This window comes from Miniopterus natalensis, chromosome 19, assembly GCF_054644295.1.
Source record: "Miniopterus natalensis isolate mMinNat1 chromosome 19, mMinNat1.hap1, whole genome shotgun sequence".
NCBI lineage: Eukaryota > Metazoa > Chordata > Mammalia > Chiroptera > Miniopteridae > Miniopterus > Miniopterus natalensis.
Window position 1 is genome coordinate 46760 of NC_142099.1, and position 68600 is coordinate 115359.

Genomic DNA, 68600 nt, shown 5'->3' on the forward strand with positions numbered 1-68600 from the left:
CGGGTCTCAGAATCTCCACCCTCTGCTGCAGGGGAAGGAGATGGCAGGTCCTCAGGGGCACTGCAGTGGGGAGTGCAGGGCTGGCAGCGGCTTCCTTTCATTTTCTGCTCTTTCCTCACTGTCCCATTTTGTTTCATGTGCATATTTTATTTTGACAAATAAAAGACATGAGAACGATAACCTGGGCGGATTAAAGGTGAAGGAGGACTGAGTGGAAGCTACCCTGCCACTCTCCCGGGACCAAACTGGAATGACAACTAAACTACAGAAAAACCATCCTGAAAAACCAACTGCAACTGAAGACAAGCTGGACGGCACCCCCATAACCAAGGAAGAAAAGGGAAAATCGCAGAGACGTGTAGGAAGTGCGGAAGCACGAGAGGGCTGGCTGGGCTCCCACAGGCAGCAGCTGAAGGTCCAGAGGGAGATCTCAGCTGTGAGGGGTTCCCACTGAGGACTCTGGGGCCTCAACCCCTGGTGGGGCTCCCCAGCCCAGAGCACCAGACCTGAGACAGGTGCCCACATAACATCTGGCTGTGAAAAGCAGCCACATTTCTATCTGCCAGGGAGAGACGCCTGGAAATGCAGGCCCCCTTTCAAGAGCAAACACACAAAGTTTTGTGTGCAGCCACTCACCTTGGGCTCCAGCAGAAGGAGGGCAGAGTGGACCGCAGCTGCGTGGGAGGAATCTAGGCCGAAGGCACCCCTCTGGATTCCGGTGCAGAGCCATTCCCCCAGACTGCAGAGGCACACACTTACCTTCCAAGCAGCTTTTGCCTGAGGAGGAAGCAATTGCCTCACCCTGCAAGAAAACCTCTCTCCCTACCCATATGGAGTTTCTACAGCCTGAGGCTCATTAAGAGAATCAGGTTTATCAGCCTGCAGGCAGAGGCAGACCTCAGAGTGCTTTGAGTCTTTGCCTGATCGGCTTCTGGACCCAGGCCTAGCAAAAGCAGACTTAGGTGTGCATCTTGGTCCTGTCCAAACACACTCAGCCCCAACAGAGGGGACCTCCAGCTGTGGGTTATTGATACCTCCAAACAGGGTACTCAAGGCCACTCACAAACAGTGTCTGGCATTGGCCTGCACTACAGACCCTCCAAAAGGATAACTTGTCCTAGCAGGCCTACCTAATACATAAAAAACAAATCCAAATAGGCAGCTGTTACAGCAAGATTCAGCTGCTAACTGACCCCGCCACAGAACGCTAACACAAAACGTAGCACAAATTTTCACCCTAGCACTAACCCTAACCCTGGCCTAAACACTAGACCTAATCCTAACCTTACCCATAGCCCTAACCCTAGCCCTAAACTTAAGTGACAACCTAACCCGATCCCTAACCCTAACCCTAACCCAAACCTAAACCTAATGCTAGCCCTAACCCTAACCCTAGCACTAGCCCTAATCATAAACCTAATCATACCCCCCTAACCATAACACTAACCCTAAACATAACCCTAGACATAACATTAACCTCAACCGTAGCCCCATCCCTAACCCTAAACCTAGCCCTGACCCTAAACAAAACATAACCCTAGCCCTACACCTAATGCTACCCCTAACTCTAACCCTAGCCCTGACCCTACCCTAAATGTAACACTAGTCCTATCCCTAACACTAACCCTAGCCCTAGCCCTAGCCCTAACCCTAATCATAACACTATCCTTACCCCTACCTCTAACACTAGCCCTAACCCTAACCCTAACCCTAGCCCTAGCCCTAACCCTAAACAAAACCCTAACCCTGAACCTAGCCCTAAGCCTAAGCAAAACCCCTAACAATAGCCCCAACCCTATCCTAGCCATATCGCTAGCCCTGAGCTAAACCCTAACTCTAGCCCTAGCCTTAACCCTAACACTAGCCTTAGCCCTAACTCTAGTCATAACCTTAAAACTAATCCTAACCCTAACCCTACTCCTAACCCTAAGCGAAACTCTAACCCTAGCTCTAACCCTAACCCTAGTCCTAACCATAAGCGAGACCCTAGCCGTAGCCCTAACCCTAGCTATAGCCCTAACACTAAGCAAAACCCTAACCCTAGGACCCACCCTGACCCTGACCCTAACCCTAGCCCTATGCCAAACCTCTAACCCTAGCTCTAACCCTAAGCCTAACCCTAACCATAACCCTAACCATAACCCTAATCCTAACCCTAACCATAGCCCTAACCATAACCCTAACCATAACCCTAGCCCTAACTCTAACACTAACCCTACTCCAAAGCCCTAGCCTTAGCCCTACCCCTAACCCTAGCAGTAGAACTAACCCTAATCCTAGCCCTACACCAAATACCTAGACGTAGCCCTATTCCTACCTCTAAACCTAAACCTAGCAGTAGCCCTAACCCTAGCCCTAACTCTAACCATAAAACCCTAACCCCTAACCCCAACCCCAATCCCAACCCCTAACCTTATCCCTAACCCCTAGCCCTAACCCCAAACCTCTAACCCTAACCCCAACCCTAACCTCTAAGCCTATCTTCTAACCCCTAACCCCTAAACCCTCACCCTAACCCCTAACCCTGACCTTAGCCCCTAGCCCCTAGCCCTAACCCTACCCCTAACCCTGACCTTGACCCTGGCCCTAACCCTTAACCCTGATCCTTGCCTTAGCCCTAGCCTTAGCCCAAGATCTTTCCGGAGAGGTTGGCACTATTGCGAGAGGAAGCCAGTATGGGGAGAATCGGCCAGTACCGTTAGAGGCAGGGACTATCTTGAGCGGCGGCCAGTATCACGAGAGGCAGGAACTATTATCTTGAGTGGCAGGAACTACCGCGAGAGGCAGCCAGTACTGGGAGAAGCAGCCAGTACCGGGAGACGCAGGAACTATCACAAGAGGCAGGCACTATCAAGAGAGGTGGCCACTATCATGAGAGATAGCCAGTACCTCAAGACCCCTGAAAGATGGACACCGAGCCTGTATGGGAGCTGCTGCAGGAATGGGAGCCTACTAGCCACCTGGTGCCTCTCCTCATGGGCTCAGCACTCGTGGGTCTTGGGCAGGCAACTGGGGAACGGGGCAGGTGGGGAGGGAGGGGGTGCCCTGCCCTTCACAGGAGCACAACCAGGACCAGGTCCCTATAACAGCTACTTCTCCACTTCCACTCCCTGCCTGTTCCTCCGGTGTTTTAAATTCTGTTCTTTGGTCCAGAGCACAGGTGTGCTTTTGCCCATGATCCCTTCCTCTGAGATATCAACTGACAAGAGCTTCTTAGTGGCTCAGGATGAAGTCTAGGGTGACAGTTTCCTTACTAGGGAGTGACTAAGCCCCAGACAGGTGCAGAGCCTACTTATGGCCCCACCAACTACCTGCTGTGACTTCAGGCAAAAAATTGGACACTTAGTCTCCTCCTCTGTGAGATGGGGATAACCACTCCCTCTCAGATGGCTGTGAGGAGTCAGTGAGGTGGTGCATGCGGCTCCTGCCCAGCATGTGATTGGTACTCACTCTCCCTCCCTCTTCCCTTCTTTGTCCTTGCTTACCTTCTATGGGTCAATAAATCAAGATTTTAGAAAATAGTCTCTTTTTAGCAGAATGAGCTCTCCTATTGGTGTCCAAATAGCCAAAGTTCCCTAGGTACTAACTCTTGCACCTGTGCTGGCTTCATCCTCAGGACAGTATGAACCACAGCATCCTCTGCTCCTCTGCAAATTCATGGGCTCTGTAAGCTCAAGCCAGCACCACTTACCAGCGTTGTCACTGGTCTCTCTGCTTCCTGTCCCCCTCTCATCCAGTCCAACCTCCACACTGTGAGAGGCTTGATCTTTCTAAGTTAGGAATCTAATCCTGTCACTTCCCATGCATAAGAGGCTATTTCTGAGAAATCACTGAACTCGATCATAACTCAGTTGAGAGCATGATTTTTAAATGATTTTTCTCATCTCAGTGATGTAGAGAAAGTGGTCTGAGCCAAGAAAGCATATACTCTGATAGGAAACATGTAAAATTCATTGTAACTACAAAAGTGTTATTAAATCAACACGGGCATTTTAATATAAATTTCAATATGTAGTATTCTTTCCCCAGTCTTCCATAACAGAGTACCACAAACTGGGTGGTTTCAGACAACACAAATTGTTGGTTTTGCAGTTCTGGAGGCTAGAAGTCCAAAATGAAGGTGTTGGCAGGGCCTCTGACACCTGTGGGGGCTTCTAACTTCTGGTGGCAACTCCTTGGGCTGACCTGCAGCACATCAGTCTCTGCCTCGGTAGCCACACAGCACTGCCCTGCCTGTCTGTACCTTCTGTTTTTCTTCTGAGAACACCAGTTGCATTGGATTGGGGCAGGTCCTAAGTGAGTAGCACCTCATCTTAACTACATCTGCAAAGACTGGTTTCAAGTAAGGTCATGTTATAGTAACAGGGAGTCAAGATTTCAAGATATCTTTTATTTGGGGTGAGGGGACATAATCATGCCTGTCAAATTATGACAATTCTTTATTATAAATGTCTGCTGTGCAGTGGTAAGCCTACAATGCAGGTATTAGTTATATCTTGTTGCAAATCCATAAATGAGGTACACTGTGATCATAAATGCTAAGATTATTACCAATCACGTTTATACTTCTTTCCACTGGAGTGTGGATAACAGACGTCTACAGTAACAGGAAGAACAGACCTCCCTTACTTGGCATGAATATCCAGTGAAGGCTTTTCTCCTACTCACACCTTTGTTATACATTACAAACATAAACATAGATTGCATGATTATAAGACCTAGCACCTAGCACTTGGGAGACAAAATTCTTACACCCTTTTACTTCTCTAGTGAAGGGGTATTCAGGTAATCTAGAGTTCAGATTTCTCTTCCCAGTCTAGAATTTAATGTAAATAGCAATCTCACACATTCTGCAGGTAGCACCACCACCCTCTTAGTCTCAGGGATCAGGAGCAAAAGAAATGATGTCAGCTGGCCTTAGAAACATTTGAGTGTCTGGCTAAGAATATGGTATCTTCTTCCATAACAAAGATTACAGGTATCCAACCACCTTCTGGAAGAAGAAGATGGTCTTTGAAGGACCACTATAGAGAGTTCTGGTAAACTGAGACTGGCATATTGATGGGACAGTTAGTGTCTGCCAATGAAACCACCTGACTGCTGGTGTATTCAGAGGTTACCAAGGGTGTGTGGTCATGGAGCTGGAGAAAGGTGTTACGGAATGAAATGCATACAACTGAATCCATAAAATAAATACAGATCCATGTATTAAAATATGCTTTAAAATGTACCAATCTTGGACAGGAAAATCCTCGAAGATGGTTAAGCATGAAATGCAAGGAAAGTAAAAATTGCTACAGACTCAGGCTCTGTTAAAGTTAGTACCAATTCTTTATAAAATGTCAGAGAAACATTAACAAAAGAATGAAATTCTATGGTTGGCACATGTTCACAACTATTTAAAGGTAAATAAACAGTTTAAGGAATTCACACTAGAATTCCTAGTGTCGTTTTTAAAAAGTTTTGGGTTCTTTCGATCACAGTATACAGTCCTCACCTCCATTTTGCCAATCCTATGTGCTCAGCAAAAAATGGACTACAAAAAAAAAAAAAAAAAAAAGGACTACATTGACCTCCGAGTCTAGAACCTTAGAGAATTAGACAGAAATGCTGATGGCCTTAGTTAGAAATACCTCAGAATTCTAGACATCAGATCAGAGCCACCAACTCAGGAATGTCATAAAGTGGTGGCTCAGGGGGAGGAGCCAGTCTGGAAGCCCCTGAAGTCCAATAGGTCAGAAGAAACAGTATCAGGTCCTACCTCTTCCAGACAATAATTCAGAGCCTCTTTTCAAACAAGTGTTTTTCCAGTCACCTTCCAGAATGTGGCAGATCTCTGACACCACCTGATAACCTGTGGCAAATGAAGCCCCAGCCCAAACTCTCTGTGGTCAGCAAGGGCTCCAGGGTGGCTTCAGTTCAACGAGGAAGGAGCACCAACTTTGGCACCCAAGCCATGGGTCACCGGGACAGAATTTTCTTCACAACGTGGCTTCTCTGATGTTGAACAAGGTATGAAGTTCGGGTGAAGCCCTTTCCACATGCATCACACTCATAGGGTTTCTCACCCGTGTGGATTTTCTGGTGTTCAATAAGGCTTCTGTTCCTAGTGAAACTTCTCTCACACTCATTACATTTATAAGACACGGGAGCCTCAACATCCCCCTCCTGGCTCTCTCTCTTCCCGTGACTCTCCCAAGTCTCTCCATGCTCAGCATCCTGAACATTTCTATCTCTATGGACCCTCTGATGTCTCAGGAGATGTGAATTCCGCCTAAAGGCTTTGCCACACACGCTGCACCGGTACGGCTTCTCCCCAGTATGGATTCTGTGATGTTCAAGGAGGCTGCAGCTCTGGCTAAAGGTCTTCCCACAGTCATCACACTCATAGGGCTTCTCCCCAGTGTGTGTTCTGTGGTGCTTAGTAAGGTCTGAGCTGTGACTGAAGACCTTGCTACATTCTTCACAGGCGTAGGGCTTCTCCCCAGTGTGGACTCTCTCATGAATAACAAGGGCTGAGCTCGTGATGAAGGACTTGCCGCAGTCTTCACACTCATAGGGCTTCTCCCCAGTATGGATTCTCCTGTGCTTAGTCAGGCCTGAGCTCTGAGCAAAGCTCTTTCCACATTCATGGCAAATGTGCCGCCTCCTCCCAGCGGTGGTCTTCTGCTTTCTTTGTAATCTGCCCTCCAGTTCACTGGCCCCTGCACATGTAGCTATCTTGGCAATGGCTTCACCCAGGTGGCACGGTATCTGCCCAGGCTCCTGTTCCAGGTGCTCCTCAGCTAGAGGCAACTCTTGGATCTTGGTCTGTATTTCACCACCTGAAAGAACAAAGGGCCAACAACTGTCTGTTATACCCTGCGGCGTGGAGGAGAGCTCTGTTGAGTCCCAAGGAGGCAAGAATGACAGAGGTCTATCTACACCATGGATGGGGCTTAAGTACAAGAATGAGGGAGAACAGGCGTGCTGGGGAGTGAGGAGACTTGGGAAAGGAAACGGATGCATCAGAAGAAGGCGCCAGACTGTGAGCATGCAGGGAAGGGGCGAGGACTGCGCTGAGTCTACACGCAGAGAGATGTGCATTCTCTGCATGTGCTCGATCTCTCAAGTTCTAGAGATCGACAGGCAGGGCCTTGCCCCTAGAACTGTATAATAAAGGGCTGGGCAAATGGCAAGCGTAAGAAAGGCAGGTGAAAGGACTTCGGAGAGTTCTGTACAAATCAGAGAAAGGACCTCAGAAAAGCACAGTCACCTCCACTCTCATCCCAGGCAGAGGCAAGGTCCCCACACAGAACTGACTTCGGCACTGGGGGATCTGAGTCGGAGCCCCCACTGTGCCAACCATGAGCTATGTGAACTCAAACAAGCCAGGCCATCTGTGAGCCTCTGCACCCGCATCTCTGAGATCAGGCTCCATCGTCGGTCTCTAAGTGGCTCCCAGCTGTCACACACTGGTCCCATGGCCTGTTTCCTGAAGAGACCCCTCAGCTCTCCTACCATCTCAGGTCTAGCCACAAGAAGGGACTCAACACTGACTGATCATCTGCTCTGAGCCAGACCTGACCTGTCTGCTTCATCCCACTTAACCTAAGAGAACGCAAAGCCAGAAGGGTTAAGGAGCTGGTCAGTAACAGGATTTAGAAACAGTGATTCCGAATCCAAACACATGGCTCCAACAGCCTGGAGGTTCTAATACACAAAGGAAGCCAGGAAACCTTAGGAGAAATCGGTGCCCATCAGTCTTACCCAGGGAGGTCAGAGCGCCACCGTCGTCCTGCCTTTCATCTCCACACACCTTCACCTGAGGTGACTCCACCTCTGAACGTCCAGGGGACACAGGCAGAGCCACATCTTCCATTTTCAGCAACCCCTGAAACAACAGGTAACCCCACCTAGCTCCACTCCCCAAGATCAGTTTCAGGGGTGGGCACATGCAGAGAATGCACATCCCCCTAGAGGGGCCTGTGGAAAAAGGCAAGTGGGCACCCTTTTACCAGCCTAATCCTCACTCTCATCACATGGGTGTCAACAAAATAACCACTAAAGAAGGAAATATTACACACATTAGGAGAAGTCCTTTACTTAATCCTAAACAGTCCAGAAAGTGAAAAGTTTCGGGAAACAAGGGCAAATGCAGTGAAAGCAGTGAAACCCGATCCAGACCTTTCAAACGCTTTGGGGTGTGCTCCAGCAAAGGGGGGGTGGGGGCTCACTTATATCAATGCTTTTTAAATACAATGAAATCTAGGTCTGAGGTCAAATAGGTCAGGAAAGACTGGGTAAGAGATTAAAACCCAGTGCAAGTAAAGATTGTTCCAAGTCTACTATTAACCTTTCTACGTGAGGACACACCTTATCTGTGCCTTCAAGTTTAAGTTCCTAGAGAGCAGAGGCCATGACTTTATACTGCTCACTAACAGCACAATTTATGACACTTTAGAAGACAAAACTAAATCATCATGACAAGATCTTCAGTTTGCATTGGCTGAACTGCTCTCGTTGAACAAGAAAATCCCACTGAGGAAGCAGCTGACCAAACAGATGGGGTTAGGAAGATTGGGGTAGCACACACAGCCCCCCAAGCTAGGAGTAAACCAGGAAAATCCTCTTTTAAGTGGCACCAAAATAAAGGCAGACAACAGTAAGCAACCTTGGGATAGATGAGAAAACTCAAACCCCATATGGGCCTGGGCGGGGGGGTAGGACGTGTGAGGAGAAGGGATGTAACCAGGAGCCCCTCAGCAGGGCTGGGAGCTGGGCTGGGGCAGGAGCGGCTCCAGCTCACCTGGGATTCTGGGGTGTGCCTGGCAGCCACCACTGCGTCTTCTGTGAGGTCCCCTCCCAGGGCAAGCCCAGGAACCTGCAGAGCTGAGGAGAGCTCTGGATGAGATCTACCCTCACAGTCGGCCTCCCTACCTGTGGAGTCCAAGTTCAAACACTGGTTAGTACATTCCCGCCAAGGAGTTTATGCCGTGTGCTCCTTTCCAAAATCCTTGATCCCTCCCAGCTCCAGTCCTAGACCCACAGAGATCTGGTGTGTTCTGTAGATACAGAAAATTGATGGATGCTTGGTAGGAATGACATAATGAAAGCAGCATAGAAACAAAACAAAGCCTTCCATTGTAAGACCCTTTAGCTTGACTTTCTAAGAGAAGGGATAAGAGGATTTTTGTTACTGTTAACATCACTTTAGTAGCTCTTACAGTGCTTTCTGCTTATGTCTAAAAACCTAAGATGAGTCAGATATGGCTTCTCCCCAGAAAGGACAAAATGGGGTGTGCTTATCTACAACTTGCACAGATTTTAGAGAAGGGGAAAGTCAGGTTCACTTATAACGGGTGGGGCCTTGCCAAGGCAACCACAGGCGGGACTCCAAATTCAATAAATTTAGAAGCTTTTTTCATAGCAATTTTAAAGTTTCTAATTCTGTATGGCTTGCAAATGATGTCATAAATATCCAAATGGCCTTGGCAGAAAACAGGTTCTCCACCCTTGACCTATAAGAAATAAACTTAGCAAGGGGCAAAGAACAAGCTAGTTTAGGCTAGAACCTCTGCTGAGAAATAAAGACTGCATGTTGACTTGTCGTGTCCCAGTGTTGTGTGTCTTGGGAACCTGCCTCAGTGTTCCCAGCACATGGGGACCATACAATAGTTTCCTACTGAGTGATTTTCAATTTGTTCTGATTACAGACCAAGGGTTTGGAAGATGTATACTCTTCTTTTTGCAGCAGTCCTACAATCTCTGGGACATTCTGGCTGGCTTTATAGATCCTGCCTTCTTTTCTTCACAGCATTTACCAATATCTAAAACTGTATTATTCATTTATATGCTATCTTCCTTACTGGAATGTAAGCTCCATTGCAGTGAGAAATCTCTGTCTTACTGAGAACTCTGTCCCTGGTGTCTACTACACTGGCTACCACATAGGGGCCTCCATAAATGCATGCTAAGTGAATGGAGATCACTTTGTTGTTAAATCAATTCTTGCCCTGGTCCATGTGGCTCAGTTGGTTGGAACGTCACCCCATTGCACCAAAAGTTCACCAGTTCGATTCCTGGTCGGGGCACATGCCCAGGTTGGGGGTTTGGTGCCTGGTCAGGGTGCTTAGTGGGAGGCAACCAATGTTTCTTTCTCACATCAGTTTCTCTCTCTCTCCCTCTCCCTGAAATCAATTTTTTAAAAAACATATTTAAAAAAATCAATTCTTTCCAAACACAAATTTTAATAGTCTTATTTACTATGTCCAGATTTGGTTAGGAAAGCTTTCCACTATTGTTTGAAATTTCCCTTTTAGTCTCAGTCTCAAATTAAAGTAGATCTGTGATGGGCATATAAAAAACACAGTCAACAGATCTGTCTTTTAGCTGACCCTAAGTGAAACTGGATGAAGATGGCAGAATTCCTACTGCCCAAAAGATAATCCTCACCTCTGTCTGGTAAGGGCTGGGATCCCACAGATTCATGCTTGAGCAGAACTTTCATCCGCTGGAACTGGGTACTTCGTGACCTCTGAGCTGGTGTCAATACTGCTATCTTGCAACAGAGCATTTGCCCCTGGTCACCACTTGGGACCTAAAAGTCATTCATTTATCCATCAAACATTTCCATCATGCTCTCTGTGTGCTAGTACTTTCTCTTTTCCAGGCACTATTTCTATGAGCTTTACAAATATTAACTCAATACAGACAACAATTCTATGAGCTAGTACTATTATCATCTTTACATTTGTAATGGGGAAACTGAAGTACAGAGTTTATGTAACTTGGCCAAGGTCACTCAGCTAATCCATGTCAATGCAGGATGGGAGCTCAGGCAGAATGACACCAGAGCCCATGCTCTTGGCCAGTGCTCTGTGCTTCCTCATTACATACATTTGTGCGTTTATGAAAACTCTTTGGGAATCGGGGCTAAGTTCTCAGAGAATACTGATATCTTTTCTTCTATGAAAAATGAGGATAATTTCCAGTTTACAGGTTTTGGGGGAGCAGTAAATAAGCTTCCCCCCAAACATTTATACTTAAGTTAGTGGATACTAACTTACTTTCTCAGGAGCAGCTCAGAATTCCCCACATCCTCTATCAAGAATGAAGAGCCTGAAGATGAGACTTGAAATGATTTTTCACTGTTACAGCGCTAGGGGGCACTCCCTCCCAAATATTCCATGAGTACAAATAGGAAAAAAATATACTTTTATTTTTATTAGCCTCTAAAAGAGATTTAGCATTGGCTTCAAGCCAAGTGGAATAAGCACACCTGGGAACCTGTCTGCTATAGAAATTGCTCGTCTTCACATCATGTTACAACCAGGTAAACAGTGTCAAAGTAACTCATGCTTGTAACCCTTTGAAATGACCAGTTATTAGGCCTGTCCCTAGAAATTACTATTTAGCGCATTAATTTTTAAAAGCGCATCTATAACTTTGTCACAAATTTGTTTCATGCCCTGCTAACTATTTCAATCTAATTGAGCTCTTTTGTAATCCTTTATACTTTTATTTTAAGAATATTATTATGAGAAGGGGTCCAGGGACTTCACCTACTGCCAAGGAGGTTCCTGGTCCACAGAGAGACTGTGAACTCTGGGTCCTAAAGGAAATGCCCCACCTCGGCTCGTGAGGTTTCAGGAGGAAACAGGCCAGGCTCTGAGACACCGAACCTGCTCTCTACCTGCGGCGCGGGCTCCTCCAGCGGCCTCTGCAGATACTCCAACAGCACCACGGCCTCCTCCCCGCTCTGCGGGTGCAGCTCCCGCACCCGGGCCTGCAGCCCCGCGGGCAGGATGCTCAGGAACTGCTCCAGCACCAGCAGCTCCAGCATCTGCTCCTTGCTGTGCGTCTCGGGCCGCAGCCACAGCCGGCAGAGCTCATGGAGCTGGCTCAGCGCCTGGCGGGGCCCCCGGGCCTCAGGGTAGCGGAACCCGCGGAAGCGCTGGCGGGACTGTTCCAAACCGGGGGTACGGGTCCCCCTCCAGTTGGCCTCCGCAAAGGCAGAGGCCTCCTGGTCCTCCACCTTTATGACATGAAGCCCTATCCGGTCCTCGGCCGATGGGGTGTCCAGGGCCGCGCTCTCCCCGGACTCTCCCGCCATCCTGGGCCCTGGCAGCACTCGGGCCTCCCTGCAGCTGGAGCTGCTTCCTCAGCAGATTCCTGGAGGGGAAGGTCGCTATCAGCCAGTGGAACGGGCAGTGGCCCATTACGCATACTCAGGAGCCCGAGCGCATCGCCGGGAGCAGCTGCGAAGACTTCGGACCCAAGTTCAGGGGCCTCTGCTTCCAAGGATCTGCAGGGCAAACAGCACTTCAGCTCTGAGCCCAACTGACCGTCCCCTCCTCTGAACAGTCTTTTCACCTGCTTAGGCGGAATGAACTGTCTCCTCCCATGACACCTCCTATCTTCCTGGCAATAGAGTAAGACAGCTCATGGAAAGGGTGTGCTCAAGCGCTCAGTGAACTTCATACTAAAAAATGAAACAACAGCACCTGTGCACCCTCGTTCTCTACTTAAAACTCTGCCCTGCTGGGCTGAGCTTCTTCAAAACAGCTGTCTTTAGCTTACCCGAGAAGTCTTTTGTTCCCCAGGTCCTGACACACATAAAAACGCAGAATAAGTTTGTTGTTGTCTACATGAAAGGAAGAATGAATGTGGCAGCATCAGGTGAAGAGCCGTCTCTGTAAGGGCCTCGCATGAGTTAGTGGGTCCAGGAAATGGAGGAAGGGAGAGGGTAGTGGAGACCACGGTTCACAAGTCACAACTCCCTCTGTCATTAGCCATGACCAGAAGCCATGGGACCTGGGCCTGCCCTGGAATTTCAGGGACGGGGAGCACGGGGATTCCTCTGAACCAGATGGGGTTAGATTTTAAACCCTAAGTGACAAAATCTACTTGACTGGGGTCAAGTGTCAGTAAGCCCCTCTTCACGCTGTAAAACTACGAAATGTAAAGTTGGTAGAGGTTAGTAGGGTGAAAACAATCCCAAGACTATACCTTTCAGAGCTTTTGTTCTTATTCTAACCTTTTGCAGTTCTGAGGATGACAGTGTGGGCAGGATGGAATTTAGGAAACTGAGAGACCCTAGAAAATACTTCCTCCTAATGAGTTGCCACAACAGATCTGGGGCAATGCCACGTGAACGAATAGTGCAAAAATCAGTGTGTCAGTCTCTAGATCCAAGTACCAGCGAGCAAGTACTGACCTTGTTTCCAGGAGCAAAAACGCAACGGCTCCCATCGTCCACGCTTGTCTGTGGGTGTGACCCAAGAATCCCGTCTCCTAAGGCCATGAGGCAGCGACCCAGACGCGCAGGAATGGCCCTACACAAGGGGCACCTGTCCTGGGCCCCACGCTGGGACTCCTGACACCACTCCGAGGGCATCTGACGCCCTTCCAGCCCCTGGGCCTCGGCCAGGGGTCTTCCTCCTCGGAGACCCGGCAGGGCGGCTGAGGGAGGTGCCTCCACCCACCCGCACCCACCCGCACCCACCCGCACCCACCCGCACACCTCTACTGAGGACAGAACCCCCCCACCCCCACCCCCACCCCGGGACGAAACAGCGGCGGGACGGCGGGAGGACAGCCACGAAAGGACACTTTAGCCCGCACCCAGACCTCCCGCACTCACAACAGACTGACCAAGTGTCTGAAACTCCCGAACCGCCGCGGGGCGGGCTCAGCGGCCACTTCCGGCCTCTCTGGCCGCCGCCGCCAGACACTCTGTGGTTCACGAGCTCCCCGCCCCGCGTCCGTTACAGAGGCTTTAAAAAACGACTTTTCCAGCTGTAATCAATGGAGAAATGCCAGGTGTAGGTCTCCGCCTAGAGTTTGCCACATGTGCGAATAGAAGGTAGTGGAAATAATTTAAATTACATTTTCTAGTGTAGCCAGAAAGAAACCCTGGAAAAATACATAAGAAAATGAGTGAGTACCCATGAGGGGTGGATGTTAGAAACCGAGTAGAAAAGGCGGCCAAGGATGCGAGGAAGAGTGTACTTTTCACTGTTTTCATCATATTTTTTTAATTTAGAGCTGATCCTATTACCTAGTTAAAATATTATTTACACAGAAAATCCAAGATCATCTAACACTCAAATTACGGTGATCAATAAGAGAGGGTAGCAAAGTTGTACAATTTTTAAAATTTTATACTCACAAATATATTTCCCATTACAAGCACAAATGTGTTTATTTTTTTCACATGTCTTTGCTGATTTCAGAGAGGAAGGGGGAGGGGAGAGGGGAGAGGGGAGAGGAACATCAGTGACGAGAGTCACTGATCGGCTTCCTCCTGCCGCCCCCTCCTGGGGATGGAGCCCGCGCCCCGGGCAGGCGCCCTGCGGGAAATGGAACTGCTGTCTCTTAGAGCATAGCTCGATGCTTAACCGCTGAGCCACTCTGGCCCGGCTACAAGCACGGATTTAAAATTGTAATTTTTAAAAGACAACAATTACAGCGCCAAAGGAATATATAAGATACCCTAATGGAAACAGTATAAAAGTTAATTTATTAAGGATAGATCATAGAGACGTATACCATGTCTGTAAATAGAAGAACTCAATGTCATAAAGATGTCATTCCTTCCCAAATTAATATACAAATTCAATGAAAAGCCCATCTAAAGACAAGAATGTATTCTGTAGAACTTAACTAGCTGATTCTAAATTCATATGGAATAATGAAAGAGTGAAGATGACCCAAGGAATTTTTTGAGCAAATGGAGATGCAGAAACTTTCTCATCTTCTATATGGGTTTATTATAAATGTATAATACTTAAGACAGTGTTGTACTGGAGCAATTAGACACAAATAAACCAATAGAACAGAAGTGAGAACTGAGAAACAAATATGCACTTATGGGTATTTGACATGTGAGGAATGTGGCATTACAAATGAGTGAGGAAAGAAGGAGCTACTTAACAAGTAGTACTGTGGTATCTGAATACCAAAGTGGAAAAATTAAAAAATAATTGGATCCCTGCATAAAAATCAACTCCAGTAAGATTAGAGACAGTAAACCCTGGTTGGATAGCTCAGTTGGTTACAGCGTTATCCCAGTATGGCAAGGTTGGGGTTTGATCTCCCATCAGGGAACATACAGGAAGCAACCAAGGAATGCATAAATAAGTGGAACAACAAAATGATGCTTCTCTCTCCTCTCTCTCTCTCTCTCTGTCAAAAATCAATAAATTTTTAAAAATTAAAATTAAAAACAGTAAAAAAGCAAAACTTTAGGACTTTAAAAAGAAAATTTAGGTTAATTTCTTTATGACCTCATGTAACACAAGATTTGCTTTAAATGCACAAACATACAAACTGTAAAGAAAAAAATTAAATTAAATTTGACCGCATTCAAAATTAAAACTATATTAAAAAGACACCAGAAAGTAACTGTAAAAGACAAGCAAAACACTGGGAGAAGATATTTGCAGCATCTGTAATTAACAAAGAATCAATCAGTACACAGAATGTATAATGAACATGTTTTAAAAATTAAAAACAAAATCTAGCAACCAAACAGGGGAAAAAGTCCAAAAAAAGAAAAAAAAATGTCCAGGCAATCCATAAACATAAGCAAATATGCTGAATCATTAGTAATTAAGGAACTGCCAATTTTAAGCCATTTCATACCCACACTTGAGCAATAACATTTGTAAAAAAAAAAAAAATTGTAACTCTCATACAGTTTATGAGTATAAATTGGTACGTTCATCTTAACAAGCAATTTCAAAATATAAAGTTAAAAATTAGATACACATTGTCCCAGCAGCTTCCAAGTATTTATCCTGTAAGAGCTCTACTACATAAACGAGAATGTTCATTGAGTGACTACTCTAGGCCAGTTTTAGGTGCCCAGGATACAACAGTGGCAAGTAAAAGGGCAGATTCCTGACCCCAGAGAGCTAATATTCCAGTGGGGAGTGACAAAAATAATAAGCAGAATAAATACATAAGGTAGAATGGTAGTTGATGAACACTATGATTTTTTTAAAAAAATATAAGGTAAAATCGGGGTACAGAGATCAGAAGTCCTGACATGGAAGGGGCTAGCTGAAGTATCGAATAGGAAAGTTGGTGTCAGTCACATTAAGGAGGTGACATTTTAACTAAGACCTGAAAGAGATGAAGTTAGCCCTGTGCATATCTGAAGAACAGTGTTTCTGGTGGAGGAAACAACAAGGAAACCAGAATGCACAGTCCCGCCGGGTTAGCTTGTGTTTCCGAATGCGTTCGCCCTGGGATCCCAAAGGGTTTAAGCCACCGAGAAGCGACAGCCTCCGAGGCGCCTAGAGAGTACAGAGCCCTCCGAGCAGGGCCCCGACTGGCCTCCGCACGCAAATGTGCTTCCGGCCTTTGTGGCTCCTGGTGGTCAGGGTGCCGCCGCCCCGCCGCCGCGGCCCCGGAGCGCTGTGGGACCTGACGGGGAGTCTCGGGCCGCGCCACCGGCCGCACTGCGCTTGGGAAGGGAACGGGCGGGGCGGGGCCTCCTTGAGGGGCGGGGCCTCCTTGAGGGGCGGGGCCTCCTTGAGGGGCGGGGCCTCCTGGGCGGGCACTGCCCGCCCCCACCTTCCCGGCCGCGGGGGCGGCTCCCGACAGGCCCGGCACTTTGATTTAACTGTGCTCACGTTATGCAGTTTGTCACGTTTTTCTCCAAATACTTCAGAATAAATGACAAGCATCAGGACTTGTCACCTCTAGTTAGGAAAGTGCATCTGCAAAAATGAAGGACATTTCACGTAGGAAACACGTCCGCAGGGTCATCCCCACACCGACGACGCCTGGACGGTTCCCGGCCGCGGCCGGCGCGGTTCAGACCCAGCTCGCCCCCGACCGTCCTGTAGCTTTGTTGTGCAACTAGTTTGTACCAACTAGGATCCATTTAAGACCCTTCGTGGATGTGGTTAAGAAAAAGGCTCTTTTATGCTCTTTGTCAACGTAAGAAACATCCAAACCTTACTTTGACAGTTAGCATTGTGCTTCAGGTAGAAATGTGCAACGTCTCCGAAAATCCAAGAGGTCTACAAAGGCACCTGGGTTACCTGCTCTGTGTAGCTGCCAGGCACTGTTCGCGGGGGCACCAGTCACACAGCTCACCCAACAGCACAGTTTTTCTTACTCTCTCACCCCATGTTCAGGAATGACTGGATTCGCTTTCGCGACACCTCTCCTGCACGCATCATACAGTTTCCCTGTGGACTGCTGGCCCACCTGAGAGACCTCCTCGCCATCCGAGAAACAGCTTCTCTCACTGGCAGGCTCTATGCCAACAGCATTGGAGCACAGACTGATAGTGCCATTACCATGTCAATGACACAGAACTATCATGTTCTTCCACTTGGATATTTAAATATCCCTTCGTCTTTTTCATATGTTCTGTATTCATAAGGGGACATTTTTCAGTCCTGTTCTCATGGATTGCTCATTGCCCTCACACCTTTCTTCTTTAAGGCTGACACTAACTTTACACTTGTACAGAAACCATGGAAACACAGGTGATAAGGATGCTGACCTTGCTCTAAAATAACATCAGCAAAATTCATCACTAGATTTCCACCTACACCAAGATCAAGATCCTTACCTGCCACCACAGTGAATTCCTGATGGGGCTCAAACCAAGCCAGATAACCTTGTGTGGTTGTACCACACCAAATTTTATAGCCAACTAATAGGTTTCCCATTCAGGAATTGGTTATATACGTAAGTTCATCTGCACCCGAGGATATTTTTTCCATTGATTTTTTTTTAGAGACAGTGGAAGGGGGTGGAGAGAGAGAGAGAGAAACATCAAAGTGAGAGAGACACATCGATTGGTTGCCTCCTGCATGAACCCTGACTGGGGCTGGGGATCAAACCTGCAACCCAGGTACATGCCCTTGACCAGGAATTGAACCCAAGACCCTCTGGTGAGCAGGCCAATGCTTTAACCACTGAACCAGGCCACCCAAGGCAAGAATGTATTTATTTAATTCTTCATACTTGGAATCTTTTCATTGTCATTGTTTTTTTATTTTTATTTACTTACTTTAAAAAATACATTTTTATTGATTTCAGAAAGGAGGGAGAGAGAGAGAGAAAGAGAGAGAGAGAACCATCAATGATAAGAGAGTCCTCATTGATTGGCTGCCTCCTGCACGCCCCCAAATGGGGATCAAGCCCACTACCTGGGCATGTGCCCTGACCAGGAATTGAACCACAATCTCCTTGATTCTAGGTCAATGCTCAACTGCTGATGCTGAGCCACACCCGGCTGGCAGTCACTGTTTTTTAAAAAAAATAATATTTATTCATGTTCAAAGAGAGAGAGGAAGGGAGAGGGAGAGAGTAGAGACATCAATCCATTGGCTGCCTCCTGCACACTCACACTCGGGAGTCAAGCCCACAGCCTGGGCATGTGCCCTGACTGGGAATTGAACTAACAACCTTTTGGTGCACAGGACAACGCCCAACCAAATGAAGCACACTGGCAAGGGCCATTGCTCTTTAATGAAAAGAAAGATATTCTATGTTCTTTCCTTCTTAAACTAAACAGAAACATAGGTTTAAACTATGACATAGAGCTATATGTTTAGGTACTGACCTCAGCACAGTCCTCAAAACACGTAGGGGGAAATCCCTGATGTCAACTTAATTTCACTAATAAAAGAATAAAAGATACACAGCTTTGTGGCTACCTAAGCAGTGGGTATGACTGACTTCCTATGAAATTCTTATTTCTCAAAAACTTATAGGGGCTCCTACAGATTTGGCCCTCCTTCCACTGGCCAGCTCACATCAGTCAGCTCAGAGTGGGAAGGAACGGGAAGTGGATCAGACTGCTCAGTGCCTATCTGGCATTCATGCCCCCTTTGTTCTTAGTAACAGAAGCCTAACTTTCTGCTGGACACTGCAGCCAAGAATAAGACACTTTCCAACCTCCCCTCCCTAAGTTTTGGCCTATGACATAGTGCTGAAGTGACCTGATGGAAGGCTGCTCACAGGGAGCTGACTGAATTGGCAGGAGTTTCTTTTTGCCCTTCTGCCTTTTGTGCACATTTTGCATGTGATGGCTGGAGCTTGAGCAGACACTGAGGGTCATGTGATGATTGTAAGGACCATGGCATGCACCAGGATGGTGGTACTGAAAAGCAGAAGACAGGGTCCCCAGTGACGTCACTGAACCACCTTACCTGTCCTGGACTGCTCATCTACAGCCTCTCTTATTTAGGAGAAAAACAGACTTTTATTAAGTCACTCCTACTCTTTTTGTTTTTAAACCATCCGCAGCTGAACCAAATCCTTAACAATCCACAGTGCTTCACTAATCTTCCCATTCCCATGGCAGACTGTGAAGCCTTTTCCAGAGAGCAGAACCCCGAGCAGCTACTATCACTAAGCAAATGATGTTCACCACCCAGGTGATGGGTCTGGAAGTGGAGTCTCCTAAGCTTAATATTCTTCATCATGACGATGACATTTTTGTATTCACAATATAAAAATCATGATCTACAAGCTGACTTTATTATTTGACTTTCAAAGAATTCCAGAACAAGCAACATTTTTAAATTGCAGCATCAGTATTTAAAAAATATCCAACTTCTTCTTTCAGACATTTACTGAATCGTGTCTATGCGGCAGTCACTATACTGGCACTGGAGATATCAAGTAAGATAGCTGCTGCTTGAATTAATTCATCATGGTTCATTCAAATGACTAATGAATCTCTTCTCTAGTCTGAATAAAACCTTAATTTCTAACTTGAATCAATGAGGTACTGTGGTTGGGGTGGGAAATGGTAAAATTAGATGATCTTTGTTTTTCCAAAATGCCTCTGCTGGTTGGGGGTGGGAGGAGTGGAGATTAGTAAAGCCAGTGGGGGCAAACCGTCACCATTAGACTGCACTTTAAGACACCTTTCAGTGTGGTTTATTTCCAAACATCATTAGTTTATCTTATAGGAGTTCGTTGCTGTAGCATATGCAGAAATATCAACCTACTCTTGTTCTGCTTGAGCCTGTAAATCTGTGGATACTTAATTGGCTGCTGACTTCAAAGCCCTCACTCAGTCATGAGGCTCTTGACTACATGGAGATGCATCATCAAGACGTTACCATGTTAAAGCCTCTGAAAAGTCCTGTAGTCAAGAATGCTGTTCAACTCTGATCCCCCAGTACCATATAGGGCCAAGTTATCGTGGAACAAATTGACTTCATGGAAAACAAAGTAGAAAGAGTGGGGGCAGATAGTCTCCAAGTTGTCCCCACAAATTCTGATGCCAGAATTGGATAGAGCGACTCTTTCTAAAGTGCAGCTTGGTTTGCTTGTTAATGTACTGTCTCTGATGTTCCTTAGGGAGAGGACACCTCAGCAAGCCAGTTTGTCTTTGTGGTGATATCTCTGATGTTGAAAAAGACCTGACCTCTGCCTGAAGGCTTCTCCACATTCATTACACTCATAGGATTTTTCTTCATTGTGGATTCGCACATGCTGAGCAAGGTGTGAGTTTAGTCGGAAGGCTTTCTGGCATATATTACACTTGAAAGGTTTTTCTCCAGTGTGAATCCTGTGATGTCGAATAAGGTCTGAGGTTAAACGGAAGGCCTTCCCACACTCATGACACTGGTGGCTTCTGGAGTGGCTGTGGATCCTCTGGTGGTGGGTGAGGAGCAGGGCCTGACTGAAGGTTTTTCCACACTCCTTGCACTCACGGGGCTCCTCCTGACTGTGAATTCTCTGGTGTCGATTAAGGTGAGAGCTGCGCCGAAAGTTCTTTCCACAGAGGATACATAGAAAAGGTTTCTCTCCAGTATGGATTCTGAGATGTTCCAAAAGGCCTGTGTTCTGGCTAAACACTTTCCCACACTCCTTGCACTGATAAGGCTTCTCACCAAGATGGATTTTCTGATGTCTGACAAGGTGTGAACTTCTCTGAAAGGCTTTCCCACACTCGTGACACTGATGACCTTTCTCTCTAGAGTGGATTTTCTGATGTCCAGGAGGATGGAAACTTTGATGCCCCTCAGATTCACAGAGCTTCCCTGCAGTATGCATACCTTCATGTTTAACCAGGTCTGAGTGCTGGATAAAGCCCTCCCCACATTCTGAGCAGTTATAGTTGGTCCTCTCTTTGGGGTTGGCCTGCTGCCTTTCCAAACGAGAGCCCTCATAATGAGCATCTGCCAGCTCAGACACTTTCCCAGATGATTTCACTCCTCCACAAAGGTCTATCTCTACAACCGGCGTCCCATTCTCAATTATTGTCTCTTCACCTGAAACATTAAATATATGCCATCAACTACTTGGTTTTTGATTTTTGGTGAAAAAAATCTGCAATTAGGAGGAAAATTTTTAAATCAAGTCATATATGCAAGTGGAGATGTTATGGATGTTTGAGTGTGTGTAGAATACATATGGAATGATACAGAAGAAATTGTGAACGTGGCTGCCTTTGTGGAAGGAAGGGGGTTGTGGTAGAATGTGATTTATTCTCATGGTTTGAATTTTATCATATCACTCACACACACACACACACACACACGCACACACACACAAGCTAGCTACTGTCTTAAAGGGAATGGCTATATATTCTTGAAAACGGCTTGACACATGTAAAATTAAAAAGCTAGGTCAAGTGAAGATCCTGGGCCCAATAAGAAAGCGATGACATTGTAACTGAAAATGAAAAAATGTAGACATGGTGCCCATTTTATCACTGACCAGCTGTGTAACAGCAGAAATGTAAATTAAACCTCAAACCTCTAGAAAAAGCATCCAGAATTGAAAAAGTAGGTAGGTGGTAAAGGAAGGCTTTAGAATCAACACCAACCATTCAACAAATAGGCATTTAGTGAGGACCTACTTTAGGCCAAGGACTGTAACAGACTCAGGAAACAAAGCAAAGGCCCTGCCCTTTTGCCTGGCAAGATAAAAAGAGACATTAACCAGCAACTATAATACAATGTAATCACTTCTGTAATAGGAGAACACCTGGTGGGGAACCTGGACTCTGGGGACTCAGGGAAGGACAGGGAAAGTGCTGTCTAAGGTCCTGATGGAAAAGTGGGAATTACTCAGTGAGAGTGAGGAAGACAGAAGAGGCTCAGAGAGCTACGGGCGGGACAGAGGGTGACACACTGTCCCACTCTGCCTGGGGACAGGTTTTTTCCCCAGGACATGGAACTGTCAGTGTTAAAGCCCAAGCAAAGCGAAACAAGTTGGTTATGGTAGTGGACATGAGGCTGCGAGGTCAGCAGATTCCAGAATATGACATGTGAGGCCTTTGTTAATGGCTATTAGAAGACACTGAAAGTAGTGGTTTTTCTATTTTTTACTCTATTATAAAATTTTTCAAACATCGCAGAAAAGGTTGAAAGAATAACATTACTCAGCTAACTGAATGGTTTTCTTCTTTTTTTCTTTTAATCCTCACCTGAGGATATTTTTTCCATTGCTTTTCAGAGAGAGTGAAAGGGAAGGAGAGGTAAAGGGGGAGAGAGAGAGAGGGAGAAACACAGATGTGAGAGAGACACATCAATCAATTGCCTCCAGCATGCACCCAGACCAGGGCCACTCAGTCCGCGGCCCGATGCTCTAACCACTGTGCAAAACGGGCCAGGGTAAATCTTCTGTATCCTGATTGTGGTGGTGATTAGATGACTGTAATTACTTCATGTTTGTGAAACTCAATGAACTGAACGCTTACAAAGAGTGGATTTACAGTATATAAACTATACCTCAATAAACCTGACCAACAAAAACAAAAAACAAAATGCCAACGCGGCTGAGCACGCCTCTTACACGCAAGCAGACACAGTCTGTTTCTTACCCTGTTCTGTTTCAGGCTTCGGAACTGCACTCTCAGGTGGGACCTGCAGGGTCTGCACTGCATTCAGAGCCACTGTCTCTTCCACATGCATGCTCCGTTTCTTTGCCTGTTCTAGGTCCTAGGAACAATTGGGTATAAGTGGGTATAGGAGAAAACTGCCATTCAGAAAAAAACGCTCCAATATTAGGAAAGAGAGCAAAGAAAAACCCCAGAGGGGCAAATAAAAGCATTTAGTTTCCTCCCAGCAGAGAAAAGGTAAAACCTATAGCAATGAACATCCAAATCAAAAAGAAACTGAAACAGAACGCAGCAATTCTCATCCCACTGCTCAGCTCACGTCTGCCTCTCTGGCTGAGGCCATCTCAGTCACATCTTACCTTTTCTAACTGTCGTCCTGTTTCTTGGAGCTCCAGCTGCAAATCCTCCACTACAACCACGGCCTCCTCCCCACTCTTCGGGTGCTGCTCGCGCACCTGGGCCTGTAGCTCCTCGGGCAGGATGCTCAGGAACTGTTCAAGGACCAGCAGCTCCAGCATCTGCTCCTTGCTATGCATCTCAGGCCGCAGCCACAGCCGGCAGAGCTCACGGAGCCGGTTCAGTGCCTCTCGAGGTCCTGTGGTCTCTTCATACCGCAACTGCCTGAACTGCCTGCACAGAGGCTCCTGTCCAAGGCCTGTGCCATTTCCTGGCCACTTGAATCCCTGTTCCCAAGCAGGGTGGTCATCCTTCTTCACAGCCAGAAGCCTCTCCTTCTTCAAATTCAGAGGAGGCCAGGCAGGAGCGCTCACCAATGCTGTTGCCATCCCCAGCTGCAAACTGCTCTCTCTGTTTTGGAGAACCTTCTTTTGACTATCTCCTCAGGGACACCCCTGGAAATGTAATAACCAGAGTCACAGACACAGTACGAGCAGTAGCAACAATGACAAAAGCAATAGCACTACTCCTTTGTTAGGTGTGTACACTTCTAATAATTACTATCCATTCTGTTCTCTCTGAAAAAACAACACATTCCTAGAAAAGGAACACATACAAAATGAGAAACCTCTGTTTAACGGACTGCCAGCTAATGTAGCAGGAATAACACATTTGAAAAATTTCCATGTGGTAGCTCTAAATGAAATAACCGGTTCAATCAAGAACCACAAATAGGCAGTACCACTGGGTGAAAGGAGTCAGGATGGCATTCTCGGTCTTACCACTTATTAATTCATTAAAAAGGGAAAAATGGCGATATCACAACCTTAATTCAGTGATAAAATCTAGCAAAACCAACAGTAAGACAACTGACCTTGTGCTTTTCCACCTGTATAGCATTTTTATTAAAAATGATTTAACGTGGATCTAATAATGAGGAAACTTTCAGATAAATCCAGCACTCCGCCATCTACAACAGCCATGGACCCTTCAAAACAATCAATTCCACAAAAATAACAAGGTGTGGGGAAGGTATTATTCTAGATTAGAACAACACAGCAAAAAGCAATGTGTGAAACTGGCTCAAGTTAAAAAAGATATAAATATTATGTTTTGAACAATTCAGAAATCTAAATATGATGTATAGACAAACTACAGGCCAGCACACCAAAGGAGACCAAAGTCTGGTTTTGTGCAAAAGGCTTTTCTGGAATTTAGCTACACCCAGCTGTTCAGGTTCTGTTACAAATGCACCTGCACAACACTGGCAGGACCGAGTGGCTTCCACAGAGATCACCTCACCTGCAAAGCTGAAAACATTTACTACCTGGCCATTTACAGAAAAAGTTTATAGATCCCAAAAGAGAATTTTCTCAGGTGGGATAAATGCACTGTGGCCACGAGAATATTCTTATTCTCAGGAGATGGCACTGAAACTTACTGTCAAGTGTTTCAGGAGGAGAGTGTGCACTGTGGGGAGAGAGCACGCAGCAACCAGGAATACGGAGACAGACACAGCTCCTGGCCTCTAGAGCTTGCTGCTGCTTAAGAGGTCTCAGTGAGTGAGCAGTCGCAGTGCAGTTCCTTCAGTGCCACGGTGAAGGGATGCACAGGGTGTTGGCAGGACACAGTGGTGAGGCACTATTCCCAGTTGTGGGTGAGGAAAGGCTTCCTGGAGGCAAGTTCTTCTGGGTCTTCAAAGACAAATAAAAGTAAAGCTGACAAGAAAAGAAAGAGGCTTTTTCAGACAGAGCAAAGGCTGAGCATAGAGCTGTTGGGGAAAGCCTGGTAAATTCAGGGTAATGAAGAAGTCAGTTGTAGCTGGAACCCTGGTAAACTCTTAGCACATGGAAGAGAGATGAGAAGGAACAGCTGGAGAGGCTGAGAAGAACAAAGACAAGAGCACCCAGAAGGCCAAGGAGACTATTTCTGTGAATGATCCAATCCAGCCCTGTCACGTGCAAGCAGTGTGACTTGGGACAAGTTACTTATCCTCTTGGAGACTTAAGTTTACTCATTTGTAAGATGAAGATAATACCTAGTTCACAGAGGTGTTTTGAGGTAAATGAGACAATAATTGTAAAGAATACAAATTCATTGATTTATAATTGGAATTATAAAATGGCAGTGCTGGAGGGAAGGGCAGGAAGAGATTAACCAAAGAACTTATATGGTTATATGCATAACCCATAGACACAGACAACAATGTGGTGGAGGCCTGGGCGGGGGGGAGGCGGGGAGAGTGTGGGGGGGGCAATGGGGAGAAAAATGGGGACATCTGTAATACTATGAACAATAAAGATAAATAAAAATAAAACGCAGTGCTCAAGAGTGTGAAATGCTATAGGAAGGTGCACTAATTGAATATCTGACATATGCACTTAAAAAAAACACAGAGGTCACTGACTTCTGCGAAGGCAATGTAGGTAGGTTAGAGTCAACAGTCAGCCAGCCTGCCAAGGGAAAATGAGAACATGAAAAGAATGAGCAAAAATCACTTTTTCAAAAAATAAGACATTGAATGGAAGGAGAAAAATAGGGGAGAAGCTAGGAAGCAGTAATGTAGAGGACAGGTATGTCTGTAACTTAATTACTAACTTGATCCAATGATTTCCTTGTTGTCCGGCCCAGATATCTCAAGAGAGCCACACCTGTACCTTCTTCTGGCCATCTGGTACCTGGATGCCTTACAGAAGCCTCTCAAACTCACATGTCACCATCATCCTCTGTTGGTATGTGGGGACTTAGCATTCTTGATTTTGAGTTCTCTTGAGTGACTCAGAAGAGCAATGGAGTAGCATGTGCTGACAGCTGATACTTGCCTTTGAATCAATATGCGTGGGCAGGGTTTGCGGCTCACTCAATTAGTGGCTGTGCCTGGCTAAGCTCCAAACACAGCTTCATGTTATATATTTCCTGATGTATACATAGGAACACTCCCAGCTGGTGTATACTTTTCTTTGTCAAAAATGGACTTAAAATTTAAAAAGCCAAATCCTGCCCGGCTGGGCGTGGCTCAGCGGTTGAGCATCAACCTAGGATCCAGGAGATCAGGGTTCAATTCCCAGTCAGGGCACATGCTCGGGTTGCGGGCTAAGCAGCCGATCAGTGACTCTCTCATCGTTGATGTTTCTCTCTCTCTCTTTACCCCTCCTTGCCTCTCTCTGAAATCAATTAAGATATGTTTAAAATAAATAAGTAAATAAAAATAAAAAGCCAAATCCTACTCTTAATGGAAGTGAAAAAGTCCAAGAAAGTGATGAATGATTGTTGTCTAGAAATAAAGGTATTGCAATGGTTAATTTTATCTAACAATTTGACTGGACCATGGGGTGCCCAAATATTTGGTCAAACATTACTATGGGTGTTTCTGAATGAGATTAATATTTAAACCCATAGACTAACTGAGGCAGACTGCCCTCCATAACATGGGTGACCTTCATCCGATCAAGTGAAGGTCTGAATGACACAAAAAGGCTGACTCTCCTCCATACAGAAGAGAATTCCTCCCACCTAACAGGCTTCAAACTGGAAAATCAGCTTTCTTCCTGCATTTTGACTTGACTAGAAACACTGGCTCTTCCTGGGTCTTGAACCTGCTGGCCTTCCGACTGTAACTACACCGTTGAATCTCCTGGTTCTCAGGCCAGGAACTAAATCATTGGCTCTCCTTGAATCTCCAGCTTGCCAACTCACTCTGCTAATCTTGGGACTTGCCAGCCTCCATAACTGCGTGAGCCAATTCCTTTAAATCTTCATCTATGTGTATCTATATGTCACTTATTGGTTCTGTTTCTCTGGAGAACCTTGAGTAAAAAAGATATTTAGTGTGGAATATTGAATTAGTGGTGGCTCATTTCTATGATGTGATTACATCTATCAAACCCAATACATAATAAGTATTTCTTAAAACTGTCCCTTCCAGCCTCCTTTCACATCTCATGTATCAGGTCAATCAAGCTCTGTTGAGTCCACCTAACTCTCTCTCAGACCATCCCCTTCTCTCCGTCCTCTCTGCCACCATCTTCTCCTACCCAGGCTACTGCAACTGGTTGTCTGACTTGCCACGCTAGCTTCTCACTGCAGTCAGTGACCTTTCTAAAGAGGAAATCTGGTTATGTCTTTGATGTGCATATTGCATTTAATGGCTCATCATTATGTTCTGGATCAAGTTCAAAACATCCAACAATAGGATTTAAAATTTTCTTATGATCTAATGAACTTTCAAACTTGCAATACTCTTTCCTGCTCCTGGGTCCTTCCACATCTCACTCCTCTGCCTGGAACATCTTCAGCCTTCCAATTTTCTTCTCATTAATGCCCCTTCACTTTTCATGTCTCAGCATAATAAAACAATAAGCCTGCACAACTGTTCTCTGTGCTTTACATGCAGTAATGAAACCCTATAAAGAAGATACTATTAAAGAGTAAGGGAACTGAGACATAGAGAGTTAAATAACATATTCAAGGTCCCAAAGCTGAACCTCAGATCTTTCCATCAACATCTCTTGTAGCCACAGGCCAAAAACCTGTTACTCTCACAACCCACATCTGATCCAACAGCAAACCCTTTTGGCTCTACCTTCAAAGTGGATCATTAATCTGGCCACTACTAATCACTTCTACAATACTAGTCCAGGATATCCTTATCTCCTACCTGAATTACTTGCCATAGTCTCCTAACTTTTCAGTTCCCCTGATTCCATTCTTGTCCCTCTACAGGCTATTCTCATCATAAGTTCCCAGCTATAGATGCTTTAAAATATAAGTCAGATGTTTTTCCTCTGCTCAAAATATTCCAAAAACTTTTCCCACCAAGAAACGCCCAAATTCCTTACACAACACAATGCCTCCCCGCACTCCCAATCTATCGTCCTCTACAAACCTCACCCTGTTCACTCTGGTCTCCCTGCTCCTCCTCGAATGTGTCAACCAAGATCCCGCTTCAGAGCCTCTGCACTGGCTAATCCCTCTGCCTAGAAAGCTTGTGATCCCCAAAAGCGACGCAGATCTTCTCAGCTACTTCAGGTTTCCGCTCAATTGCCTTCTAAGGCTTACCTTAACACCTGCGAACTCGCGCTCCCTGCATGGAAGGCTGCAGCCGACGCCGGCGTCCGGGGAACGACGTCCACAGCTCCGCCGCCTGCAGGCCCAGGACGCCGTCGGCGCTCTCCCTCCGTCGCGAAGGCTTCTCAGCGCCCGCAGGGACCGAGCCGCTCTCCCGCCGGGGCCAGCCCAGCGCGCCCAGGACCCGCCCGCGGCACCGAGCGCTCGCCACGACCGTCTGCGCCCCGCGGGCGTCGGCGCCCGCCCAGCGCGCGCTGGTCTCTGCTCTAATGCCGCTCTAGGAACGCGGAGGACCGCAGCTCGATGGTGTCCTGCGTCCGCCAGGGGCTCTGGGGCTAGCTCCTCGGACGCACTTGTTGACGCGACCTTAGGTGTTTTTTCACTTTTAAGCAGAATTTTATTTCATTCATATAAAATCAAGCCAACTCAGTTTACTGTTATCACAAACAGCTGGCATTTCCACTTTGCTCACTCACATTATTAAAACACAGGCACATGGTTTACCATTTCTCCCCAATTTAAATAAAAGCCATCAAACCCAGTGGTAAAATTAAGTGTCAAAGTATTTTGGAGATTGAATTGTTCTAACTCTTTTTATTAACTCTCTTGAAACAAAGTGATCTTCAAATTCTAATTTTCAAATCTCTCTTAAGGCAGATTTACTGGCCAGTTTCCTAATAGCAACATTAAACAGCAAGTTAAGCATAATGACAGCACGAAATAGTCATGAGAACATTGCTGTAGGGATTACACTTATAATTTGTTGTATTGTGTGTATTCTGTCTTTTTGAAAAAGAAACTCATCAATCTTACCTTGGCTTACTTAGAAGCCGTAGTTTCTTAGCTGCATCTTTTTCCCAAGTGAGGACAAATATATTTAATTGTATGGCTAGCGTTAGGGAATCTTTTTAGGCTGTAAAGGGCAATATGATCAAGTGTTTTCCCAGAAAAAGCAATTCAAAACTCAAATAAAAGGGGGGGGGGGATATCTGCATGGTATGTAATAAAGGGATAACATTTATTATTGGCAAGTTATTAGGACCAGTAAGAAAAGATCAGCAACCAAGTAGGAAAATGGGCAAGGGTTATAATGTGGGTAGTACCCATATACATGAAAAAGAATTACAAAAGACATATATCTGTAGGAAAAGATGCTCACGTTTACTCTTAAAGAAACAAAAACAAAAATGAAATGCCATTTTCACCTATCAGATTGGCAAATATCAAAAGGTTTAGAACTGCATTATTGGTAAGTGTGTAAACTGGTGGGTCTTATTTGGAAGGCAATGTTGCAGTATCTATTACAATTTAAAAGCACACAGCTGAAATGTGATGGTCTTAGCCTTTCCTGACCACCCTATCAAAAAATGTCCCCTATTACTGTCTCTAGCCTCCTACTTTCTTCATAGAATAATACAATTTATACTTATTCATCTGTTAACTTTTAAAAGTCTGTGTCCCCTAGTAAATATAAAATTCTATAATGGCAGGAATCAAGCCTCAGATGTCCCTTGGTTTATCCCCAATACCTACCATAGTTCCTAAACACATAGAAAATATCTAATAAATATCTTCCTTTTAATCCAATAATTGCACTTCTATGTGGCCATTCTTAGATACCCAAAGGATTCTTTTTGACCCAATACTTATATTTCTAGATGAATATACTACAGATAATACACTTACAACACAAAGATTTCCCTATACTAGTATGTAATCATATAATATTGAAAACATCCAATAAAATATGGTCCTTCTATACAATAGAATACTATAAAGTCATTACAAAGAACGAGGTACATTTATATACGTTAATACCAAACATCCCCAACATGCATTGTTGAGTGAAAAAAGCGAGGTGTAGATCCATGTGTATAGTGTGGTATGGTTTGTTTCTAACAGTGGAAATATACATATGTAACAAGGTGTCTTTCACAGTGTTCCCCAACCATCTTTGGGGAAAATCTGAAGCTAGTGTGGTCCAGTGCCAATTAAGTCACACTCTGGGATAAAGGTGCCCTTCCACATAGCTCTTCCTTGTCCGATTCTAGAACAACACCCCTTCACCTTCAGCTCTATGGGGCTTACCAGGGTCTTGAGCCTCACAAAGTTGGTTATCCAAACAAAAGCTCAGGGGTCAGGTAAATGTCACTGGATGACAACAATGACCTTATCATAGACTGTAAGTGAAGCTCATTTTAAAGTCTTCTCCAGCACTGGTGCTAGCAAGCCTCCCAAAGCTGTCTTATCCATGCCGTTTTTCCTTTTCATCTGGGCTCCTTTTAATGAGCTCTACCAACTGCCTCCTCCTTTACACCTTCTCTTTTCTTTCTCTTCCTAGTCTAGGTGGCACCTAATCTACTCTTTGGAAGACTGAAGCACTCTGGACCTTCATCTTTTCTCTTTCATATCTACTTTTATGGATAAAGCCTATGCCCCCTTCAATCATGTATCTGGCTTCTAAAAGTCGAAGTCAACCTTTTCTTCAAGAAAATTTTAGCATTCAGCACAGGTACTCTGTTTTTAAAAAAATCACTCAAAACTGTAGTGGGCATTTCTTGGTTGCCAATCCCCCATTTCTAGTATTACCCTGATTTTTATTCAGGTATCTGTTTGTTCCCCATGTAGCCCATAAGCTGACCAACCCTACAGCTCCAAGAGTAGGCCATTCTATTTCCCTGGCAGCAATGTCTTTTTATGATGGGCATGTGACCTAATCTAATTGGGCTGAATCTCAGGGTCGTTTGCAATGCAACACAAAAATGTTCTTTCTCTCTTTAGAGGTGGACCAGGAAATATATAACCTAACTCAGGGCTCTGGCAGACCTTATTTGAGAGAAACCAACCTGAAAAGGAAAATGACCCATAAAGAATAAAGAAGCCAAAGTCCTATTAAAGCCATGCAGGAAACACATCCTCCTGCTGCACATCTATTATATGAGTGAGTACATCTATTTTTTTAAAACTCAGTCTGTTAAATGCAATCAGGCTGCAACAATATGCTTACATGTACAAAGAACTCATGGACAGATATAGAGAACACAAAGAGGTTTCTTTGGGGAGAAGGATCAGGAACTTGATTCACATTTTACTGACTCTCCTGTAGTGTTTGAATATATATGTATATATTTTTAATCCTCACCCAAGGATATATTTTCCATTGCTTTTCAGAGTGGAAGGGAGAAAGGTCGGTATGAGAGACACACATTGGTTGCGTCGGGCACGCACCCCAAACTGGGGCTGGGAATCTAGCCTGCAACCAGAGTACGTGCCCTTGGCTGAAATTGAACCCAGGATACTTCAGTCCGTGGGCCACTCTAGCCACAGAGCCAAACCAGCTAGGGTGTGTTTGAATATTTTAAAAGCTATGTGCATGTATTACTTTTTAAGTTAAAAATAAAAAGAAATTGCTAAAGAGATCTCAAAAAACAGCTTTTTCTTGAAGGACTTACTAACATAGTAGGTACAGTAGCACTGTAAAGCCTTTTAATACTATTTGGTCATGTAAAATTGTTACTCAAAGTCCTGTAGAACAAATGTCCCTATTTGTCATCTTTCCCTTTTGTCTTTCTGTACACCATCTCTCGGAAACTGGCCAGAATGTTATTCTCTCTCTTCCGTCTCTCTTCTTGGTTAAAGGAGGCAAGGGCTCTTTTCTCATCCGCACTATAGATCTGGTTCTCTTTACGCAGTCGTACAGCCTCCATTCTGCGATGCCTGCTACCACTCATAACATAACCCGAGCATTCAAATGAAGCAATCTCTTCACTTGTCAGCCCAATTTCACCTCTTCGTGGGATACGCTTCCCAGCTTTTACATACTCAGCCATAGCTGCACCTTCACCTGGGAGCAGAGCATGGCCATAGTTCAAAGGTTTCTCATCTTGAGAGGTGAGTATTACAGGTGCTTCTGGACCTATGAGATCCATGGTATCTGCAATCTTTGAGTGCTCAATGCAGGTATCTTCTGGCAACGCTCCTCCTGAACCCTTATAGCTGGAGTCAGCAGGCTCTTTTTTAATCTTCTTTTTTTTGTTTTTCTCCCCTCTGTGTTTCTTTTTCTTCTTTCTGTTCTTGGCTTTTTTGGCTCTCTTTTCCCCATCATCAGAACTAGAATTCGTGTCAGAGTCTGAATCACTGTCACTACCATCATCATACTTCCTATGTTTTCTTTTGGACTTTTTCTTTCTTTTTTTTTTGCTTTTTGAACGACTGATCTTCTTTCCCCCTTTTTCTTCGGAGCTGGAATCTGAACTGCTGGTGCGCTGAGTTTTTACCTCTTCGTTTTCAAAAGGGGTGTGTTCATCAGAATCCGGCTCAGGGTACTTTGGAGACAGCCCCCACACCTCGGGGGCTCCCAACTCCCCGATCCTCTCCCTCTCCTTCAGCCTCCTCTGCCGACAGCTCTCCTCCTTCCCCACCGCGTCGTCGTCGGCCCACCGCCGGTCGCCGGTGTACTGGTGGTGATGGCGGTGCCCGCCGCGGGAGGTGGGAGAGGACAAGCCGTCGCGGAGCCCGGGGGGCGGCTCTCGAGACCCGGAGCCGCTGCGGCGGGAAGGAGCGCCGGCCGACCACCCCCACGGAGGCTTGAGGCCCTCGCGGCCGCGAGAGCGGGAACGGCTGCTCCTCGATGAGCTGCGTCGCCGTCTCCGGGAGCCCGGAGTGTCCTCGGAGGAGCGGGACCTGGACACCGGCGCCATGGGCCGCGCTGCGCCCTCAGAGGAGACCTACGGGTCAACGCCCCACCGTCACCACCCGGAACATGGCGGCCGACTCCCGCTCGCGCAGGCGCGCCAGCCCCAGTCCCGCGCGGCTTCCGCTTCCGGCTAGTTGCTGGGCGAAGCCCCGACCGGCGCGGGGGCTGCGAAGCCCAGGGTCGAGGCAGTTGGAGGTTTTTGTCCCGAGCGCGTAAAGGGCACGGCCACGCCTGTGCTTGGGGCTTACATTCCCCAGCCGGGGCCCGTGGGAACATGAAACGAGGACTTTGCACCGCGGAATCCCGCTGCTGTCCCAACACCCCCTCTCCTGTATTTGCCTTTTCCCTCTCGAGAGCCTGCCCTTCGCTCCTCCCACTCTCACTTCCGTCCGCCGCGTCCTACCCCTTCCCCAGGGTCCCTACCTCCCAGCTCCTCTTCTTTGTCCCAGAGAGGGGCGCCTGTCCGCCATCTTCATGGCGGAAGATACGTTTATTAAAGATGCCCAACCCCAATAGCTCCTACCGAAAGCAAGAACCAGAACTTCTTTTGGAATTAAAGTTTGAGCTCAGCCTCTTTGCCAAGTGCGGGCCAGGGTCATGATTTCTGTTCTTCAATTCACAGTCTTTTCTACCCAGAAACAAGGAAGCATCCAACTCAGTCTTGTGGATGTCTCCCTATGTAGTTACTTTTTTCAGAAACATTGTGGTTTTAGAACCACTTTCCCCACACACTTTGTTCACTCTGAACTGACAAACGTTTCATACAAGATCACTTCCCCCGGCCTTAAAATGCACACAGCGATTACCGTCCTCTTGCTTCTCGTTAGTTAACTTTATCTGCTGGGTTAGTTGACAGAAAGGGAAAGTGATGGAAAAACTAAGTCAGAAGCTAGGGATGTTTTTTTTTTCCACTTAAAACTTTATCAAACTTGCATTCCATGGGGTGGAAAGGGGACTTACTGATATCTCAGTCCAGCAAAATAACTGCAGCCACTTCTGGCTTAAAATCTAGTGCCATCAGGCGCAAAGGGCTCTCAGGACTTCCTTCCGTTTGGGGCTGGCCTCGCTTACAGCCCGGCGCCGCTCCAGGCACTTGACGCAGAAGCGGCTCACCTACTGCCCCGCGGTGTTGCTCAGAGGGTGGAGCGTCCGCGGCGCACTGAAGGGTCGCAGGTTCAATTCCCTGTTAAGGGCACTTACCTGGGGTAGATCCCAACCAGGACAACCAACCAGGCACCTCGATGTCTCTTTCCCCCTCCCTCCCTTCCACTTTCTCTAAAAATGAATGGAAAAATATCTTTGAGTAAGGATTAACAAAACAAAAACTCACCTAATGCTCACGTCTTTATATACTATTACAACTCCCATTTATTATAGATTAAGAACGTCAGGCAGAAAGAGGTTAAGTACTTTACCAAGGTCACCCAGCCAGAACGCGTTAAAACCAGGTGACGCGGCTGGAGAGCCTGCGGGTCTAGGCTCAGGGCTAGACTGGGCGAGGTCCGGGGAAGGCCGGACCGCAAGGGGCGGCCCTGGGAGCCAGGGGCAGGGCGTTCCCGGCGGAGGCCTGTAAGTCGGCTGCCTGCGAGGAGCCCTGGAAAGTGGCTGGGGGGGGGGGGGGGGGCGGGCTACGGTTACTTCTGCGGGACAAATCTCAGCGGCTTTGCCCCTACAGTGCTTTACGGCGGAGTGAAGGTGAGGGCTGGAGTCGGGGGAGTGCTTTCTTTCAAGCAGTTTGGCCTTGAAGGGAGGAAAGAGAAAGGCAGCCGGGAAGGACGAGGGGCGGCCGCTACTCTCGGCGATGTTGGGCAGGGAGAGGCCGGCGCCCCGCGCGGAGCTCCGAGGGCTCCGAGGGCTCCGAGGGCTCCGAGGGCTCCGAGGGCTCCGAGGGCTCCGAGGGCGCGGCCTCTGTGGGCGACGCTGCCACCCCTCAGTCTAGCCGGCCTCGGGCCTGCGGACCCCGCGCGGCCCTGACAGCGTTTCTCAGGGTGCAGAGCCGCCGCTCCTTCCCCCGCCTGCCGCCTCCCCGGGGTGGAGGTCGGGACCCGGTAGCTAAGGGGTTAATTCGGGAAAAGCCACCGAGAGGCGCTTCCTAGAGAGCCAGGGGAGGCGAGTCCCGCTTAGGCTGCGCGGCCTCGGGATTCGCTTGGGGCGCCCAGGGCGAGGCCGCGAGGCGCGGCTGCCCCGAGAAGCCTGTGCACCTGCGCCCAGGGGTGTCCTTGCTGCTGGACTGGCTGACGCGACCTCCCCTCCAGGAATCTTCTGCGGAAACAGCTCCAGCTGCAGGGAGGCCCGAGTGCGGCCCGGGTCCAGGATGGCGGGAGAGTCCGGGGAGAGCGCGGCCCTGGACGCCCCGTCCGCCGAGGACCGGGCTGGGATCTTGGCGGTGAAGGTGGAGGACGACGAGGCCCCGGGGCCGGAGCGCTCCCGCCAGCGCTTCCGCGGGTTCCGCTACCCCGAGGCCCGGGGGCCCCGCCGGGCGCTGAGCCGGCTCCGCGAGCTCTGCCGGCTGTGGCTGCGGCCCGAGACGCACAGCAAGGAGCAGATGCTGGAGCTGCTGGTGCTGGAGCAGTTCCTGAGCATCCTGCCCGCGGGGCTGCAGGCCCGGGTGCGGGAGCTGCACCCGCAGAGCGGGGAGGAGGCCGTGGTGCTGTTGGAGTATCTGCAGAGGCCGCTGGAGGAGCCCGCGCCGCAGGTAGAGAGCAGGTTCGGTGTCTCAGAGCCTGGCCTGTTTCCTCCTGAAACCTCACGAGCCGAGGTGGGGCATTTCCTTTAGGACCCAGAGTTCACAGTCTCTCTGTGGACCAGGAACCTCCTTGGCAGTAGGTGAAGTCCCTGGACCCCTTCTCATAATAATATTCTTAAAATAAAAGTATAAAGGATTACAAAAAAGCTCGATTATATTGAAATACAGTTAGCAGGGCATGAAACAAATTTGTGACAAAGTTATAGATGCGCTTTTAAAAATTAATGCGCTAAATAATAACTGGTCATTTCAAAGGGTTACAAGCATGAGTTACTTTGACACTGTTTACCTGGTTGTAACATGATGTGAAGACGAGCAATTTCTATAGCAGACAGGTTCCCAGGTGTGCTTATTCCACTTGGCTTGAAGCCAATGCTAAATCTCTTTTAGAGACTAATAAAAATAAAAGTATATTTTTTTCCTATTTGTACTCATGGAATATTTGGGAGGGAGTGCCCCCTAGCGCTGTAACAGTGAAAAATCATTTCAAGTCACTCATCTTCAGGCTCTACATTCTTTTTTTAAAAAATGTCTTTATTGATTTCAGAGAGAGGAAGGAAGAGGGGGAGAGAGAGAAACATAATGAGAGAGAATCTTTGATGGGCTGCCTCCTGCATGCCCCCTACTGGGGATGGAGCCAGCAACCCAGGCATGTGCCCTGACTGGGAATCAAACCGAGATCTCCTGGATCCTAGGTAGATGCTCAACTGCTGAGCCACACCGGCCAGGCAGGCTCTTGATTCTTGACAGAGGATGTGGGGAATTCTGAGCTGCACCTGAGAAAGTAACTTGGAAACTAACAACTATAAATGTCTGGAGGGAAGCCTGCATTCCCCGGGGACACACCATGTGCAGGGGCCTGTGTAAGGTGATTTCACGTACTGTGACCTTATTTACTGCTCCCCGACACCCTGTAAGCTGGAAATTAATACCCTCATTTTTCCGAGAAGAAAAGATATCAGTATTCTCTGTGAACTTAGCCCCAATTCCCAAAGAGTGTTAAAGGAGTTAATATTCTTAACGCTCTTGGAAACGTCAGATGCATAGAAAGTGCTATAGAAGTGTTTGATGAATAAGTGAAAATAAATGATAAATTCTAGGTTCCAGGTGGTGACCAGAGCATGGCAGTGTTGACACCATCCCACAGGTCACATAGTCACCAATTCCAGCCGATGAAGACTCTGCTCAAGCATGAACCCATGGGATCCCAGGCCTTACCAGACAGAGGTGAGGACTGTCTTATGTAGTAGGCAGTGTTGCTAGTACTGGGGGTAGAGCCATCACTGAGGTAGAGTCCGTACTGCAAGGGAGCTTACATTCTAGTGGTGAAGATAGCAAGAAAACACATTAATAACACAATTTCAGAAAATGAACAGAACCTGTAAAGGCAGTTAGAATATCCCATAGACTATAGGGTTGTTGCAAATCAAAGAATATAAATTTTCTAAAACCAATGTCTGTTATTAAAGTAGCATGACACTCACTCCATAGGACATGGCTGTGTGTTCTGAGGTGTTTCTCATGTGCCCTGGTCATGTGTTTCAGTTTCCAAGACACAGCCCTGGGACATGGCACCCCACACACAGTCATCATTTCTTAACAGAGGTTCTAGTGCAAACCAACTGCCTTGTGCCCTTTTAAAGTATGCCTCCTACAGGAAAACCTGCCTTCTTTTCACTTTTCTCTCTCTTGAATCAGCAAGTTCTCTACAACCAGATGTTTACTTCTGCCTTTCTGGGACCAGCCTGTCTTGCTCTTCATAGTTTTTCAAAACCAAGCAGAAAGCCCCAAAAGAGCTACTAAAAACATAACTAAAGTCTCATTTTTCTCCCCTTCCCTAGCAAAGTTCAGAGGATCTGCAGATGAAAAACTTTTCATTATTTTGCTTTCATTGTCATTCCTACCAAGCATCCATCAATTTTCTGTATCTACAGAACACACCAGATCTCTGTGGGTCTAGGACTGGAGCTGGGAGGGATCAAGGATTTTGGAAAGGAGCACACGGCATAAACTCCTTGGCGGGAATGTACTAACCAGTGTTTGAACTTGGACTCCACAGGTAGGGAGGCCGACTGTGAGGGTAGATCTCATCCAGAGCTCTCCTCAGCTCTGCAGGTTCCTGGGCTTGCCCTGGGAGGGGACCTCACAGAAGACGCAGTGGTGGCTGCCAGGCACACCCCAGAATCCCAGGTGAGCTGGAGCCGCTCCTGCCCCAGCCCAGCTCCCAGCCCTGCTGAGGGGCTCCTGGTTACATCCCTTCTCCTCACACGTCCTACCCCCCCGCCCAGGCCCATATGGGGTTTGAGTTTTCTCATCTATCCCAAGGTTGCTTACTGTTGTCTGCCTTTATTTTGGTGCCACTTAAAAGAGGATTTTCCTGGTTTACTCCTAGCTTGGGGGGCTGTGTGTGCTACCCCAATCTTCCTAACCCCATCTGTTTGGTCAGCTGCTTCCTCAGTGGGATTTTCTTGTTCAACGAGAGCAGTTCAGCCAATGCAAACTGAAGATCTTGTCATGATGATTTAGTTTTGTCTTCTAAAGTGTCATAAATTGTGCTGTTAGTGAGCAGTATAAAGTCATGGCCTCTGCTCTCTAGGAACTTAAACTTGAAGGCACAGATAAGGTGTGTCCTCACGTAGAAAGGTTAATAGTAGACTTGGAACAATCTTTACTTGCACTGGGTTTTAATCTCTTACCCAGTCTTTCCTGACCTATTTGACCTCAGACCTAGATTTCATTGTATTTAAAAAGCATTGATATAAGTGAGCCCCCACCCCCCCTTTGCTGGAGCACACCCCAAAGCGTTTGAAAGGTCTGGATCGGGTTTCACTGCTTTCACTGCATTTGCCCTTGTTTCCCGAAACTTTTCACTTTCTGGACTGTTTAGGATTAAGTAAAGGACTTCTCCTAATGTGTGTAATATTTCCTTCTTTAGTGGTTATTTTGTTGACACCCATGTGATGAGAGTGAGGATTAGGCTGGTAAAAGGGTGCCCACTTGCCTTTTTCCACAGGCCCCTCTAGGGGGATGTGCATTCTCTGCATGTGCCCACCCCTGAAACTGATCTTGGGGAGTGGAGCTAGGTGGGGTTACCTGTTGTTTCAGGGGTTGCTGAAAATGGAAGATGTGGCTCTGCCTGTGTCCCCTGGACGTTCAGAGGTGGAGTCACCTCAGGTGAAGGTGTGTGGAGATGAAAGGCAGGACGACGGTGGCGCTCTGACCTCCCTGGGTAAGACTGATGGGCACCGATTTCTCCTAAGGTTTCCTGGCTTCCTTTTGTGCATTAGAACCTCCAGGCTGTTGGAGCCATGTGTTTGGATTCGGAATCACTGTTTCTAAATCCTGTTACTGACCAGCTCCTTAACCCTTCTGGCTTTGCGTTCTCTTAGGTTAAGTGGGATGAAGCAGACAGGTCAGGTCTGGCTCAGAGCAGATGATCAGTCAGTGTTGAGTCCCTTCTTGTGGCTAGACCTGAGATGGTAGGAGAGCTGAGGGGTCTCTTCAGGAAACAGGCCATGGGACCAGTGTGTGACAGCTGGGAGCCACTTAGAGACCGACGATGGAGCCTGATCTCAGAGATGCGGGTGCAGAGGCTCACAGATGGCCTGGCTTGTCCGAGTTCACATAGCTCATGGTTGGCACAGTGGGGGCTCCGACTCAGATCCCCCAGTGCCGAAGTCAGTTCTGTGTGGGGACCTTGCCTCTGCCTGGGATGAGAGTGGAGGTGACTGTGCTTTTCTGAGGTCCTTTCTCTGATTTGTATGGAACGCTCCGAAGTCCTTTCACCTGCCTTTCTTACGCTTGCCATCTGCCCAGCCCTTTATTATACAGTTCTAGGGGCAAGGCCCTGCCTGTCGATCTCTAGAACTCGGAGCCTCTGCGTGTAGACTCAGCGCAGTCCTCGCCCCTTCCCTGCATGCTCACAGTCTGGCCCCTTCTTCTGATGCATCCATTTCCTTTCCCAAGTCTCCTCACTCCCCAGCACGCCTGTTCTCCCTCATTCTTATACTTAAGCCCCATCCATGGTGTAGATAGACCTCTGTCATTCTTGCCTCCTTGGGACTCAACAGAGCTCTCCTCCACGCCGCAGGGTGTAACAGACAGTTGTTGGCCCTTTGTTCTTTCAGGTGGTGAAATACAGACCAAGATCCAAGAGTTGCCTCTAGCTGAGGAGCACCTGGAACAGGAGCCTGGGCAGATACCGTGCCACCTGGGTGAAGCCATTGCCAAGATAGCTACATGTGCAGGGGCCAGTGAACTGGAGGGCAGATTACAAAGAAAGCAGAAGACCACCGCTGGGAGGAGGCGGCACATTTGCCATGAATGTGGAAAGAGCTTTGCTCAGAGCTCAGGCCTGACTAAGCACAGGAGAATCCATACTGGGGAGAAGCCCTATGAGTGTGAAGACTGCGGCAAGTCCTTCATCGGGAGTTCGGCCCTTGTTATTCACGAGAGAGTCCACACTGGGGAGAAGCCCTATGCCTGTGAAGAATGTAGCAAGGTCTTCAGTCACAGCTCAAACCTTATCAAACACCAGAGAACACACACTGGGGAGAGGCCCTATGAGTGTGATGACTGTGGGAAGACCTTTAGCCAGAGCTGCAGCCTCCTTGAACATCACAGAATCCACACTGGGGAGAAGCCGTACCGGTGCAGCGTGTGTGGCAAAGCCTTTAGGCGGAATTCACATCTCCTGAGACATCAGAGGGTCCATAGAGATAGAAGTGTTCAGGATGCTGAGCATGGAGAGACTTGGGAGAGTCACGGGAAGAGAGAGAGCCAGGAGGGGGATGTTGAGGCTCCCGTGTCTTATAAATGTAATGAGTGTGAGAGAAGTTTCACTAGGAACAGAAGCCTTATTGAACACCAGAAAATCCACACGGGTGAGAAACCCTATGAGTGTGATGCATGTGGAAAGGGCTTCACCCGAACTTCATACCTTGTTCAACATCAGAGAAGCCACGTTGTGAAGAAAATTCTGTCCCGGTGACCCATGGCTTAGGTGCCAAAGTTGGTGCTCCTTCCTCGTTGAATTGAAGCCACCCTGGAGCCCTTGCTGACCACAGAGATTATGGGCTGGGGCTTCATTTGCCACAGGTTATCAGGTGGTGTCAGAGATCTGCCACACTCTAGAAGATGACTGGAAAAACACTTGTTTGAAAAGAGGCTCTGGATTGTTGTCTGGAAGAGGTAGGACCTGAGACGGTTTCTTCCGACCTGTTGAACTTCAGGGGCTTCCAGACTGGCTCCTCCCCCTGAGCCACCACTTTATGACATTCCTGGGTCTGTGGCTCTAATTGAGGGCTGCTGCTCTAGTCATTCGGCCCATATTTAATCCTTCACCAGTGGGTTGGATCACTGACGTGCCCCCACGGTGCTTTGTTAGCACATAGGTGCTACGTGTGAAATGACTTTGTCTGAAACTCTGGAGTTTCTAACTAAGGCCATCAGTGTTTGTGTCTGATTCTCTGATGTTCTAGACTCAGAGGTTGATGTAGTGTATCTGTTGCCAAATACATAGGCTTGTCAGAGTTGGGGCGGAGCTTTCATTAAAAATGCCTTAAACAGCTCTGACTGGTTTGGCTCAGTGGTTAGAATGTAGGCCTGAGGACTGAAGGGTCCTGGATTTAATTCTAGTGAAAGGCATATATCTCAGTTGCAGGCTCAGTCCCTGGCCTTGGCGGGGTGCATGCAGAAGGCAACGAATTGATGTGGTGTCTCTCACATCAATGTTTTTCTCTTTCTCCCTTACACTCTCTGAAAAGCAATGGAAAAAATATCCACAGGTGAGGGGGAAAAAAAAAAGAATGCCTTAAACAATGTCATTAAGACATTGAGACTGCTCCATCCATACAGCTCCATTCTTTAGTCAGTGTCAATTACATTAGTTCACCTTAATTTTAACAGTTAGGGGGAAACTGTTCACATTCAGGTAAATATGAATTTATCAAGTCAGATCAAAATGACTATGAATCTGACAAAATGTCTATGATGCTCAATAACTTCTTCTCAGCTTTTACTTATCTTGGGCATAACCAAGTGTCAAGACACCATCTGCATCCCTCCCAATTTAGAGCCTACGGTGCACCAAGGCATATGTCAGCTGAGTTTAATCTTCCTCCAGGTCAGAGGAGTCACACCAAATATTTATAACCAGTATCATTCCTGTTTTCAAAACTGCCCATGGTTGGGGATGAGATGATGGGGACAGAGGCAGCCAATGAGGACAGACCTGAGTGTGGGCAGGAGAGACACACACAGAGAACCCTGTCTGACCAGAGTGATCCCACCGTGTCCAGTGTCAACATGTGAAGTCAAGACTATGCTGTGAGTTATCCATAGTAAAAATTTTGTGATATCTTGTTTTCACCCAAATCACCTTCTGTGAGTTCTTCCTCAGTGCCTGAGTGCATATCACCTGGTTCCAGCTGCACCAGGCTGTGCCAAGAATGGATTCAGTTTCGGACGAAACCCTGACCATGTTCTGTTCACTTACCGTCCTGGATTTCTGCTCTGAAGGAGCACAGGTTAACTAGAGACTCTCTAAACCACAGGGCTCTCCCTCTACCAGTCCTACAGCCTGTGCCCTCAGTGTCCCCACTGCAGTCCAACACAAACCTTTAGCTCTCACAACCCTATAGACTTTCTTCACTTAATCATTTCTAGCCTTTTAAAATTTCCTTTTAAATTAACCTTATTTTTGTTACCTCCACAAATTAGTTATTTCCTTTTCTCTTTTCTGTTTTTCCTAAATATTTGCTAATGGCCTTGATCTTAAACACTGTTCATTTTTCTTTGGTGTTTGTTTCTTGTATCATGTGAAGAGATATATGTGAAAGCCTTTTATAAACCAGAAAGGATTATACATGTATAACTTATTGAGATTAACAAAGGACCACTGTGTCTCCTTTTACTCTTTCAGCTCCTTCCAAGCACAAAACACTTCTCTGTAGAGAAGGGGAAAATCGTAGAACAATACTTTTGAGTACAGCTTTCCTGACAATGAAGGGATAAACTGTGCGCATATACACGCACACTTGAGCTCAGGCGTTCAGTTCAATCAAGTTGCTAAGACGTGCATGTAAGTGAGCAGTGCCTGGATATCTTGAGTGGTAAACAAGGCTATGAAGTTAAGAGGAGGGAAAGGTAACTTCCAGCTGAGCTGTTGTTATTCCGTGGACGGGTGACATGTTAGTAGAAAAGACTAAAGGAGTTTCTCAAATTTAGTAAATAAGACAGGTTTGAGAGGTAGGTATATTGTAGAACCCTTCAGTGCCAGAGCAAGGACTTTAAATTTTATTCAGTAAGCACCCTGGCATTTTCTGCTAAGAATAGTCAGCATTGTGTGATTTCAGAAAAATGTATTAATTTGCTGCTAGTCTTTTAGATGTGCCACTTGTGTGTAAAACAAAGGTGTGTTTATTTTTATTTTACTTTGTTAATCCTCACCTGAGGATATTTTTTTTCCATTGACTATGGGAGGGTGGGGGAGACAGACACACATCGATTGGCTGCCTTCTGCAGGTACCCTGACAGGGGCCAGAGATTGAACCTGCACCCAGATATGTGCCCTTGACTGGGAATCAAACCGGACACCCTTCAGTGCTCAGGCTGACACTCTAAATACTGAGCCACACCTGCTAGGGCAGGTGTGTTAATTAATAAGTGAGTTATAAAATGTGTTTAATTCTAGCCTATTTAAAAGGACAGCAAAAAAAATATTTTCAGATGAGATTAGACCCAGTAAAACAAGCTGCTTAGTTGAGATATAAGCAGTCACTTTTCATGCTTTCGAAAACTGTTTCTAGGAACTTAAGTGAAAAAAATAGCAGGAGTGACAACTTAGCTCACAGGGTTGTGAGGATCTGCTTATACAAATAAGAGCTGTGTAAATAACCTGAAAATGTTGATACTGGTAGAGGAATGGATATTACTTTATTAGCCAAAAACTCTATATATTAGAGTGACAATTGTTTAATAATAATAAAGACTACCTTTAAAGTGTCCTGTGTCTGACAATGTTGATCTTATCTTGTAATGATACCTCAAATCATGTGTTGTTCTGTCTCAATTATTCATGAGAACTTTATCCACTAAGTAAACTCAATTTACCTACTTGTTTCTAAACACCCTTTTTTGTCTTGTTTTTACTCATAATAGTCAAACTATCTGAAGAATTCAACTGAGGAAACTTTTCAGTCCACTTTGTAAATGCAGAACCTATTTCATACATTTCAAATGGAGTTGCTACTACAGAAATGTTGCTAGATGACTACTTTCCTGGGAACTTTTGTTGACACTGTACTCACATTTCTCCCTTTGTTTCTGGTCTTAGCAATTCCTCTGTATGGATGTCAATGTAAGACCTTGGGATGTGAACATAGCAACAATTCCTGGTTTCCTTTCTAATGGCTGAACCCTATGACATATTCCTGCCTGTTCTGTGTTTTGTTTATTAGGAAGTGGCTGTCATCTGAAATCCTCTGCACACTTTTCCAAATCTTTGCTTTTATTCCAATTTCTAAAATATACCAAGATTTTCAAAGGTCTAGAAAAAAAGAAATCGGAAAAATCCTAATGTAGTGCACTTACTTGTTTAAAAGTAACAAACCATGTGGTTACTCCTTTTGTGAATCAATTCTTAAACAGTAGCATATAGCATTATTTCCAACCTATCAGAAAAGAACTATAGTTTCAGGTATTAAAGCATTAAAACTTTAACCATTTTCTCCCCTTACATAGCTAATGTTTTCTAATTGCAAGGCTAGTATTTTTCTATATACTTTATATCTAGAACAGGGTTTCTCAACAGGATAATTTTTTTTCTTGTGTCCTGTGCACATAAGATGTTTAGCAGCATCTCTAGCCTCTACCCACTAGATACCAGCCACATCCCAGCCATCCACCACCACCACCTCCAGACAATGCCAAATTTCTCCAGCTGAGAACCACTCTGAACTGACACAGTTCTCAAGCATTTCTGCAACACAGTAATATTTGGTGTTTCCTATTTTCTTTCTTAACAAATTAAGTCTGGCCAAACAAATGGGGAGTTCATACTTCAACTTTTCACACATGCCCTCCGAAAATGGGAATTGAGTTTTTGGCCTTAGTCTTAGGTATAGGTAGTTACTGATGGACTATGGAAATAGGTCTGTGCACAAAGTAGTAAGAAGAGACATATATCCTTATAAACAGCGTAAAAATTTCTGTAGGTAACACCATAAATAACCCACACAATAATTTGACAAACATTTATTAAACGCCTACTGTGCGCTCAGCATTGTACTAGGCACTAGGGGTGCAGAGATACAAATGTAACATTATTATTCCTGCCCTCGAGCTTACAACTTAATTTTGGAAATAAATACAAATGTGAAACTACAATATAGAGTGCTAGAAAATAATTACAAAGCTAAATATTAGTAAGTGCATGGATCACAGTACAACTCAAAGGATGAGTGCTGAGGCAGCACAGAATAAGGGCGGTCTCAGTGTGGGTGAAGTCAGTCAGGGAGGTCTCACTCAGAAGGTATAAAGGAAACCAAACTTTGAAGGGAGTGATGAACATGAGCTGGGGCCAAAGAGCAACCTAAGGGAAAGGAACAGCATGAGAAAGGCACGGCGGCAAGGTGAAGGGCCTGTAAGACAACAGTGAAGGCCACATGAATGTGACCGTGACGCAGGTGGACCCCCTGGAGAGTAAGCGTGGAGGACTGGTAATGGAGAACTTGGGACATCACTGCTCCAACAGAAATTATGTGCTGGGTGTTCTCAAGTGAAAATGGATGCCTACAAGACGGGGCTCTTGGAGAGATTAAAGATGGCAGCGAACTCAGTGGAAGCTACACTGCGGCTCTCCTGGGACCAAACTGGAATGACAACTAAACTATAGAAAAGTCTTCCTGAATCACCAACCGCACCTGAAGACGAGCTGACAGCACCCTCATGACCAGGGAGGAAAAGGGGAGACCACATAGAGATGGATAGGAAGGGCGGAGGCACGAGAAGGCTGCCTGGGCTCCCACAGGCAGCAGCTGAAGGTCCAGAGGGAGATCTCAGCTGTGGGGGGTTCCCACTGAGGACTCTGGGGCCTCAACCCCAGGCTGGGCTCCCCAGCCCAGAGCACCAGACCTGAGACAGGTGCCCACATAACATCTGGCTGTGAAAAGCAGCCGGGTTTCTATCTGCCAGGGAGAGACGCCTGGAAATGCAGGCCCCCTCTTCAAGAGCCAACGCACAAAGTTTTGTATGCAGCCACTCACCTTGGGCTCCAGCAGAGGGAGGGCAGAGTGGACTGGAGCTGTGTGAGGAGAATCTAGGCAGAGGGCACCCCTCTGGATTCCTGTGCAGAGCCATTCCCCCAGACTGCAGAGGCAGACATTTGCCTTCCCAGCAGCTTTTGCCTGAGGGGGAAGCAACTGCCCTACCCTCCTGGAAAACCTCTCCCAGAGGAGTTTCTACAGCCTGAGGCTCATTAAGAGACTAATAATAACCAGCTACCCCTCCCCGTGGAGTTTCTACAGCCTGAGGCTCTTTAAGAGAATCAGATTAATCAGCAAGAAGGCAGAGGCAGACCTCAGAGTGCTTTGTGTCTTTGCCTGATTTACTTCTGGACCCGGGGCCTTGCAAAAGCAGACTTTGGTGTGCATCTTGGTCCTGTCCAAACTCACCCAGCCCCAAAAGAGGGTACTTCAAGCTGTGGGTTGTTGATAGCTCCAAACAGGGTACTCAAGACCACTCACAAACAGCATCTGACACTGGCCTGCACCAGAGACCTTCCAAAAACACAGAGTGCTAGCAGGTCTACCTAATACAGAGAAACAAATCCCAATAGGAGCCAAAATGGGGAGACAAAAAAAACAAGCCCCAAATGAAAGAACAAGAGAATTCTCCAGTAAAAGAGTTAAATGAAAGGGAGATAAGCAACCTATCAGTTATAGAGTTCAGAATACTGATAAGGATGTTCAACAGCATGAAAAAAGATATGGAAACTATGAAGGAAATTAAGAATGACATAGTAGAAGAATACATTGGAAGGAGTAAACACCAGTTTAGAGGAAGCTGAGGATCGGATCAGTGAATTAAAAGACAGGGTAGAAAATTCACTCAATCAGAGAACCAAAAACAAAAAACAATTAAAAAACAGGAGGAGAGTCTAAGGGAGCTGTGGGACAACATGAAATGTAACAATATTCATATTAAAAGAGTGCCAGAGGAGGTCGAAAGTAATTAGAGAACCTATTTGAAGAAATAATGGCAGAAAACTTCCCTAATCTGGTCAAGGAAAAAGTCACACAAGTTTAGGAGGCACAGACAGTCCCAAGCAAGAAGAATCCAAAAAGGCCCACTCCCAGACACATCATAATTAAAATGCCAAAAATTCAAGACAAAGAGAAGATCTTAAAGGCAACAAGACAAAAGCAATCTATTACCTACAAAGGAGCTCCCAAAAGCCTGTCAGCTGATTTCTCATCAGGACCTCTACAGGCCAGAAGGGAATGATATGAACTATTCAAGGTAATGCAAAACAAGGATCTGAAACCAAGACTACTCTATCCAGCAAGGCTATCATTCAAAATAGATGGTGAAATAAAGAGCTTTCCAGACAAAAAAAAAGGCTAAAGGAGTTTATCACCACCAAACTGGCACTGCAGGAAATGTTAAAGGGACTGCTGGAATAAGAAGAAATAGAGAGAAACATAGGCATAAAGAATTGAAATGGCAATACAAAAGGACCTATCAATAATAACCTTAAGGACTTCAAGGGAGAAACCAACAGCAATATAGTCATAGTCAGGGACTTAACACCCCACTGACTTCACTGGATAGATCTTCCAGACAAAAAGTCAACACAGAAACAGTGACTAAATGGCACACTAGATCGGATGGATTTAACTGATATTTACTGAACATTTCACCCCAAAGCTGCAGAATATACATTCCTCTCAAGTGCACATGGGTCATGCTCAAAGATAGAACACATGTTAGGACACAAAACAAGTCTCTACAAGTTCAAGAAGAGTGAAACTATATCAAGCATCTTAGATCACAATGGCATGAAATTAGAAATCAACTACAGGTCCGGCCGGCAGTGGCTCAGCAGTTGGGCATTGACCTAGGATCCAGGCGATCGGGGTTTGATTCCCAGTCAGGGCACATGCCTGGTTGGGGCTTGATCAATGACTCTCTCATTATTGATGTTTCTGTCTCTCTCTCTCCCTCTCCTTTCCTCTCTCTGAAATCAATAAAGATATTAAAAAAAAAGAAAAAAGAAATCAACTACAGTAAAAACCACTCAAAACATTCAAACACATGGAGGCTAAATAGCATATCATTAAACAATGAATGGGTAACCAATAAGATCAAGAAATAAATACAAAACTTCCTGGAAACAAATGAAAATGAACACACAACAACCCAAAATCTATGGGACACAGCAAAAGCAGCCCTAAGAGAGAAGTTCATAGCACTACACGCCTACCTCAAAAAACAAGACACATTTTTAGTAAACTATCTAACCCTACAACTTAAAGAATTGGAAAGCTCCCTTGTGAAGCTGTCCGGACCAGAGCTTTTGTTTGCTGGGAGTTTTTTTATTTCTGCTTCTATTTCATCGGTTGTTATTGGCCTATTCAGGTTTTCTGATTCTTCCTGATTCAGTTTTACATGATCTCACTCATATGTGGAATCTAAAAAACAAAATAGACTGAGGAAAAAAAATAGATCCAGAGACCCAGAGGCATGGAGCAGACTGAGGAATCTCAGTGGGAAGGCGGGGGTGGGAGAGTGGGTGGGAGAGATTAATCAAAGAACTTATATGCATATATGCATAACCCATGGACACAGACGACAGTGTGGTAAAGGCTGCGAGGGGGGCCCGATGCGGGGTTGGAGGGGATCAATGGGAAAAAAAGGGGGGATATCTGTAATACTTTCAACAATAAAGGTAAATTAAAATAAAATAAAAAGGTGGGGATCTTGAAGAGCAAGGACACTGGAAGGAAAGAATTACAATAAACTGGGCCCCAGGTAATACGGATCTGAATAGAGTGCTACAAGAAATGGCAGAAATGTAAACATCCAACCTTAAGGAGAAAACTAAGAATTGGAACAATTTAGCAAGATTTTGGACATGCAGAGTGGAGACCAGAAAAAGACAACTCCAAGATTGAGATAAGAAACATAAAGGGTAGTGAGTCGTTCAGGGTAAAGAAATTAAGCAATGATGCCTATTTAAAAGGAAAATGGTGTTTGGGGGACAAGAGTGATGAGTTGTTTTCAAATACCAAGACGTAGGGAGATGGTGTGAAATATTAAGTTACTGACAATCAAAATGAACAAACAAGAGTGAGGAGAGAAAAACTAGTGACTATGCTCAGTGGAGAGGAGAAAAAAGACTAATAAAAAACCAGAAATTGGAGAAAGGACCAAAAAGGTTTCCACAAGCCAAAGAAGAACATCCCTGAGACACAGGGTAAATTCAACCGTATGAAATAACAGATCAAGGATAAGAGCTAAGAAAAGGCGTGACATTTATCCACTGGAGATTCTGGGGACACTCCGTGGAGTGCTGAGTACAAGGCCAGCTGAGGAGCTTTAAGAACAGGTGATTCTGTCTGGCCTGTTGCATATTTCTACCTTCTCTGGGGCAGGTGAGGGGAATGTATTTGAGTCTGTAAGTTATTGCTTCATCCTCCCAGTTACTCTTTCAACATTTTTACTTACACATTCTAGTTTTCTAGTACAAAGCATCAAGACTATCAACATTTAAAGATGATGCAATTATAAAGCAAAATGGCATTTTCAACCAGTCTCCCAGGAATTGTAACAGATTTGCCCTATTCTGCACATTTCTGTCCCCAGTACCTCCTGTACAAGGGAGATATGGTTCCTGATCGGCTGGCCAGGTTTGGATGTTCATTAGAGACACACATCACAGTGGTCAGGAGCACAGGTGTGAGAACTGGAATGTGTAGGTTAGAATCTCTGCTCTACCACTTGCCAGCTATGTGATCTTGGTCAACCCATTTCACTCTCTAAGCCTCAGTCTTCTCATCTGTGAAATGGGGACATTATTCTATCACAGCATAAGAAATGCTTAACATAGGGTCTGGCACATAGTAAGTGCTCAGTAAATGTCAGTCACTCCTATCTAGAGCCTCAGGACCAAGAGTGAAGCCCATAGCTCCCCTGCGAGTCAACCACTAAGTTCTTATACTGCCACCTTGCTCACGGGAGGAAACCTCCCAGGACTGTGTGGGACGGTAGCAGCTCCAGAAGAACCAGTCATTCCAAGTCCATCCAGAACGAGGAGCCGAGGAGGCAGAGAAAACATCAGTGAGCAGTTCACTTCAGATTAAGAGCATAGAAACAGAATCTGCAGGATAAAGGAACTTCATGAATGTCCATTTTTTACTACTTGGCTGTTTCTGTAGGTGCTGAGTCAGCCTTGATAGTTCCTTCAATTCACTCATTTCTCACATTCATCCAGTATAACACTGATCTTGCTAGTCATATTTTCTTTTCTCTGAATTTCTGCCTGATGATTAGTACTATTCTGATGTTGAAGTAGTCTGGTTATACCCTACTCTAAGTAAAGAGACATTAGCTGGTACTTCTTCAATCATTTCAATGTTACTCTGCTGAGAGTTTTCACTGGAATAGAAGACAAGCATTCCTCTAAGTTATATGGGAGGTGTGTTTGTGTGTGTGTGTGTACACGCACATGCGCACACACACACATCCTCCCCTATCCATCCTATGTAATACTGGCACACAGGTGGCACTGGCCTCAGGCAGAATTAGTATCTAACAGAGCGTAAGGCAAAACTGAAGCAGAGGACAAGGACCTAGACAACCAGACTTATTAATTTCTAGTTTCTTGAAATTTCAAATATAAGGGAATGGTAATCCATAGGCCAGAGAGAGAAAGAGAATAAGAAAATAAAGGACAACTGAAAGCACTGTCTTGAAAAGTTCATCAAGGAAACCAGGATGACAAATGATGGTGAGTAGCAGTAACTCAGTGAACTAGGTGTAGGTAACCATGATGTTCGTGGTGAAGGTAGGCCAAAGGGTGGTAGAGAAAGGATGTTACAGAGAAGGAATTTATGATCCCAAAGACGGACCTCTGTAAATTAAGATTTTATGACTGATTTTTAAAAACATCAACCATAAAATAATTATTCAGTGCTGTTCCTGTTCAGAATAGTCACAGTGTGAAGTTACATAACTTCTCTTGGAGTTTCCAACAAAACTTATATCCTATTTTTAATGGAATCAATTTCCATTATGAAAGATGAATTTGAAAATAGCCAGTTACTTGATTCCAAATCTGGTGAATAAGTGGGTAAGCAAACAGTCAAAAACGAGATGTGACCCAAGACTAATATAGTTTTCCTGTATGGTTTATCAAACGGGAATACCTGAAGGAATGCTTATTGCAGTAATAACACTATCAAAATAGTTACAACCGCCCAACTGGAAGGACAACCCATGTGGACATGTAAGCTCTGATAATACTTTAAACCAGCCTCCAAGATGAAATGCCATCCTGGTGATGATGAGTTTTACATGGCCTTTGTGGATAGAGATGGAATGTGCACCCAAACTGAGAAAAACAAGCGACTGTGAAGCGAGATACTCGAAAGACCACTACTGGGATGTATAAGTGCATGGCAAGAAGCAGACGAACATGTGAGGTACTGGCTGCCTGAAGAAGGGTGTCCAGGGTGACCACAGGAGTGACCAACTATCTAGTCAGGAACCTGCAAGAGCAGTCCTGAGATGGGCGAAACGGATGAGTGCACATTCTGTGTAGGATTTTTGTGCCTTCCTCAAGCCCATCTCCTCCCACCTGACACCATAACTAGGATGGTGTAAAACACCCATCTGTACACAGCGTGCAGTGGGGAGACGGAAAGGAGATGCAGACGTCACAAGGAACAACCATCCAAGCTCAAGAACAGCTGGGCTGCCTGCACTCACCTTTCTCTGCACAGTCATCACTAATGCATTACTTCCTTGGCTGACTCGGGGCCCGGTATCGGGGTGGAGAAGGACACGTATGGTGTTCTACGACTCAGTGGAGTCAGAGAAGGAGACATATGAAGAAAAACGCTGGAGTGCTGTTAAAAATATAGCGTTCTGAGTTTGCGTGGGAATACGAATTTCCACCGACTACCAGAAACATTAGAAGAAAATGCACACTTAAGCATGAATACCTGTCTGTAAAAATTTCCCTAGAACTAGGAATACAAATCTAAGTCTCACACAGAGGCTGCTTCAGACTCTAAAGCAGCTTCCTAGGTAGATAAGGAGCACACATGCCCCTCCAGGGGAATACCCAGGGAGGGGATCACAGGGGTGGAGGAAGCAGAGGAGCCAGAGCAGCCTCGCTTGAATCTACAGCTACTCACCCAGAAGACAAAATTAGGTACCTCAAGCCACAAGCTTCTTTAAGCGGATGCTCTTCAAGCTTCTAAGGGGTACACTGGGCCATCAGACACCTCCGAGGACAGTCAAGCTAATCAACCTGTCTCGAGGCACTGGGCCTGAACTACTCAAGCTATTCTAACTGCCACCACTATCGATTCTGACCCTGCATCAGGTCACGACGACAAACTTTCTGGCCTTTTACTGCACTGAAAGACCTCTCACCAGCATGTGGTTCCTCTAATGTTGAACACCACCCAACTATGACTCAAGTTTCCCCCTAACCTCCTATGATTCAGATTTTTCTCCACTGTGGATTCTCTGATGTCGAATGAGACTCGACCTCTGAATAAAGGCTTTCCCACACTCATTACACTGATAGGGCTTCTCCCCCGTGTGAATTCTCAGATGCTGAATGAGGCCAGTGTTCCCATTGAAAGCCTTTCCACATTCTTTGCATTTATAGGGTCTTTCTCCAGTGTGGATTCTCTGGTGCTCAATAAGGCCTGACTTTTGACTGAAGGCCCTCCCACATTCATTGCATTTGTAGGGCTTCTCCCCAGTGTGGCTTCTCTGATGGCCAATAAGATGTGAGCTCCGCCTGAAGGTTTTCCCACACTCATCACACTCATAGGGTTTCTCCCCCGTGTGGATTCTCTGATGTCCAATGAGGTGTGAGCTATGACTGAAGGCTTTCCCACACTCATTACATTCATAGGGTCTCTCCCCACTGTGGATTCTCTGGTGCAGAATGAGGCCCGCACTCTGACTAAAAGCCTTCCCACACTGGTTGCACTGATACGGCTTCTCCCCAGTGTGGATTCTCTGGTGCAGAATCAGGCCTGTGTTTTGACTGAAGGCTTTGCCACACTCCTTACAGTGATAGCGTTTTACTTTGTTGTGGATATCCTGATGGGAAAGAAGGGCTGATCTGTAACTGAAGGCCTTCCCACACACATTACATTGATAAGGTTTCTCCCCAGTGTGGATTCTCCAGTGGCGAACAAGGCCTGAGCTCTGAGCAAAGCTCTTCCCACATTCATCACATTTATGTCGTCTCTCCTGGGAGGGATTTCCCCGCTGCCTCTCTAATCTGCCCAGAAGATCTTGGGCTTCTCCATGCTCAAGACCCCCGATAACATCCCTGTTGCATTTGGCAGCTGTCTCTCCATGTAGTTGGGCTCCGGTAGATATTACCTGTTTTGAAGCTAATTCCCTGTTCTCATTCCTGGTTTCACCACCTGAAATAAAAATGTAATAAATAAACATCAAGCCAATGTCACTTCCTATTCTTTCTGTTAGGACAAAAGAATCAAAGATAGTGCAAAAGGAAAATAAACACAGAACAACTACAAGAAATGAAAAGCTTCCACCTGTCTCCAAAATGCCTTCATAACATGAGGAGATGGAAGCAAATCAAACCCAAGTAACACCGGCTAACTGGGGAAGAATTTCCATGAGAGGAGGGTATTGGAAGGGAGACTAAAGCAGGGAAGGGATTAGCTGAAGGGAAGTGGAAGTCGGGGAGTGGGAAGGAATATGAAACCACTTAAAGATCTAACAAGTGGGGCAGAAATGGAAAAAAGCCCCAGAGAGTCATTAAAAGGAAGGAGCATAATAGGCCTAAGTGAGAGAAATCTATATAAACTTCTTATGGGAACTGAGGACAGAAGAAATGAGTAAACTCAGAAAGCACTAAAAGAGTAAGCTAACTAAGTCCTGGATCGGAGAATAAAGTTCAAGAAGTCTCAACATGATATTTCTCTGTTGGATCCTGAATTTAAACTCAACTATGTCTTTTAGAAAGCTCACAATTAGGTACACATAAAAAAACAAACAAGCAAACAAATGAACAAACAAAAAACCTTAACTATAATAATAACCAGAGCACTCCTCACCCAGGGAGAACATGCTTCTATAACTCTCTGGCCTGTCATCTCTCCTCAGATCCTTCTGTGATGGATCAAGAAGCCATTCCTCTCGAATCAGGGACACAGCCATGTCTTCGATCTTCTCCAAAGTCTGAAACAAAACAAGCTCCCATTTGAGGACTAGATTGTTCCACAGCTCAAACCCAGAGTGCCAGATATCCACCAGGGTTGGACAGGGTCAAGAGCTGAGGATGTGGTATGTAAACGAATCTGAACAGCTAGGAATAGAAAAACATACCAAGTCAAGTATCAACCTGCCTCTATTCAAAAGAATTTGGGATAAGTTCTTGGATGTGCATTGCTACAGGCAGTCCACACACAGCCTGGATGCCACAAACACGAACAAGGCCAGCAATGGGACTTCAGTGAAAAGGAGCATGACTCACCTGGAACCCTGCTGTCAGAAGTGACGCTGTCATCTGGTTTCCAGGACTTTCTTCCTGGGAAGGGGTGGGACTGTGAGAAGCAGATACGGCTGAGGAGGAGAAAGAAGCTATGAATGAGGCCAGCCTTGTGCTGTGCCTGATGGAGCCAGCAGTAACCCATTCTAAAATTATCTGTATTTCAGCAGAAATGCATGCCAGAGATTTTATTATAAAATGCTGATAGCTTGGCTCTGGGCCCACACCTATGGCTGTCCATAAAACATCCGCACTTTAATGTCTCTCTCAGCCAGAAGTTACACATCAAACATACAAAATGCATGGTTTCCTAATAGGAACTGCTTTGCAATTTCTCCTCTGACCAAAGCTATATTCTATCCTTGCGCTTGTTACAGGAGCTCTTTAGGTCCTGGTTTCCTGGCAATCTCTCTCTCAATTTACTGTTACTTTCTGAAATGTCTACCCAACTGCTAGTATCTGCTTCCTACAGATACCAGACAGCACAATACGAAATCAGCAACAGGTCTCAGAACATCAGACAAGAATTATATTAATAACTGAAAATGTTTCTATGTTTCTTCTCTAGAAATATTAAAAACTCACTTATATAGAACAAACTACTATAAACCATATAAGTAAAAACGTAAAAATGCAGGGCAAGTATGAGACTGGAATGCCCTATTCTGTAAGGAAGCAAGTTCTCAAAAAATGATTGGAAATGTCAAAAGGACATAGGAGACAGACTGAAGGGGCCTCCTCTGGCAAATCTAAGACAATTTAAGGATCAAAATAAAGATACTAACAGAATATTCATGGAATAAAATAAGAATTTATGAGTCCATACAGATTAAAAAAAAAAAACCAGAAAGAAGGGAACAGTCTCCATTACAATAAACAAATAAATACAGAAGGAATAACAGAGTTAGAAAATTATCATTTTGTAACTGTCTTAGTAATCCTTGATTTAGTCAAGAAGCACCAAGTAATACTCAAAGTAGTATTTTAGCAACAATAGTAATGAGGAGGACCAGGCTATTTATGCAGACTCAAGATTATCTACCCACAAATTACTTATTAATTACAAAGAAAAACAGTAACTTTATAGCCAATTAACCCAGCAAGAATAACCTTAACCAAATCATCAAAATTACCATCAGCAATAACAGGACAAATTCCTGCTGCATTCCTGAGAAGGACACAACCTCACTTCTGGGGTGTTCCTGCCAAATAGATGAAAAGCTGAATAACTAAAGTGTTGTCTTGGACTGGACTCTGGATGAACTCTATTGGAACCACTGGCAAAATATGAATGTGAACTGTGAACAAGATGAGTATTGTATCGGTGATACATCTGATTGTTTGAGGAAATACATACTGAAATATTTACAAATAAAGTGGCATGATGATACCAGCAAAAACCTCAAAAACACCTTTTTGGAAATACACTGGAGTAACAGAAATGTATGAATACATAAAAATCCCCAAATTCTTTAATTTGATCATGAGTTTAGCATTGGGAGTAACTGGTAAAGCCTAGATAAACATTTACACTACACCTACGAATGGTCTGTAAAGAGTAGTTCCCCAGGAACAAGACAGGATTCCTTCCTACTGCCTCCTTGTCAGTGAAATTCAGCTCCTCACCTCTGTCTCGGAGCCCGTGAAGCACGGGAGCTGTGTGCCCGGTTGCCAGAGGCTGGAGCTGAGCTTCTGGAGGCTCTGGTGCAGGTTCCGAGTGCACCACCTCCTCCCAAAGGACCCTGTGTCCATGTGCACGAGCCGGGACCTGAACACAACGGGCAGTTGGGTTACAAGCAATCCCTCTGAGAAACCAGGTGAAGGGTGTAAGAAGACCCAGAGCACATTCACAGGGCACATGCTGGGCAGGGAAGCAGTAGACCTCACTGACTTCCTCCGTCAGCAAGGAGCACAAACACACTGATTAGCACAGAAACCAAAGGAAAAGATCTGCTGATGCCCTCCCTGTATCCAACACATACTTTGCACTCTCAAGGCCAGGGGAGAACAACCAACAAGAACAGAACAGAGCTATTCAGGGGGAAAAAACCTTCTGAGGAATCAGGAAATCTGAGTTCCGGTCTCAGATCTACCTTTAATGTTTGGGTGCCCCTGAAAAGGTAATTTAACCTCTCTATGCATCCGACAAACAGGAGCAGTAACAGTGTAGGACTGCGATGAGGACAAAAATGGGTTTATTCCTTAAAAAAAGGACTCTCCAAGTATAAGCCATGCCACACTATGACTGCTCTCATCCTCCAGGAGCAGAAACGTATGCCAGCATTTATGCACCCCTGCCCCTCCACCCAGCCCCCAGGGTGCCCAGTCACAACACACACACCTCCTGCTACTTACTGGCCGTCCTAGTATATCAATCTGCCTCTCCAGGTCCTCCAACAGGGTCACCACCTCCTCCCCACTCTCCAGCTGATGTTCTTTCACCAGGGCCTGCAGCTCCGCGGGCAGGATGCCCAGAAACTGCTCCAACACCAGCAGCTCCAGGATCTGCTCCTTGCTGTTCAAATCTGGCCTCAGCCACTGGTGGCAAAGTGCCCGGAGTTGGATCAGAGCTTCTCGGGGTCCTCGTGTCTCCTGATAGCACAGCTTTCTGAATCGCAGGCGAAACAGCTCTTGGCCAGGAGGGTTTTGTTCATATCGACTGGATTCCTGGTCCCAACCATGATCTTCCTCGACCTTGACAATTACAAGGTCCTCTTCAGGAGCCTGGTTGGGTGGGGATGGGGCTAAAGACTTTCTTGACTCTGCAGCCATGTAGGGCTGGAAAAGTTCAGGAGACTTGTTTCCACTACCTTCTTTATCTTAAGAGAAGAATCTTCTGAGGTCCTGTTCTTTAAAGGGACTTCTTTAGAAATATAAGTTTGGGAACTGAAAATAAAACAAAACAAGAAAAATATTTTCCAGGCTTATATCATCAAGAAAAGGTAGGGGAAGCAAACACTGTGCTTTGCAGTATCTCAGACTCCACAGGCTGAATGCTTTGGCATCCACATTTTACACTTAACCACAATGGAAATTCAAAGTATGTTTGCATTTGCTAAAACAGTGATTACTGCACAAATATGCATAACTAACCAAACAACAGAAATCTGGGTTGTGGCGGTGGCGGCAGGGGACAAGTTACTCTTGAGGGACCCGAGCTGTGGAAAAGGGGCACCTGCTTCAGTGAGTTCTTCTACTAAAGGGAGGAATTCTGAACAAGGCTGAACTCTACACTGCCTCGAAGTTGTAAAAAGTGTTTCTTCTTGTACAATTATCCAGACACCACCATTTTCTGAATACAATACAAAGAGCAGAATAGCTTAACAGTGAAAACAGGTTTCCATAGATAACTGGGGCTTCCCAAAGCAAAATATATCTTTTTTTAAAACGCGAATTTTATTGTGATGGAAATGCGAAATTGTTGCGTAAAAGCAATTCACTTGGTGGAAAAACAACTGTAAAAAGACAATGTGGGGGCCGTTTCCTATTGTAGGACAAATAAGCTCGACTGCAAATTACACCACTAATCTATGAGCGATGAAGAAAACGAGCACTCCTGAAAGGTTACTCCGCAAGAAACTTGGGGACGCGGACAGGGCTGGGGACTGTCCCCACAGCCCGGGCGCCACCTCGGCCCGGCCCCACTAGGACACTCAGGCCCGTCTCCAGCGGCGGCCGGTCAGGCCACAAAGCGCCCCTCAGGCCCGGGGCGAAAAGTACTCACCGCGAGTCCCGGGCGCCGCCCGGGGTGGGGAAGAGAGACGGCGAACGGCGGACGGACCGGGGGAAGAGCAGGAGAAAAAGGGGCGAAAGCCGTAACGCGACCAGGCCCCTCCGGCCCCCAACTTCCACACCTGCCGGGGGGACAACACCGGCCAACGCGCATCTTGCCCAAAGGTACTTCCGGCAGTTCTCTAGGAATCCTGGCGGTCTGAAAGCTCTATGGTCGGCGCCCCGGGCTCCTCCCGCGCCTGCGCGTCGCAGGGTCGCAGGCCCCCGGAGCCGGGAGGTCCGAGCGAGCGCTCGGAGCGTCCCCCCCACGCGGGTTCGCCGGGCTCGGGTCGGGTCGGTTAGATGCGGCTGCAGTCAAGTGTTCTCTTCAAATACAGGCCGGTCCTTGAGGAATGCGTTAATCGTCGTTCAGTTTTTAAAATCCCTATGGCACCTAGTGATAGTACACTTTATACTATTAATCTTCAAAAACAACTCATCGAGTATAAATGCTTTTCGAATCTCGACCTATCTTCCACCCTTTCCTACCTCAATGGCTTGCACTCGCCCACCAAACCTGCGTTTGCAGTGTCGCCTTTTCACCGCGAAATCTGCGGCGTCAGCTTCAGGAGCGGACCTCGGTTTCGATACGAGTCCTTTGCATCCCGCGGGTTCAAGTCTTCGCCGTTCAGGCTGGGACCTCGGGGTGGAGGCTGTGGCACATTACTACTGCTGTTGTTTTGGTCCCACATCTTTCACTCCTTCCGCACTTTCCCGAAGCACCCGCTTCTTCCGGTCTCAGGAGCCCCTCACTTTTCACCGTCGTCTCGCCTTCTGCTCCTGCAGACGCCACGGCCGAGGTTTCCTCTCGGTCCGCAGCCCTAACCCAGGAAGACCCCGTCCCAGTATTAGTTTTGATTTGGTTTTAAGGGTCCCGTAATCTGATCACAACAAAAGCCAAGCACGGAGACGTCCCAGTGCTTCTAAACTCTCGAAACACTCATCGCTCTTTATTTCATAGCTATGGACTGACTCCCGGCTGGAAGTAACTGGAAGTAACTGGCAACAGACTAGACCTCTGCTGTTTCTCCTTTTACCTTAAAAAATGTAATTTTTAAAACCCAAAGTTGTAGTTCATAAGTAAAATAGCATTATGACCTTTACAAAGATTTCTCAAAAGGCACTAATATAATAGTAACAGATAAAATTGATAAATTTGACTTCATCAAAATTTAAATCTTCGGCTCAAGGAAAAAATCACCATTAAGAAAGTGTAAAGAGCTCGCGCAATCGTCGGGCTGTACCTGCCGTCCGTGGGGGGCGGCGGGAGACCGACTGGCGGACACGCTCCGCCGCGGCCCCCGCTCCCGCCCCCGCCGCCGCCCCCCCGCGGGGCGCGCAGCTCGCGCGCGTCGCCGTCGGAGCGCACCGGGCGCGGGCGCAGCGACCCCGCGCGACGGGGGGCCCCTGGCGCCTCCGCCCAGCGCCGCTGCTGCCGCGCGACCGGTCCCGTGCGCCGGACGCGAGACTGGCCTCAGAAATAGTGGCTTTTTAATTTATTTATTGCAAGCGTATTTCTTTTAATGACTCCAGTAAAAAGATGAAGCATCAAGCAAATAAAAGTGGAAAGTGTCTGCACCTGTAACTCCTCTCGCTCGCGCCGACACGCAGTCAGGCTCCGGGCTCTGCGGGCCGCCGGCGGTTTCTAAGAATTTGGATAAAGGTTTAGGGTCATCTGCCGGAATGTGCTGTGCAGAGCCATAAACATCCCATTTTGTTAGGATCAGCTAGGCCAGTAGGAATGGACCGAGACCTTGTCACTGGTGATGCCTCAGACATTGGCTGGCTAGGTGACTACCTATCTCCTATGCCAGAGTTGTTTTGCTCTTTAAATGAAAATCTGTAGATTCTCTCCTCCCCCATCCCAGAAAACAAAACAAAATAATGCTTTTTGGATTTTAAAGTAGAAAATGATAGTACTACCCAAAATTCTTTATTTCAGACCATGACAATAGATCCTTTTAACGTAGGCTCAAGATCAAAACAGAATATTCTCTAAGCTCAGAGAGACTATTGACTCCAAGGGTTTTGATCAAGGCCGTAACAAATCTTCCTTTGACATGCTCTGATTTTTGTTGTTTGCAGGGAGAGACATAGAAATGCGTGTGTGCCGCGTGCAGTGTCCACCAGTATCAGTGCCTGCCCAAGTTAGGAAAATTACATTCCTGGTTCTGTATGAGAAGGGTGTGTAAAGCAACATGAAACATTAGTCCTCACTTTGTTTTAAATTGCAGACTAATGGTAATTTTTTTCAGATCTGGATTTTCTTCTTCAAAATTGAGTTTTTTTATCTTTTGGATTTAATGAAGTATTGCTAGCTAAAGCCAGTCTGACATGGTGAGAGAGATGCCAGGCTGATGAAAGGTGTGCAGCCTGATTTAAAACCAAACCCTGAACCCTTTTAAAGAATAAACATATTTTACATGCTCAAAAAGAAAGTGTAAAGAAGCAACAGAGTGGAAAACACTGGCAATGTATATTTCTGACAACTGGAATTCAGAATATATAAAGAACTCTTACAACTCAGTCATAAGACAAACCAACATTAACGGGCAAAGATTTTATTACACACTTTACAAGAGAATATATATATGAATATTCAACAGCATTACTCATTAGGGAAATATAAAACAGCCTACAATGCGTCAGAATGGCTAACGTTAAAATGACTGACAATATCAAATGAGGAAGATAGGAAGCAACTGGAACCATACACTAGTGGCAGTGAAAATGGTACAAGAAGTTTATAAAAATGGCAGTTTTTAATGAAGTTAAAGAATACCTACTTTATGACCAGCTCTCACTCCTAGGTATTTACCTAAGAGATATGAAAACCAAGTCCAGAGCAGCTTCATTCATGACAGGAGCAAACTGGACAAACCCAAACGGTCAGCAACAGTGTTATGTTCACACAGTGGGATACTATCCAGAAATAAAATGGAGCTACTGATAGATGAACAGCGTTCATGAATATCAAAAATATTACATAGCATTATATGAACATGTTCAAAAACAAGTAAAATTAATCTGCAATGACAGAAGACAAAAGTGTTTACCTTTGATGGGTGTTCTGGTTACATGGTTGCATATGTATGTAAAAATTAAATGAGCTGCACACCTGAATTTGTGTATTTTACTAATTAAAATACATTTTTTTAAAAAATGGGCACCAGACTTTTTTTTTAATGTTCTTATTGATTTTTTAGAGAGAGGGAGAGAGAGAAAGGGGAAAAAAGAGAAACATTGATTGGCTGCCTCCTGCACACATCCCAACCTAATTCTGCCCACCCCGTATACTCAGTGGAGACACTGTAGAAACTGACCTGCCACTCTTGACAGACACACATTCTACCTGATGAGCAAAGACTGACAGTAAAGGGGACAGAGGGTTGCTCTCCTTCCCTTTCCTTCTGTGTTGCCATTTTCTGTAAGTGGTCGAGTAACACAGGGAAGTAACACAAATAAGGAAGAATACTGTAGGGCTCCTTGGTTGTTCCTGTTTCTCAGACGTCGCCGTTTGCCATCTTTCTGATATATAAGCAAGTCCTGATTGCAGAAGAAAGTATGGTCTCACCTGGCTGTCAGCACTTGACTGACTCAGACCTAACATGCTTACCTTGTATGTGTAGAGGTGGAAAAATTTCCCTTCTCGGTTCTTTTATTGGTCTAGTATCAAATTCACATAAGAAAGATTAACAGGAGAAAAACAATTTTAATTTTGTACATACAGAAACACCCTAAAGTATAAGACCCAAAGGCAGTCAGGCAATTGAGGCTTGTCTGCCATCCAAAGCTAAGGAATGGGATTGGGGCCAGGGGCTCCAAAGGGGAGGAGGCGATTCATAGGAAGATAAGAGCTGATGTTTAGTAGTCAGATGGTTCCCCAGTCCTACACACAGGTCATTCAGATAAACGTTAACTCTATTAATAACTCTCTCTCTGGGACAGGCCCGCTATCTAAATGCTTTTAAGCTGTTAAAGGGGGAGGTAAAAGTTTTTCCTGAGTCTGCTGGGTCTCAACTTCCTTCAGCTCAAGGTAATTCACATGCCAAAGTGGCCTATTTTGGGGTGGGCTCCTCTGCTCCCCTTCATACTCCAAGCCTCACTGAACTCCCACGACTCATGGGCCCACTGAAATTTGTGCTCTTGGGGGACACAAATGCTCAAAATGAATGGGGGAGCCAAGAAACACAGACGTCCCCTCTGGTCAGGCACATGCTCCATTGTCCTATTTAATTCACGTACAACGCACAAGTTTAAACATAAAATTAAGAGCCCTGGCTGGATTCCCAGTCAAGGGCATGTACCTGGGTTGCAGGTTCAATCTCTGCCCTGGTCGGGGCACATGTGGGAGGCAACCAATCAATGTGTCTCTCTCACATCAATGTTTCTCTCCACAACTCCCCCTTCCCTTCCACTCTCTTTAAAAATCTATGGGAACAGATATCTTTGGGTCAGGATTAACCAAAAAAACAAAACAAAAAAAGATAAAGTTAAGAATTTCAAGACTGGGACAACAGCATTAAGCCAAGCTTCTGACCACAGGACTTCTGAGCACGCAGGGAGTCGGTGACGGAGCAGGTAAGTCGCCACCTTTGAGGTGAGACCAGCACACGTGACTCACTGGGGATGCACAAGGCACGCAACTGCGGAGAAGCTTTAAACAAACAGGTGATAAATGTCGGGGAAATGTCACCTGGAATTCAAATCTTATCAAAAACATGAGAAATCATATGGGAGAAAAGTCTCCCAATTGTGGCGACTGTAGGACATTCCCACTTTTCTGGACATGAGAGAACCCACACTGGGGAGAACTGAATTGCTGTAATAAGTGTGAGAAAACCTCATTTTGCTGCTCCCCTGACCTCCCTCCCCCCCCCCGCTCCCCTGAAGTGAAGAATGCAGGAAAGCTTCTAGCAGAAGCACTGGCCTTGTCCAGCATCTGAGAATCCACAGAGGAGAGAAACTCCAGCATGTGATGAGAGTGAGAGAGGTTCCAGGTGGTTCAACTCTGAGAAGCAGCCAGACTGCCCAAGTGGCTACACACTGAAGCAGTTTCATTAAGAATTCAGTAATAAAAAGGATGCTGTGGGAAAGAGCATGAGAAACACTTCAAGCACTTTGAGGTCTTTTCCTCTTGACATGGCAATTTTTCCAAAGTCAAACCCTCGTATGGAGATAATCCTTTAGACAGAGTCATAACTCTTGTCTGCAGCAGGCCAGGCACCTTGGGGTAGTGATTTAACTGTGTCTCCGGGTGAGCAGCTGTAGGTTTGGAGAATCCTGCTTTTCACCTCATGACCTTGTAACTGCTGACAACTGAATTCCTTTATACCCAGAATTTTCTTCAATGAAATGAGGATATTACAGGATAAACAAGGCATTTGAGTAGATGCGCTTCTGGCTGGTTTAAAGTTTCAGGACCTTTACTTTTGGTACTAACTCCCTTCCACACTCACTAGTGGTTAGAGAACCCGCTGCTATTGAGAGGCCTGCAGAACTGCAGTCTCTGTCCATTCAGCACACGAAAGTGCCCACGAATCCACAGCACATGGGGCAGGAAGGTCCCAGTTTCAGGGCTCTGTCTGCATCCTCCAAATCTAGGTTCAATTCCATTTGAACACATTCCTCACCTGTCCCCACCTCCTGCCTCATTTCCTTCCACTCCCCTCCTGTCTGTTGGAATCTCTGACTCTGGCCTCTTGCCTTGGCTGCTCTTCTTCTGGTTGTACTTCCTGGCACAACCTCGATGCGACTCCACCCCACGTGCTGGAAAGCCATCACCACCTATGTCCTCATTTCACATGACCCTCAGGTTCTGTCTTCACTTATAGAGCAGTGTTGTTGTCCAGAACCACTGACTAGGGCTGAGGACCATATTCTACCTAAATCTCCCCCACACTGTGATCAAGGTTATTTTCCAAGAAGGTCCTTCTTTTTCCTATCTCTCCACTGCTAGATATCCTATTTACTCGCCTCCCCCAACTCTGCTCTTCTGGTTTGACAGCCCAGCCTCACAGGAAGCACACGGAGGTCGTGGCCCCACACAGGACAGCGCACCAGAGACCCAGAGAGAGGAAAGAGACACTGGTTGTTCAGTCACTCAACCCACCAGTATTTATTTTGTATTCTGTGTTTTCCACATTTTGCTATTTCCTTAGCATTCCCTATGAAGTTAAGTTCCTCACGTGAATAGGCTTTCCCTCTTGTGAATTCTCTCATGCTGACTGAGGTGTGAGCTCTGACTGAAGGCTCTCCCGCACTCGCTGCACTCATAGGGTTTCTCTCCAGTGTGGACTCTCAGGTGTCGAATGAGGTGTGAGCTCACTCTGAAGGTTTTCCCACACTCGCTGCATTCATAGGGTTTCTCCCTGGTGTGGATTCTCTGATGCAGGATGAGGTGTGAGTTCAGGCTGAAGGCTCTCCCACATTCTTTGCATTCAAAGGGTCTCTCCCCAGAATGGACTCTCTGGTGTCTAATGAGATCGGAGCCCCCCCCAAACCCTTTCCCACATTCCTTACACTCATAGGGCCTCTCTCCAGTGTGGATCCTCTTGTGTCTGGTAAGCTTGGAGCTGTGTCTGAAAGCTTTCCCACACTCGCTACACTGATGGGTTTTCTCCCCACTGAGAACTGTGGTCTGTTTAGTAAGATTTGGGTGCTTGAGAGATTTTCCACATTGGGGAATTTTTTCTCCAGCATAAATTCTTTGATGCTTAATAAAACCTGAATTCCACTTGAGACTTTGGTCATAGGTACCATGTTTACAAGATTTCTGGTGTGTAAATTCATTTGAGTTCAGGTTTACACTTCTGTCACATCCACCATGACTTAATATTTCACCTGAGAGTATATTTTTGTGGGTGAGGATTTTGCTAAAACCTCCATCCTGAGCAGACAATGGTCTCCGAGGCTCCCCAGGTTCGTTTTCCTGCTGCCACTTTATCCGGCCTGCAGACTTGGAGACGTCCTGAGGCTCCGGAGATTCCTCTGATGCAAATCCCGAAGGTCTTCCTGATAAACTTCTCTGTGAGTTCATTTTTTCATGAATGTCCAGGTTTGGGATAGACCCACTGTTTTCACTCTCATTATCTAAAATGATAATGATAAAAGAGATAAATACCTGTTTGCTGAGCTAGAAGAAAAGAAATTGTTCAGATACACCCAGGAGAATGTCGCTACTTCACTCAGCCACTCTAAAAACGTGGCCTTTCAAATGAGAGGCAAGGAGGACACAAAAGAAAACATCAGTACAAGCAGGTCATATGTACAGCGGTTAGCAGAGAGAGGAGACAGACTCCCAGGGATGAGCAGATGAAACAGAAAAGACTGGAAAGACTATCACCACCAGCAAGAACAAGGAGGAAGAGAAAGGAAGGAGAAAGAACTATGAGTGAGACTGAGGGGTCTTGGGGGACTCTGGGTCTAGGATTCACGCCTATGGTTAGGCTTCGAGTATGCATATGTGGAGCAGAAAACATCCGCCCATCTATCCATCCGTCCACTTCTTCCACAGTAACCAAGTCCTCTCAGCACTTTCTACTAAACATTCCCTCCATACATCCCTTTCTTGACATTTCTGCTACATCACCATTTCCTATCTAGGTAGCTGTTTTGCCTCTGAACTATTTTTTTTCCTAGTCATCCTGAACACCATTGCCAGACTGTCATGAAACCCTGTCACCCTCTAACACCCCACCACGAACCTTCAATCTCTTTTCCTCCACAACAGGAACCACTTATGGTCTAGCCCTCACAATTCTTCCCTTTTAGCTCGTGACTCTGTACCATGCTGGAATCAAGCAGCCCCTTTGTTACAGGGGATCCTTTCTCTCGAAGATGCTAGGGTAGGGAAGGGGTTTAGGTAGCCCTGGTCTTAGGGTGGAGGAAGGTCCACTTTTAGACAGTGTGGATGGAAATGTTTCCAGAACAAACTTGAAAGCAGAATCTAGGTATTTAAAAAAATTACTGTATGTTATTCTTGAGTTTGTTTTTAGTGTCTCTCACAGCTAACATGATGTCAAGTCCGTGAACTTGTAAACAGGAGTTTCAGAACAGTGGTGAGTATTCTATGGAGGTGTCACCAGAAGTATGGCCAACTTCCTATAAAAACATGAGAGAGCTCTATAAGATGGAAAGCCCAGAAGGAAAGGCCACAGCATGGATCTTGCTCTGTCAGCTGTACTCTGAACATGCCTCTCTCTATGAACAGTTTCTGTTTCTGCTGCTGTTTCTTCCCCTTTTTTCATCCTGACATTTTCTCAACTCCTTCAGTTTTCTTTAATTTACTCATAGATAAAAACATGCATGTTCTGGAAATATTCTGGAAAAGGGAGAATATTCTCTCCCTCTCTCTCTAATGACTAACACCACAGAGGGAAAAACGTTCTCAACTTCTCCTTGGGTGACAAAGGACCCCTACAGCTACTGGGGCAATCTGTCCCACACCTCTAGTGCCATGGACTTACCACAGTCCAGTGGGAGAGGGGGTTCTGAAGAACCCTGAAGGTCCTTGGCCTCCACTAGCTGGAGCTGGACAGTAAGTGCTGGTTTAGGAGGTGCCACCTTTCTCCTGAATATTTCTTGTCCATGTCCAGGGACTGGAACCTGAGAAAAATAAAGTGTATCTGGGCTTATGAGAGAGTCCCTGCTGGAATGAAACATCTTCCCCAAATGAAGAGAACCTCCTGAAGGAAGAACCAAATCGGACTCAGCTGTAAGATGTGACATAGTAACAAACAGAGAGCAAAGGAGACATACATGCACCCTGAACTAGGAGCTCCTCCGTCTCCCACTATGGATGTCATCCACTCTCGTGGTCTTGGCTTGCCCATACCCTCTGTACCTGAGACGTGGCCTCACTGCTGCCACTCTCCACATCTTCCAGCACTGTCACGGCCTCCTCCCCGCTCTCCGGGTGCTGCTCCCGCACCCGGGCCTGCAGCTCCACGGGCAGGATGCTCAGGAACTGCTCCAGCACCAGCAGTTCCAGCATCTGCTCCTTGCTGTGCGTCTCGGGCCGTAGCCACAGCCGGCAGAGCTCGCGGAGCCGGCTCAGCGCCCGGTGTGGCCCAGGTGCATCATGGTAGCTGAACCGCCTGAAAAGTTGCCGGCACAGCTCCTGCTTGAGAGAATCACTTCTCTGTGAGCAAGCATCCTGCTCCCAGGCAAAACCTTCGTCCTCTACCTTCACTCTCAGGAGCCCTTCTTCCTCCGGAGGATTCTGAGCTGCAGCTTTCTTTGACTCTGTCATCATCTTGGGATAGAATGATCAGAAAGCCCAGTTCTGCTTTGTGAAGGGTCTTATTTAGTTTCAAGAGCTCTCCTGGGGGGGGGGGGGGTTGTAAAAAATTACTATTACTGTCTAGAAGATGAAAGATCACATTATGGAAATAGATGTTTTCTATTACACAAAGATGTACTTACTATGTGTAAGAACACTGAAATGTCTGCTTTGTGAATACAACTGTTATATAATTCCTACCTCAAAACAGCTTAAAATTTAAACTTAAAAGCACGATAATTTAGGGAGCATCTGAGATCTTGCTCCTGGCATATGCTATCAGTTTGGCTAAAATAAACTCATAAAAATTCAAAAACAACAACAAAACACACACAAGATAATTTAAACGAGAAACATTAAATATAATATAAATACAAGGCAGTATTAAATGTTAACATGCCACATGCAATTAAATTATTTCTAAGTTACACAGACAATAAGGACCAGGGACAAATGAGAGAAGAGCTTCATAAGGTTGGAAACAGGAAAGAGCACAGAGGTCACAATGGTCAGGGAAAGCTACCTAAAAACTAACTTCTGAAGAATAGGTGGAACCTGACGAGGTCGTGGGAGACAAGAAGTCACAAACAATGGAATCTTTGACATTGAGGCTAACCATCTTACCGATAAAATAAAATATCATAAACCAGCAACATAACTTTCATAGGTCTTCTGCGCGTCTAGTTATTGAATATTAGATCCCCAAGACTTGTGAGCACACGGGAATGGTCTGTCTAGTTTCTGAACTGAAACACTGAATGGCAGGAATTTAGAGGTGAAGCCTGGAGCACAATAGCGAAATGCAAACATCAATCCTTTGGGTCTGCCCACTAAACATTCCATCAAGTTGGCTTCTGGGTGTCCCACTGACAAGCACTTTATTAACAATGTTAACACACACAAAGCACTGGGCTAGGAGTGGTAGCTCAGTGGTTCCCAGCGTAGGCTGGGTTTAGAGCTGGGCTCACTGCCTAATCGCCACGTGGGAACTTTGTCAGAAACAGATTCCTGGGCCCAGCTCTAGGGATGCTGACTTGGTTAGCATGAGGTGCGCCT

At 46.0% G+C, this 68600-nt stretch overlaps 6 protein-coding genes across 13 annotated transcripts in view; 1 reads left to right on the forward strand and 5 right to left on the reverse strand.

Moving 5' to 3' along the window:
* Nucleotides 1-5312: 5312 nt before the first annotated feature.
* LOC107542840 (zinc finger protein with KRAB and SCAN domains 4-like) lies at nucleotides 5313-12169 on the reverse strand. 2 transcript variants are annotated; one of them, XM_087827680.1, is made up of 5 exons: nucleotides 11675-12169; nucleotides 10435-10579; nucleotides 8789-8919; nucleotides 7750-7873; nucleotides 5313-6824 (listed from the first exon to the last, which is right to left on the reverse strand). In XM_087827680.1, the coding sequence occupies exons 1-5, from the start codon at nucleotides 12092-12094 to the stop codon at nucleotides 5962-5964; spliced, it is 1683 nt and encodes a 560-aa protein (XP_087683806.1). In that variant the 5' UTR covers nucleotides 12095-12169; the 3' UTR covers nucleotides 5313-5961. The 2 variants fall into 2 exon arrangements, with proteins under 2 accessions (XP_087683806.1, XP_087683807.1); XM_087827681.1 differs by lacking the exon at nucleotides 11675-12169 and adding an exon at nucleotides 11049-11592.
* A 7303-nt stretch (nucleotides 12170-19472) lies between these two features.
* ZSCAN26 (zinc finger and SCAN domain containing 26) lies at nucleotides 19473-28416 on the reverse strand. The gene is made up of 5 exons (XM_016220284.2): nucleotides 28271-28416; nucleotides 24654-24930; nucleotides 23176-23667; nucleotides 22799-22916; nucleotides 19473-21242 (listed from the first exon to the last, which is right to left on the reverse strand). Exons 3-5 carry the CDS (start codon nucleotides 23599-23601, stop codon nucleotides 20338-20340), a joined length of 1449 nt encoding a protein of 482 aa, XP_016075770.1. The 5' UTR covers nucleotides 23602-23667; nucleotides 24654-24930; nucleotides 28271-28416; the 3' UTR covers nucleotides 19473-20337.
* A 1027-nt stretch (nucleotides 28417-29443) lies between these two features.
* NKAPL (NFKB activating protein like) lies at nucleotides 29444-32979 on the reverse strand. Its single transcript, XM_016220267.2, has one exon. The coding sequence runs from the start codon at nucleotides 32977-32979 to the stop codon at nucleotides 31822-31824; it is 1158 nt and encodes a 385-aa protein (XP_016075753.2). The 3' UTR covers nucleotides 29444-31821.
* Nucleotides 32980-34954: 1975 nt separating this feature from the next.
* On the forward strand, nucleotides 34955-43848 carry LOC107542821 (zinc finger protein with KRAB and SCAN domains 4-like). Of its 2 annotated transcripts, none has more exons than XM_087827683.1 (5): nucleotides 34955-35670; nucleotides 36822-36948; nucleotides 37829-37911; nucleotides 38827-38950; nucleotides 39849-43848. In XM_087827683.1, the coding sequence occupies exons 1-5, from the start codon at nucleotides 35290-35292 to the stop codon at nucleotides 40709-40711; spliced, it is 1578 nt and encodes a 525-aa protein (XP_087683809.1). In that variant the 5' UTR covers nucleotides 34955-35289; the 3' UTR covers nucleotides 40712-43848. The 2 variants fall into 2 exon arrangements, with proteins under 2 accessions (XP_087683809.1, XP_087683808.1); XM_087827682.1 differs by having other exon boundaries at nucleotides 34957-35670; nucleotides 37781-37911.
* Nucleotides 43849-44961: 1113 nt separating this feature from the next.
* On the reverse strand, nucleotides 44962-58733 carry ZKSCAN8 (zinc finger with KRAB and SCAN domains 8). Of its 2 annotated transcripts, none has more exons than XM_016220277.2 (6): nucleotides 58215-58733; nucleotides 56846-57376; nucleotides 56117-56258; nucleotides 54476-54564; nucleotides 54057-54180; nucleotides 44962-53399 (listed from the first exon to the last, which is right to left on the reverse strand). In XM_016220277.2, the coding sequence occupies exons 2-6, from the start codon at nucleotides 57260-57262 to the stop codon at nucleotides 52447-52449; spliced, it is 1725 nt and encodes a 574-aa protein (XP_016075763.1). In that variant the 5' UTR covers nucleotides 57263-57376; nucleotides 58215-58733; the 3' UTR covers nucleotides 44962-52446. The 2 variants fall into 2 exon arrangements, with proteins under 2 accessions (XP_016075763.1, XP_087683805.1); XM_087827679.1 differs by lacking the exon at nucleotides 58215-58733 and adding an exon at nucleotides 55624-55692 and having other exon boundaries at nucleotides 54476-54529; nucleotides 56846-56934.
* Nucleotides 58734-63037: 4304 nt separating this feature from the next.
* The window catches only part of ZNF165 (zinc finger protein 165), a 7370-nt gene continuing 1807 nt past the window's right edge, over nucleotides 63038-68600 (reverse strand). Inside the window, exons 2-4 of one of the 5 annotated variants that reach the window (XM_016220278.2) lie at nucleotides 67107-67586; nucleotides 66730-66868; nucleotides 63038-65353 (exon numbers count right to left, since the gene is read on the reverse strand). In XM_016220278.2, coding sequence (XP_016075764.2) covers nucleotides 64446-65353; nucleotides 66730-66868; nucleotides 67107-67517 — 1458 coding nt within the window. In that variant the 5' untranslated portion in view covers nucleotides 67518-67586 and the 3' untranslated portion in view covers nucleotides 63038-64445. Of the gene's footprint in view, nucleotides 65354-65986; nucleotides 66365-66729; nucleotides 66869-67106 lie in introns of those variants that run through there. The other 4 variants (XM_087827689.1, XM_087827690.1, XM_087827691.1 and 1 more) reach the window with 4 other exon arrangements.

What these genes read in the sequence shown, in the direction of transcription:
- LOC107542840 (XM_087827680.1), bottom strand. Translation starts at nt 12,094, where the DNA reads ATGGCGGGAGAGTCCGGGGAGAGCGCGGCCCTGGACACCCCATCGGCC. An exon ending in CCAGCCCTTACCAGACAGAG is followed by an intron (nt 8,920 to 10,434) that starts GTGAGGATTATC and finishes TGGACTCCACAG; the next exon opens with GTAGGGAGGCCGACTGTGAG. An exon ending in TGGCGCTCTGACCTCCCTGG is followed by an intron (nt 6,825 to 7,749) that starts GTAAGACTGATG and finishes TTGTTCTTTCAG; the next exon opens with GTGGTGAAATACAGACCAAG.
- ZSCAN26 (XM_016220284.2), bottom strand. Translation starts at nt 23,601, where the DNA reads ATGGCAACAGCATTGGTGAGCGCTCCTGCCTGGCCTCCTCTGAATTTG. An exon ending in CAGGACGACAGTTAGAAAAG is followed by an intron (nt 22,917 to 23,175) that starts GTAAGATGTGAC and finishes AATTGTTCCTAG; the next exon opens with GACCTAGAACAGGCAAAGAA. An exon ending in GAAGCCTGAAACAGAACAGG is followed by an intron (nt 21,243 to 22,798) that starts GTAAGAAACAGA and finishes TTAATGTTTCAG; the next exon opens with GTGAAGAGACAATAATTGAG.
- NKAPL (XM_016220267.2), bottom strand. Translation starts at nt 32,979, where the DNA reads ATGGCGCCGGTGTCCAGGTCCCGCTCCTCCGAGGACACTCCGGGCTCC.
- LOC107542821 (XM_087827682.1), top strand. Translation starts at nt 35,290, where the DNA reads ATGGCGGGAGAGTCCGGGGAGAGCGCGGCCCTGGACGCCCCGTCCGCC. An exon ending in CCAGGCCTTACCAGACAGAG is followed by an intron (nt 36,949 to 37,780) that starts GTGAGGACTGTC and finishes TGGACTCCACAG; the next exon opens with GTAGGGAGGCCGACTGTGAG. An exon ending in GGCACACCCCAGAATCCCAG is followed by an intron (nt 37,912 to 38,826) that starts GTGAGCTGGAGC and finishes CTGTTGTTTCAG; the next exon opens with GGGTTGCTGAAAATGGAAGA.
- ZKSCAN8 (XM_016220277.2), bottom strand. Translation starts at nt 57,262, where the DNA reads ATGGCTGCAGAGTCAAGAAAGTCTTTAGCCCCATCCCCACCCAACCAG. An exon ending in TCACGGGCTCCGAGACAGAG is followed by an intron (nt 54,565 to 56,116) that starts GTGAGGAGCTGA and finishes TCTCCTCCTCAG; the next exon opens with CCGTATCTGCTTCTCACAGT. An exon ending in TAGAAGCATGTTCTCCCTGG is followed by an intron (nt 53,400 to 54,056) that starts GTGAGGAGTGCT and finishes TTTTTATTTCAG; the next exon opens with GTGGTGAAACCAGGAATGAG.